Source organism: Furipterus horrens, unplaced genomic scaffold (genome assembly GCF_987537825.1).
Source record: "Furipterus horrens unplaced genomic scaffold, mFurHor1.1.pri manual_scaffold_12, whole genome shotgun sequence".
NCBI classification, from domain to species: domain Eukaryota; kingdom Metazoa; phylum Chordata; class Mammalia; order Chiroptera; family Furipteridae; genus Furipterus; species Furipterus horrens.
In genome coordinates, this window is record NW_028327182.1 from 21,959,301 (window position 1) to 22,031,389 (window position 72,089).

General features: G+C 38.5%; 1 pseudogene; it reads left to right on the forward strand.

The window, feature by feature from the left end:
* Positions 1 to 7,823: 7,823 nt before the first annotated feature.
* On the forward strand, positions 7,824 to 58,804 carry LOC149995941 (syndecan-2 pseudogene; annotated as a pseudogene).
* The last annotated feature ends 13,285 nt before the right edge of the window (positions 58,805 to 72,089 follow it).

Here is a 72,089-nt window from a genome sequence, read left to right on the forward strand (position 1 = left end):
TGGAAATAAGCCAGTCACAAAATGACCAACATGATTTGTATGATTCCCTTGTATAGGGTGCCTGGATTAGTCAAATTTATGAAGACAGAAAGTAGAGTGTGGTTTCCAAGAACTGGGAGGTGGGCAGAGTGGGGAGTTAACATTTAATGAGAACAGGTTTCAGTTTTGCAAGATGAACAGTTCTGGAGATCAATAGCGGTAAATGCACCAAAACTACTGTGTGGTACATATAAAAATGGTTTAGATGGTAAATTTTATGTGTATTTAATCACAATTTTTTTAAAAAAAACTAAGTGGAAAAAAAAAAAAAGAATAACCAAATAACATTCAATATTGATCAAATCAGAAAAAATATATATGGCAAATTTCTACTAAATATCAATAGCCAAGAGTGCCTCACATTTTGATTTAATGTTCAACATTAAATGCCATAAGAGTTGTAGGTGGACTTTGGGAATATTTTCAGTACCATGACTCCATTTTATAAGTAAGCAAGGTCAGTCAGAAAAGAAGTAGTTTAAGCTTATCTCTGAACCTGGGGCAATCCGTTTATCAAAAAGAAATGAAGAAGCAAGGTGGAAGGAGAACAGAACCAAGTATTCAGTCCTGATTGTGCCTCTGGCTGGCTCTTTGGCCTCATAAACCGCTTGCCCTCTCTGCGCCTTTGTCTTGTGTCAAATGGCAGGGCTGGAGCAGATGCACGCCAATGCTGTCTCCCAAACTAACCTTGATAAGTCGGTGTGATTGCCTCGTTCCTTAAAGAAGAGTTCAACAAAACAGCAAAATAGAAATGCAGCCAATTCTTATCTCTTCTAAGAGAGGGAAGTATTTCTGCAAATCATCCAAAAGCTATGTTTATCTTCCCTACAGTTTAATGAGGGTGTAATAAACTATAACCGGCAGATCCAACACAAAAAGATCTGAGAACCTGCTCGATCTTTCCATCACTTGAAACATTAAACTGAACTAAGCGCTGCCGTCTTGGTTTGCTTTATATAGCTCGTACCTAATCAGGAGGGAAGGTGAGTGTAGTCAAGTTACGGCAGAGACATAAGTGAATATTTTGCTTTAGAAATTCTTTCTGGTTGGCCAAATCGAGCCTCAAGAGCCTCAAGCCTCTTTCTTAATTTTCTGCTGGATTACAGATTGACCTAACAGATAATCAACCAATAAGTGGACAAGTACAGTGTTTACGGAGCATCTGCAAAGAGACCAGTGCTGAACTAAGCACCACAGGGAATTCCAGAGAATATTCCACAGGGTCCCCCAGCTTCAAGCAATTTCAAATCTATTTGCTGAGGGAAAACACTAATACACCTGAGATACACAGAGAAAAAAATGTTAACGAATGTGGCTCAATGCAAATATTTCTAATTAGAGAAAAGGAAATCTGTTCCATAAAAAGAATCAGCCCTTGCAATCTATGTAGTGAACTGAGTTAAAAATTGTGAATAAAACCTCCAACTTGGGCACACTGTCTGACCAGTTCTCACCTCTATGATTACACTGCATGCAAACTAGACCAAGCTACCCACCCTTTGCTAGGAGGACGGTATAATGATAGACAAGATTAAATTTCAGAAGCAGCTCAGAGAACATTTTAAAAACCTGACTTCCAAGTTCCTAAGGGGAGTCAACTTTTTAAGAAGAGTCCTTTAACATGTTTTTGAAATCTTTTGTAACCCCTAAAGAAATATTTTTAAATTGGACTGGACAAAGAACAGAGATTTTTAATGGCAGTTTTCATCGTGCCTGAAAATTAGTTAGGAAAGTGGACAAATCCTATGGGTTTTGTCTTCTTAGAGATTTTTTTTCATAAACAAAAGACAAGTTCCTTATAATGGAAAACTAGTTCCAAGATACACAATTTAAGAGAAATATGGGAAAGGAATTATTTTTCTCCAAAATACTTTCCTTTCTTCTCCTTGTTCTACATGGTTATTGAAGTGGCTTTTTTCCCCCTGATAGAACAATAGACTCTTATTTCCACAAAATAAATGGTGTAAGCAATCAAAAAAATACTTCCCTAATGGAAGACAGATAAAAGAGAGAGAGAGAGAGAAAACCCAATCCCTAACAAAAACAGACTATCCCCAGCCCTGTAGCTTGTATTCAAATGGAAAAAAAATAAAATGAGCTTTTAACATAATGATTTTACTGTTTAGAGAGTACCATCCCCGTTTTCACATTTCAAAACATGTGCCAAACAACTCAGAGGTATTACAGAATGTGTGAGGAAGATCAGAGAAGAAGGACTTCTTGGCAGACCAGCCTAACTCTGCCACAGGCACAGATGATTATGAAGTTAAAAAGCTGTTCCTCAAGTGGGAAGGTGTGTCTGTTTGTCCCTTAAATTCCAAAACTTCTATTTGAGTTTTGTTTTCAACTAGATGATTGGAACATCTAATTGCAGATCTAGCTATGGGTAAAATTGTGAAGTTATAGGTAATAGTCCTTTTAGTGAGTCCCTGCTGTGCACCAGGCACTTGACACAGTGTACAGTTCAGTCTCCACAGTAGTCCTCCAGGGGAAGATATTACTGATACAGCCTTACAGAGGCAGAAACTGAGGCCCAAATGCTGAAATAATTAACCCATGGTCACACAACTTGCTAATGGATCCAAGATTTTATTTCAGTTATGTTTTTAGCTCAAAAACCTTTATTTAACCTCCCTTTCCTCACTACTACCACCTCTCCAATGAAGGGGTTCAGAACAAGGAACCCCAAAATAATCTGCTTTGGCATCCCAATTATTCTAAGCTGAAGGTACTTGAGAAACAGTAGATGAAGAAGGTCTTTCTGGCCTCCCCCTTTCTACCTAAAAGTAGGTGATAAGCTTTTCCAAGAGAAAGGTGTACTTATTTTGCCAGGAAACAAAGAATGTTCTTATCACTGGAAGTAGAAGTCAAAATGGCCTTGTACAAACACACTTAATAAAATAAACTTGATCTTCCATTAATTTCCCCCATATGTTTCTTCATCACTGTCCCACAGTTTACTGCCTCCAGCCCAAACCCCTTTGTCTTGTCACATTCCTATAATTTATCATTCTTTGTTTAAAAAGTTACATAAGCTTTGGGGCTTCATGGCTTCTTTGGGTCTTCATTTTCCATTTCAAGACTCCCGTGTGCACATAAAACTATTATTTAAAATTTGTATGTTTCTCTCCTGTCAATTAGTCTTACATTAGTGTAATTCTCAGGCCCAGCCACAGAACTTCTAAGAGGGTAGAGAAAAGTTTTTCTTCCCCTTCCCCATCTACCCTGAGTTCTCATACTTCTCTAGGGTCTTCCTGTCATGGAGGAAATGAAAACAATTCCCATAACTTGTTAATGATTTAATGTGTTATCTGTCCAAGAATCATACTGGAGAGAATAATATTTAAACTCAGGTCTCCAGGGGCAACATTTCAAAGCATCTGGAAAGGAAGGATTCTTGAGGCTGAGGTGAAATTTGGTCACACCTTTCAAACCATCCCACATGGGGCCACTGTGTTGCACAACTCCGAGGTCAGGTACATGGGAATCTAAGAGAATGGTGGCCTGAGGAGTCACATAGGGCACTGCCAGGCCCCACATAATCATCAATTATTAGCAACTAAAGAGGCCTTACTGATCGTTTTAGTGCAATACCCACTTATTTTCAGAAGGGAAAATTGAACCCTAAGAGGTTAAGTAACTGCTGTATTCATATCAGAGCTAGAATTATAATTAGTCTCAGGTAGGGGAGAGGGCAGAATTCCAGGAGGAAGTGAGGGAACCAAGCGTAAGAGTCAAGTTTGCTAGACTCCCAGTTGGGTATTGCAGTTGATGTTGAAAAAAATTAACAGACCCACACCCTGCCCCAATTTGGCAACTAATTTGGTGACTCAAAATGTTAAGGATTGACCCCATAAATCAAATTAAGTTTATCTCAAAGACATGAAACAGACTCACAATCCAGGTACAAGTGTTCCTTCTTAGAAAAAGGTCATGAATATTTCAACTCCAAACTCGCCAGCTCTAAAATCAATCTTCCAAGAATCATGGGTCCAATTAGTCCTGTGGATTAGGCACTTTTTCTCATTTTTAGAAGCAAAGTGAACAGTTTCAGAAATTCTGCTCAGTCTCCTAACTGCAGTTTTAGCAAGCAAACTGTAACTGTGCTGTGTTGACTTTCAAATTCTAATAGCTTGGTTTCCAGGGAAGTGCCTCAAGACTTCTAGAAAACAGTTGATTTACTTATTACCAGATTACCTACCTCAAGACAAAGAGAAAACAGAAGGGGAGCTAACATGATTGAAAAGGAGTCGGGGGATGGTTTGCCTACCTGCTTATTGTCAACTTCTTGGACTCCTCCACCCAACACATGACCTGGCTTCAATGTTTTCCTTGAAAATAGGGGTCACTGTTTTCAAATCAAGTCCATTAAATGTCAAGGTCTGCAGAGAGTTCTGTAACTCCCCAAATCTACAGAAAGCTCTGACGGGAGTTTCAGCATTGGGAATATTCATCTTCTGCAGACTGTTCAGGATAGCAATCGCAGTCGTGATTGCTATGAATACCCAATCTAAAACTGCTGTGCAAAACATGGACAACTGAGGTGCAGACATTTCATCAAAACAATGTTATTTTGTTAAAAGAATGAGACAGATGCTGGTATGAGCACTACTGAGTGCAAAGCTTAAGAACTGAAGCTGAAAAAATGAGATTTATTAAGAATCTGGATTTTGCTTGAAAAACATTGTCATTTTCCAGGGAAGCCATTGGCTCAGACTCTTCTCTCTACAGAGCAGAGTGGTAGAAGGTGCTTGTTACTAATTGGAATCTAGAACCACTTCTAATTCTCTTTGCTATTCATCTTCTATGGGATCTCATCACCAACTTTCTTACCAAAAGAAACAAGGTGAGGATGAGTAAGATTTTAGAAAAATATAAAGATGTTTTATCTCTCAATCTTAAAAAGCGGCAGATAGAAGCCTGCATGTTCTGCTCACACATATTTCAATAATGGCTCACGATTCCCTTGGGCTCAGAGAAAGGTTTCACAAGTGTGTTCAAATTGAGGAAGTGTTTAGAAAGCTTCCATTTTTGTCCTGAGCACTGGCTCTCCCTGGAGTAACAGTAAGAAGAGTGGGCAGAAGGGGTACCAGAGAAAAGTGCGTGTGTGCCCAGCCAGGAGGGGAACTGCAAGATGAGAGAAATGTCCCACCTTTTCACTCAGCTCCATGGCCCACTGTCACAAGACTGTTGTGTTGAGAAAAGGTAGATGTTTGATTACCACCACAACCTGAGTTTAGCCTAGTCTTTTAAGTCTATGCTTATAGGGTGGAACTGGCAGAATCTATGAGGTCAGAAATGTTTGCCTGGACTGAAAAAGAATTGGAGGTAACCCTCATGAAGTCTTATTCAACACGCTTTTCCAGCACCAAACATAGCAGATGTATAGTTGTACCAATAGCCACTCCACCCTGGACACTCCCGCAAAATGGGACTCTACTGTAGAACATGGAGAGTACCAATATCATCTGTGACACTGCTCATCTCTAGAAAGAAGAAAATCTTGCAGGGCCTGTGCAGTTCGGTGCTGAGTTATTGGAAGAGTTCAGATTCTTCACACAAGGCACTCTGAGAATACCTGACGCCCAATTTGAGTTTTTGTTGTTGATATTGTTGTTATTTTTTAAATTGATTTTAGAGAGAGAGAAGGAGGGAGAGAAATGGAAATTTGTTGTTCCACTTACTTATGCATTCATGGGTTGATTCATGTATGTGCCCTGACCAGGAATCGAATTGCAACCCTGGCTCATAGGGACAATGCTCTAACCAACCGAGCTACCCAGCCAGGGCCTGGCGCCCAATTTGAATGCAATGCCCACCTATTAGATGATCCCTTCCTATAATTTTGAAATTGAACCTATCTACTTTCAATTTTTTTATAGGACAGATTTCTCTTGTTAATTTTTTCTTAATTTAACAGTCATTTATTGAGCCACGATTACATTTCAAGCCCATAGGGAGATATGGTCCTTGCTACTGAGAGAAATTAAACTTGTGAACAAAGACACTACAAAATATGTGAAAAGTACGGATTAAATACTAGAGGTGAGGTGGAGACATAACCGAGTAAAATTTTTAAATCAGTTTTCTAAGTAAAGTTTCTTTCCTAAAAGAATTGTTGTTTAGCTATTTGATACCAGTTTCTAATGGAATTTCTGACTACGATACTAATTTCCTGCAAATCTCCTCAGTTAATCTCCCATTTTGTAAATTAGTACATCATTCAGTCATTCAACAAATACTTGAGTGCCTACTATGTGTATCTTTTGACTTCTAGATCATGAATGTATGATTTAATGAACCTCAAGCTATTCAGAAAATTTCAGTCCTTGAGCAGAAGTATCTGGGTCTCTTGCTTGTTATTCTTTGCTCAGCTCTCAGGGAAGAATTTGATAAGAGTCTGGGTGAGACATCTAAAATAAAAATAAAAACCACCTTACCAATCCCGGGAAATTTTTACATCAGCATATCAAATTATATCCAAATAGCCAATATGAAATCGCTATCCAGATTTCATAGCATAATCAAACAATAACAGGAAAAAAGTTCTTTCAAAATATGATCTAGGTAAGATAACCAACAATGTTTATCTTCCCCTGAGCTATTGTGATGATTAATAAGATAATGTTCACAAAAGACTTTGAAGGAATAATGTAATGTACTTTGAAGCATTATTGTTTTTTTTACTAATGGGTTTTGATTCTGACAGCTGCCAATTGCACTGCAGCCACAGTAAACCCTTGGTCATCTCCACAAAGGAAGAGAAATGTGATACAAGAAAGTAGATAGTATATGGTGGCAGATAATACTTGCTCCAAGATAAAGCCCAATTTTGCTAGACACAGATGTTATAGGTAAAGCAACTAGAAAACAATTGAGAGGGACAGGTAGTGTTAGGATAGGACCAAAGCTGGTATAGAAAGAAACACACTTCAAATGCACTTAGAAGACACTTAAAGAGATAATCCAGAGTTGCCCACACCAACCCAAAGTTAATTGGATTGCATTCATTCATTCACCCATACTTTTATTTAAAATATTAAGCATCTCTGTGTGGTAGGCAAAGTGCTAAGTGCTGAGGATATAAAAAATAAAACAGCCTCTGTTTTTAAGGAGCTTACTCTTTAGTGGGGAGCAGAGAAGAAAAGCATATTTTAAAAAAGTACTTGAGCCTAACTGGTTGGCTCAGTTGGTTGGGTGTAGTCTCGCAAACAAAAGATCACCAATTCAATTCCTGGTCAGGCCGCATTCCTGGATTGCTGGTTGGAGCACATACAAGAGGCACATCAATGTTTCTCTCTTACAGATGTTTCTCTTCCTCCCTTTCTCCCTCCCTTACCCCTCTCTCTAAAAATTAATAAATAAACTATTTTTAAAAAATACTTGATATTGAAGAATTGCAGAGTACGTATATGAAAGAAATGGATACGGGATACAGAGGGGACAAGAGAAGAAGGGCTCTGTTTTCAGAGAAGGAGTACTTCGAGGAACTCAAAAAAGATGATGTCTTGGTCTCTTCCAGCTTAGAGGGAAGTCTAACAGAGGCCAAAATTTATGTCTGATAAAGACCTAGCCCTGGCCCCTGGTGGCTCAACTGGTTGGAACATCATCCCGTACACCAAAAGGTAGCAGGTTTGATTCCTAGTCAGGGCACATACTTGGGCTGCAGGTCCAATCCCCATCAGGGTGCATGTGGAGGCAACTGATCAATGTTTCTCACTCTCTTCCTCTCTCTCCTTCTCTAAAAAATCAGTGTGAGGATTAAAAAAAAAAAAAAAAAAAAGATGTACCTTGGCAACAGCTCCATTGAAGATACTTCAGGGGCACTTCTATTGATGGCGATGACTATGCTTCTGCATCAGGCTTGGGAGATTATGAGGACATGCAGAGTCCAGAGCTGACAACATCTCAACCACTTCCAATGATACTGTTCACTAGTGACACTCAAAAAGTGGAAGCCACAATGCTGAGGATGCTGAACAAAATAACTGCTCAGACGAAGTCACCTGAAGAAATTGATGAAAGAGAAAATTTACCTCTCTGACTCAGGAAGAAAAATGGACCTAACCTTGGCCAAGTTGTTCAGTTGATTGGAACATTGTCCCATACACCAAAAGATTGCAAGTTTGTTCCCCACTCAGGGCACATACCTAAGTAGTGGGTTCGATCCCTGGTGAGGGAGCATAAGGGAGGAAACCAATCAATGTTGCTCTCTCACATCGATGTTTTTCTCTCTCTCCCTTTCTCTCTCTCTAAAAAAATCAATAAAACACATCCTCAGGTGAAGATTTTTTAAAAAGAGAGAAAGAAAAATGGACCCAGCTGAAGAGGATACACATGTGTATACTGAGAAGCACCCAGATGATCTGTTTAAAAGAACAGAAGTCCTGGCAGCAGTCATTGCTGGTGAAGTGATCTTTGTGATTTTCCTTATCCTCTGGGTGGTGTATCGCATGAGAAAGAAGAATGAAGGAAGTTATGACCTTGGAGAATGCAAACCATCCAGTGCTGCTTATCAGAAGGCACCTACTAAGAAGTTTTATGTGAGAAACTCCCACTTAGTGTGTCTATTTAAGAGCTCACTAAATTTGTAAAAATAAAGCTTTTGCATAAGAGAAGAAAAAAAAAGAAAGATGGTTCCATAAAAGAAATATAGGGCAGGAAAAAAGCATTTCAGGGAGAGGGAACATTGGTCACAGAGACTTCTTGTGAAGGGCACCACGAGCATTTTACCAGCAGCCACCCCAGACACAATGACCCTGGCTATGAGTGAAGGTTTAAGAAGCCCAGAGTGAAAGGTACAGTTTGGTAAGAAGATAAGGACCAGCTCTAGAAATTAAGAATCATCCTAAAGGCATTGAGAAGTCTCCAAAGTTTTTAATCAGGTAATATGATCATATTTGTGGTTCAGGGAGATTTCTCTAATATCAGCATCACATTTAGATTGGAAATAAGGCTAGGCCTATTGGAATTGTCCTTGTGAACAATTTCAAAGGATCAAAAGGAAGGACTGAATTACTGTGTGAAGGAGGTAACATCAGACTTGGATATTAATAAGAGTACAGTCATGCTGCAATTAACAACAGGGATACATTCTGAGAAATGCGTTGCTGGGCAGCTTTGTTGTGCGAACATCATGAAGTGCATCTCACAAACCTGGATGATAGAGCCTACGACACACCTAGGGTATATGGTGCAGCATGCTCCCAGGCTACAAACCTATACCTCATGTTACTATACAAAACAGCACAAGATTAAATTCAGCACAAGAGAAAAATGATGCAATCAAGAGATACAGTAAACACTAGATGTGTGAGCTGCTGCTGGTGTCACACAGCACACTGTTACCCAGCAAACTTTCTTTTTAATAATTAGAAAGAGTACACTTGAAAATAGCGATAGACTCGTCGGCGGCGGCAGCCGTCCGTCTCGAGAGACGATGGTGTAGCTTCTTAAGAGTCTATCTGCACCGCCGAGAATGGCTGTGCAGTCCGACTCGGGAGTGACACGGTATCTGTCTCCTCCCGTGTTGAATCGACATCTTGTGATGACGCTGGAGTGTCCTCTCCAGTGAAGCTGAAGCTACAGAGCCTGGGCAGGGTGATATGGAGGGTCTGCTGTTGCCCATGCAGCAGACCCCCCCTCTCTTCGCAGCTGAAGGGTCCAAGGGAAAGACGGAGTCAATACAGCTTGGCTTCAGGTGTGCCGCAGGAGTTGCCGGTGTTGACTGCAACGTCAAACCGCTTTAGGGACTCCGGCTCCGGATTTTCTGTCGGGGTTTACTCCCTTAGCCTTTCCCCTGAAGAGGTATGCCGCAAGGCAGCGGAGGTTTTTTGGAGTCAGAGTTTTCCTTCTCTGATGTGCCCTGACTGGAAGATCGAACCAGCGACACTTAGCTCGCAGGCCGACGCTCAATCCACTGAGCCAAACCAGCCAGGGCTGAAGCGATAGACTATATAGCACAGTAAATACATAAACTAGTAACATCAACGTATATTATCATTATCAAATATTATGTACTGTACATAATTATATGTGCTATATATATTTGTTTTTACTAAAATTCAGTATTTTATTTTATCCTACATACATTTTGGTGTAAGGAGAACTATGACCTTTCAAATAAAACTCAATTTTTTTTTCTCTCTATGATTTCACTCTTCAGAAGTTCACTATAACGTACTTTTCACACAAAAGGGCATGCGCTGTACTTTTATAGGACTGACAGTGCAGTAGGTTTGTTTACACCAGCATCCCCACAAACACGTGCACAATGTGTTGCACTACAATGTTATGGTGGCTACACATCACTAGGCATAGACATTTTTCAGCTCCATTGTAATCTATGGGACCACCTTCATATATGTGGTCTTTCATTGACTGAATCATCACTATGCTGTGTGTGGCTGTATCATGAAAGTCATTCCCATGTTCATGACTTGGGTGGCAGAGTCAGGAACCAAGAGAGCAAAAAGAGAGAAGGGAAAAGCCAGGGAGTTCGAATTTCCATTTTCCTTCTGTAATTCTTATCTTGGTGACTGGTCTCCCTACTCATCTTGTTGCCAAGGTACCTGTGCACTTCAAATTACCCTTCTGTAGGAAGAGAAGAAACACCAGACAGAACACGGTACTCTAGAAATAATTCCCTCCCCTAATTCTCTCTTGGGTTTACTGCTCTCTAATGCTGCCTTCAAATATTCATTCAAAAAATTAAAGTTATTTTAGGGGCAAACGTCAAATGATGCGTCTGTCACTCTCAGACTCCTTAATGGTCCCTAAATACAAAGAAAGGTTCAAATTAAGTTCAGAAAACTTTAAAGCACTTTTGAATGGTGAAACTTTAGCATTAAGTGTTTCTTTATTTCTTATTTTGTTTTATGTGTTAAATATTAACTTGAATTTTATAAGAATTAGGAGATTTAACAAGTAGTATTTATACTTGCCAATTAAAAACATGTTTACAGTAAAAAATATCTCAAACATGCTCAAATGACAAATATATATTCCACTGTACAAACCTTAGAAAATGAAGTAATATCCTAATATAATGAGTGTGTCATAATTATATGGGTATTGTCCTTTTAAAGAAATCAAACATCAAACATTTTTTTAATCTTAAACCAAATTTTTGGTTTAAGATTATATAAGAATCCATCTTTTCGTTTAAAAAATCAGCATTTATTGGAAAACTCAAAATATGATTTGGTAAAATTTCATTTAGTATTCTCTAAAGTAAAAATGATATGAGGAAATCATAGTAAACTTAATACTGCCAACTTCTATTGTGTTAAAATCATTTTAAATGTTTAGAAAAAAAATTAAAGTTATATAAGAAGCAGAAAGCAAGTTGCAAAACGCTTAAAGAGCTTAGCCAAGAAACTTCAAATAAAATAGCACAGATACTCTGTGAATACCCTGAATCCTCTATAAATATTAGGTACTCACCTACATCTCCCTACTCATCCAACTATGCAAATACATATATTACTAGTTAGGTGAGATAAGAGAATGACTAAAATCCAAGTCTTGTTGCCATGGCAGCCAAGAGTCAGAATAAGACCACCATGGACAGATAGAAAGACTAGAGCTTCTCCTTGATTTTTCCTCATGTACAGTTCTGCAATAAAAGGACATAGAGTTTCAAGCCTGTGGAAATAAATTTGTCCTCCTTGCAAAAAGAAATATAGAAGAAAAAGAAAGAAAGCAATACAGAGGAGACAGAGCTATATCTTCTCTTAGATAATATTAAGAGAGATTAGCACTTAATAACTTATCTCTGATAAGTTCTGTGCACCTAATAAAAAATGCTTAACAACCAAAGCAAAAACACTATGCATTCTCTATGCAAGAAGAGCCTGACATGTTTCTGCTTTAGGGAAAAAAATCAAGGCACTTAAAGAATGTTTTCTATTTAGCTCAGGGAAGGAAGATGACATTAAGTTGTCACTGAAGATAGTATAGTGAGGAAGGTATCAGTCCATATCGAAGATGGTATTATTAGATCCTGGTTGAATGGACAGTCTCACAACATTAGAGGTATACATAGAAAACAATTTTTCTTCTGTCCTAGGGCTACTATCACAAAGTACCACAAAGTTGGGGACTTAAAACAAAAGAAACTTGTTCTCTCACAGTTCTAAAGGCTAGAAATATGAAATCAAGGTGTCAGCTGGGCTATGGTCCCTCTGGAGAGAAACCCGTCTTGCCTTTTACTGGCTTGTGAAGGTAGTTGTCAATCCTTGGTTCCCCTTCATTTCCAGTTGAATCATTCCAATCCCTTGCTGCTGTCCTCACGAGGCATTCTCTCTCTGTTTAATATCTCTGCATCCAGGGTTCCTTTTTCTTATAAGGATCCCAGTCATGTTGGACTGGAGCCACCTTAATTCAATGTGACTATTTTTACATGATTACATCTGCAAAGACCCTATTTCCAGATAAGGTCATGTTCACAGGTACGGGGTTTAAGCCTTCAACATATCTTTTGGGGGAGACACAATTCAACCTATAACTGCTTCTGTTGCTGTGATTTCTCAAATCCTCCTCTTTTGCTGAGTAGCAGCTCCCTTACAATACCTCAGTCTGATTCCATAGTTTTTCAAGCATTCACATTATTCAGTACAGTTTCATCTAGGTTTGTAAGATTCAGTCCACTTCATGCAACACATGTAATCCAGAGCTTACTTCCCCCACCCAGTTGGAGTCTATTCTCTTTCTTCCATAACCTAAACGTGAAGAGTATACTCAGCTTTCTCTCACTCACACCCTCTCTTTTCCCCAGAGCTTGCCTCTGATGTTGGGTTAAAATGCAGGGAAAGGAAAATGTCCATTTCCCACTCGTATGACTACATGTGATGAGACAAGATGGCCTTGAATAGTCAAGCTTATGAGTGGGCTTTTTCACAGAGCCCCTCATAGGCTCAAGGTGGACATGAGGTGGCCATTCCCCTAGGCAGTGATGGTCTACTTTGAGATTCAGTTACCTGGATAACCCTTGGCTGCCAGGAAAGCTCACATTCCCCTACTGACCTATCCCCTTGCTCAGTGCTGTCACATCCTCAGCAAATCTGGAGTCCCATCCTCATCGATCTTCTACAACACTGACCTCTGGGGCAGCAAGCAAAGGAAGGATGTATTATACATACATGTTGCAAATAAGAAACACGAAGTGGATAACTTTTGTCCTTGTGGCAAATAAAGTGAGCTGTCTACATGCATGATGACTGTTTCCCATATCTGCTATGAACAGAATTTTGATTTCATGTGACATAGCACTATGGTCAGCCACAAAGCTTTCTGCTCAGTCTCTCTGGCAGGTTGGGTGGCTCCTTGACTCATTTTTGGCCAGTGAGAAACAAGCAGGCATGGGGGTTTGGAGATAGCTTTTGATTTCCTGATAAAAGGAAGCACTTTTGGCTGGTGTGCCCTTTCCCATTTTCCTGCCTAAGAAGCAGTCATGGTGTCTGCAGAGCAGCAGCTGCCTTGTGACCATAATGCGCAGCCATGAAGGGCCCTGGCCAGGTGGCTCAGTGTCTTGAATCATTCTCCCATACACCAAAAAGTTGAGGGTTCGATCCCCGGTCAGGGTACATACCTGGGTCAGGCATGTGCAGACGGCAGCCCCTCGATGTTTCTCTCTCTTTCCCTCTCCCTCTCTCTCTCTTAAAAAAAAAAAAAAAATATGCAGGCATGAAGGATCACAAAATGCCAGCCCTAATATCATCCATCCATTGAATGGAAGCTAGTAGCAGCCTTCAGAACCTATCATGTGAGAAAACTAAAGACCTATTTTGTTTAACCTGCTTATAATTGGGTTCTCTGAAGTTAAAGCACTCCCAGTTCAATTTTACCAAGGCTGGTTTTGCAAATAGATGCTCTTTCCCCCACTGGGGAACTCTGCCAGATCAGGAAGAGCTGTGGCTGGGAATACACCCAACAAGAACACATATTATCCCTCTCCCTTCCTGCAAGTTAGAAACTTGTCACGTATGGCAAATCAAGAACCCTCCTGGTCCCTGAATTTAATTGTTATATCCATATCCCTTCTCAGTTCTGCTCTCCAAATCTACCTTCAATAACCTGTTACCATATTTTCCTGAGGAATTTTATGACTGTTTTGGTTGGTTGTCACTGTTTCATGATAATAATAATCCAGGTCCCCTTACATCTTTATTATAGTGCAAGGCCCTGAAGAGTGCTTCTTTGGCCTGTCTGAACAGGAAATGAAATGATACAGACATTATGCTCACATCCATATAAAAGCTCAAATTAAATAAGCGAACAAACAAAAAAACATGGAAATCTACCAGACAATAAAAGTTCTCTTTGAGCAGTGAATATTGTTCTTTTTAATTTTTCTTGAGATGTTTATTTTATTCATGTTTTCTTTTTATGATAGAAAAAAATTTTAATCTTTTTAAGCTAAGAAAAGAATAATAACAAAGAATAATTAAAATAGGAGTTTTCCTCATATCTCAATTACAAAAGTATGCAGAATTTGTACGTTGGTGCTATCAGTCTGGGAGAGACTATGAACCACATGGTAAGAATTTACTGCCTAACGAAATGGCACTCCAAGTGATTTTGTAGAAGCAGGTCCCAAAAACTCCTACAAAATTTCCTCCTCTACCCAACAAAGCCAAGTCTTTGGCAACTGCTCTAGTGACATTTCACCCACCTAAATCTCAGCCATCTTTTGTTCTTCTGGAGCTAAATTTTTTTACCTTCATCTTCCTTGATAATATCTTCTCTGAAGAAGTCTTTGAAAGTTCATTTCAAAACTTTCTAATTTGAAAATCCAAGAACCTGGAGTCTTCTGATTTTCCATAATTGAATAAGCTGGAAGTTATATTGCCATCCTCTGAATGTTCACCACTGTCTTCTGTTTAAGAGGGGATTCTTTGAAAAGCTATTTTCTAAGTTAATTTTATAAAAACATTGTAGTGCTCCCATAAATATTTTATTTCAATTTATATTTTGAAATATGCATTTATGATTATGAAGAAAACACATGAAATAATGCAAGAAAAATTTGAAGGGTCAGTCTGTCTCCCACCTTAAATCCTAAACCCACCCCCCTGAAGTAAACTGTATCAATAGTTTGTTGTGAAATTTTTCTTACAAATAGATGTGTGCAGATATATATCTTTCTCGTTTCTCACCCTGAAAAAGAGAAATACACAAATGTTCTCTACCTTGCTCTATTTACTAAATGGAGTATGTACCTTGGAAACCTTTTCTTCCAATCAATTAATGCACATACATTCATTCTTTTAATCAGCTACGTATTAATCTAAAGCAATTCACACTGTGATATATTTAAATAATCCCATGGCTTTGGAAATTTAGAGAGTTCATAATTTTTGGGAGTACATATAGTGCTATAATTAAAACCATTTTACACATACATGTATATATTTGGGGAAAGTCCCAAAACATGAGCTATCAAAAGATATATGCATGTTTTATTAAAACTGCCAATTTTCTCTCCTAAACTTCTACAAGGAGATGTTCTCATAAACAATGCATGTCAGTACTCATCTCCCATATCCTTGCCAATCTGAGAGGAACTGAGATTTCATTCTTTAAATTATTTTCTTTATATATTTTTAAACTATTATCAAAATCAATACACAGTACACAATGCTAAGTGCCAAATTTCAACACATTAGATACCTCCAATGCATTAATTTATCCTGCAGAAACTCACAAATGAAGCTTTCCTTGACATTTTTGTGCATGTATTGATATTTGACTTGTACACATATTACTAATTTTACTGTTCGTGTTCATAATTCACACTTTCAGGGGCTCACTTATGTATAAACATGGCTCCACAGCTTCTGGATCAACCATGCTGGACAGATGGGTATCACCCATCAGCCCCGGTGCTCATTTCAGCATCATACTTACTGCTGCATCATGCCGTCTAAACATCTCAATATAGGAAGTTGTAGCTCTCGTGGTAAGTTTGAATGGTTTTAATTTATCTGCCTTGGATTTATGATAGGCTTACATATTTCTTCTATTACCTCCTTTAGGAATTGGAGTTGCACATGGGCCTTCATTTTATCGCCTCAAACTCTAAGAATGCAAATTCTTAGAGTTTGAGGCGATAAAAATATGAAAACCACCATATATATCCATACAGAACTGATTATTTAGGATTTTATTTATTTATTTTTAGAAATGAGGGAAGGGAGGGAGAAAGAGAGGGAGAGAAACAGCAACGTGTGGTTGCCTCTCAGGCGCCCCCAACCAGAAACCTGACCCACAACCCAAGTATGTGCCCTGACTGGGAGTCGAATCAGTCACACTTTGGTTCGTAGGCTGGTGCTCAATCCACTGAGCTAAACCAGCCAGGGCATCCACACAGAACTAATTAAATTAACTTGATTTACTGAGTAAATCTATTATTATGTAACATTAAAAATGAGATCCATATACTCAGTGGATTGAGCATCGGCTTGTGAACCAAGTGTCACTGGTTCAATCCCCAGTCAGGGCACATGACTCGGTTGCACTTCAGGTCCCCAGTTGGGGCGTGAGTGAGAAGCAACCACACAGTGATGGTTCTCTCCCTCTCTTTCTCCTTTCCCCTCTCTCCAAAAATAAACAAGTAAATAAATTATTTAAAAAATGAGATACATAAAAATATGAGATAATAAATACATCGTTAACATCTGTTATTTAGTGAAAGAAGAAAAACACAGAACAATTTTATTGCATTTTCCCACTGTGTGTATTCTCTTTTAAAGTTATATGTCTCTGGAAACTTCTACAAGATTGTCAGGACAATTGTTTGCTCTGATGAAGAAGATGGGGGTTGGGGAATAGAAATGGAAGAGAGACTTCTCGCTATCTACACTTTTGTGTAATTATTTTTCCTATTTACCTGTAATTTTAAATATACATATATATTTATGAAGAACAAGTAAGGAAATAGGTTTTAGAGAAGAAGCTGTACACAAAGCCCATATATTTATAAGAGAGATAGGGTCATATTCAGGTGTTCACCCGAAACATTATTTATTACTTAAGACAGGATTAGAAACTAGATAACATCCAGAGGAAGAACTGAGAGTATAATAAAAAACAGAAATTATTTAAATTTACTTAAATTTAAAAGCTACAAGAACTATAAAAGTATAGCAGTTACACCATACACCAGAATAAAATCAAAATGGATCAAAGACTTAAATGTAAGCCGTGACACCATAAAAGTCCTAGAGGAAAAAATAGGCAGGAAAATTTCAGATATCCCACATAGCAACATTTTCACTGATATATCTCCTAAGGCAAGGGAAATAAAGGAAAGAATAAACAAATGGGACTACATCAAACTAAAAAGTTTCTGCTCAGCTAAAGAAAACATCAGCAAGATGAAAAGGAAACCAACCATATGAGAAAATATATTTGCCAATGATACCTCAGACAAGTGATTGATTTCCAAAATATATAAAGAACTCATACGACTCAACACCAAGAAGACAGACAACCCAATTAAAAAACGGGCAAAGGACCTGAACAAACACTTCTACAAAGAGGACATACAGAGGGTCCATAGACATATGAAAGGATGCTCAACATCACTAGCCATCAGAGAGATGCAAATAAAAACCACAATGAGATAACACCTCACACCAGTCAGAATGGCCATCATCAACAAATCAACAAACAACTTGTGCTGGCGAGGATGCAGAGAAATGGGAACCCTGGTGCATTGCTGGTGGGAATGCAGACTGGTGCAGCCACTATGGAAAAGAGTTTGGAATTTCCTCAAAAAACTAAAAATATAACTGCCTTTTGAACCAGCAATTCCATTGCTAGGATTATATCCGAAAAATCCTGAAACACCAATTCAAAAGAACCTATGCACCCCTATGTTCATAGCAGCACTATTTACAATAGCCAAGTACTGAAAACAACCTAAGTGCCCATCTGTAGATGAGTGGATCAAAAAACTGTGGTACATTTACACAATGGAATACTATGCGGCAGAAAGAAAGAAGGAACTTCTACCATTTGCAACAACATGGATGGAACTAGAGAGAATTATGCTTAGTGAAATAAGCCAGGCAACGAAAGAAAAATATCTTATGCTGTCACCTATTACAGGAAACTAATGAACAACACAAACAAATGAGCAAAATTGAACCAGAGGCATGTAAACAAGGAGCAGACTAACAGTAACAAGGGGGGAGGGGGGAGGGAGAGAAGGGGGTAAGAAGGGGAAGGGTCTAGTCAAAGAACATGTACAAATGACCCACGGACATAGACAACTGGGTGGGGACTGAATGTGGGAGAAGGGGGGCAGGGTGCAGGGAAGCAAAAGGGGGGAAAATGTGGGACAACTGTAATGAAAAAACAAACAAAAAAAAATTTTAGTGGGGGAAAAATAAAAATATGAAGAATGGAAATGCCAGTTCAGTGAATATTAGAAGGACAAGGATTTTCCTTCACACTGTATATTTTTTTCCCTATCTGATCCCTCCAGAGTTTGGCATTCTAAAGAAGTAAGTAATGACATAAGTTTCTTTGCATAAAACTTATAATACCAGTTGTTAATAGAGGTTTTCTTGACCAAGATGTTGACTGGAATGTCATGCCTAAAGGAGACATGCTTGGGCTCTGGTTGTTACCAAAAAGCCCTAAGGAACTGGGGATGATTTTCAAAGGTAATAAAAGCCCCCCACACACACACACACAAAAATATATATATATAGCAGTTAAATTTTCTATTGTTCTATAAAAAGCACATAACAAATTTTCTTAACAATTTTAAGTGTACAATACACACTTGTTCCCTATATGCACGTGGTGGTACAACAGAGCTCTAGAACGCTGTCATCTCATGTGACTGAAATGCTATACCCACGGAACAGCTCTCCATTTCTCTTTTCCCCCAGCCCCTGACTACTACTGCTTCATTTCTGTAAGTTTTGCTAATTTAAGTACTGTATTTTTCACACTATAAGATGCACCTGACCATAAGACGCACCTAGGTTTAGAGGAGGAAAACAAGAAAAAAAATTCTGAACCAACTGGTGTACTAAAATGTTTAATAAAATATAACACAATAATATTTCAACCATGTAAAGTGAACAGCAGGCAATAGCGGTATTAAGAACCATCATCACTGTCATTAACAAATGAGGAGAGACTTTAAGGTTCAAGTACTCCTCTAGTTTTCTGGGAACCCCAAGAACTCACCATCTCTACTGTCAGAACTTATGGGGGCCTTTAATAACAAGCATTGAGGGAGTTAAGAGGTATCACTAGTTGTAACAGTCACTGAGAGTATCACTATCCTAGTTACAGGTTCTAGTGGACTACCCCCAGCGCCTGTTATGGCTAGTGATACCCCTTAATCCCCTCAGTGCCTGTGTTACTACTAGAATAGTGACCCCACCATAACTCCCTTTATATACTACAAACTTCAGCCTTTATGGCTGCTCACCCAGTTACTGCTGGCCTCCTCACACAGAAATCTGGTGTGCACTGGAAACAGTATGGAGGTAGACGAGACAGCTGTAGCATCTAACAGAGCCAGTAGCCAGCCAAGAGCATGTTACTTCAGCTCCACCCATCTGCCTCTCGTGATTGGCACAGCTTAAGACACAGTGATTGGTGATTTGAGGCAGTTCTACTGACACAGGCCCCACCCAGTGTCAAAGACAATTGGCAATTGGCACCGTGCCTCATACCCGTTATTAGCCTCAGCTGATTTGACAGGTCAATGGTTGTAGCTGGGAGTGTCAGGTGACTCTCTGCACTCTCCCAGGTCCTGGGTGATGGGCAGAGGCAGACGGCAACTGACCAGATGCCCTGAGATTCAACAGTGAAGTGGGGCATTTAAGTGTCTCCAGGGGTTTCGCATGGACCTATTGCTTTCTCTTCTAACAGCTGCCACCACCACTGACAGGTCAGGTAATACACATCACGGTCTGTGATGCAATATTCGCTCCATAAGACACACAGACATTTCCCCCCACTTTTGGGGGCGGAGGGGAGTACATCTTATGTAGCAAAAAATACAGTAATTTATGTAGGTGAAATCATGCAGTATTGATCTTTTTATGATAGTTAATTTTACTTAAAATGTCCTCAAGAGCTCATATGACTCAATACCAGGAAGACAAACAATCCAATTAAAAAATGGGCAAAGGACCTGAACAGACTCTTCTCCAAGGAGGACACATAGAGCGCCCATAGACATATGAAAGGATGCTCAACATCACTAGCCATCAGAGAGATGCAAATTAAAATCACAATGAGATAACACCTCACACTGGTCAGAATGGCCATCATCAACAAATCAACAAACAACAAGTGCTGGTGAGGATGTGGAGAAATGGGAACCCTGTTGCACTGTAGGTGGGAATGCAGACCGGTGCAGCCACTGTGGAAAACGGTTTGGAATTTCCTCAAAAAAACTAAAAATGGAATTGCCTTTTGATCAAGCAATTCCACTGCTAGGATTATACCCGAAGAATACTGAAACACCAATTCAAAAGAACCTACGCACTTCTATGTTCATAGCAGCACTTTACAATAGCCAAGTGCTGGAAACAGCCTCAGTGCCCATCAGTAAATTAGTGGATCAAAAAACTGTGGTACCTTTGCTCAATGCAATACTACACAACAGAAAGAAAGAAGGAATTACTACCCTTCAAGACAACATGGAACTGGAGAGTATTATGCTAAGTGAAATAAGCCAGGTGGTGAAAGACAAATACCGTATGATCTCTCCTATAAGTGAAACCTAATGAACAAAACAAACAAATGAGCAAAATAGAACTAGTGACGTGGAAACAAGGAACAGACTGACAACGACAAGAGAAGATGGGAGAAGAGATAATGAGGAAAAGACGGGGAAGGGTCTAATCAAGGAAGAAGTATAAAGGACCGGTGGACATAAACAACAGGGTGGGGATTGACTGTGGGAGTTGGGGAGCGGGGCTGGGGCAGGGGAGAGCAATGAGGAAAAACCTGGAACAACTGTAATTGAACAACAATAAAATAAAATAAATGAGGAAAAAAAGTGATCCACGATGTCGAAAATGCCAGGATTTCCTTCTTTTAAGGCTGAATAATATTTCATTTTATGTACATATCACATTGTCTTTATCCATTTACCCTTGATGGACATTTAAGTTGCTTCCACATCTTAGCTATTGTGACTTACACTACAATGATAAGAGTGTGTAAATATCTCTTCAAGATCCTGTTTTCAATTCTTTTAGATATATACCCATGGTGGGAAAGCAAGATAATATGATAAATCTATTTTTAATTTTTTTAAGTAGCCTCCATAACTACCATTTTACAATTCCACCTACAGTGTATGAAGGTTCCAATTTCTCCATATTCTTGTCAACACTACTGTTTTCTGCGGATTTTGTTTTGTTTTGTTTTTTCGACAGTGGCCATCCTAACCTGTGTGAGGTGATATCTCATTGTGGTTCTGACTTGGATTTCCCTGATGATTAGTGATGCTTTTCATTTGCTCTGATCACTTGTATATCTTCTTTGAAGAAATATCTATTCAGGTTCTTGACCCATTTTTAAATTGGGTTATTTGTTTTTATTATTGAGTTATAGTACTTCTTTATATAACTTGTATTCTGGATATTAATCTCTTATCTATGATATGCAAATATTTTATAGATGCCTCTTCATTTAATTGATCACTTCCTTTGCTAAGCAGTTTTTAAGTCTGATGCCATCCCATTTGTTAGTTTTGTTTTTCTGCTTCTGCATTTTGTGTCATATTCAAAAAATCATTGCCCATTCCAATGTCATGAAGCTTTTCCCCTACGTTTTCTTCCAAGAGTTTTATAGTTATGTTTTAGGTCTTTAATTCATTTGAGTTACTTTTTGTATATGGTGTAAGGGTCTATCTTTATTTTTTTGCATGTAGATATCTAGTTTTTCCAATACTATCTATTGATAAGACAGACTATCATTTCACCATTATGTAGTCTTGGTGCACTTATGGAAGATCATCTGACCATCCACACTAGGTCTTATTTCTGGGTACTCTATTCTGTCCATTGGTCTATATGTCTATCTTTATGCAAGAACCATACTGTTTTGCTTACTATAGCTTTGTAATATATCTTAAAATTGGGAGACATGTAACCTCCAGCTTTTTCTTTTCTCTCTCATGATTATTTTGACTACTCCTAGTCCTTTGTGATTTCAAATTTTAGATTTTCTTTTAATTTCTGCAAAAAAATACCATTGGAATTTTGATAGGGATTGCATTTACTCTGTAGATTACTTTTAGTAATATGGACATATTAAAATTATTAATTTTTTCAATCCACAAACACAGGAGGTTTTATTTTTTTTATTTTTGTATCTTCTTTAAATTCTTTAGGCAATGTTTCCTAACTTTCAGTCTACAAGTCTTTGCCTCCTTGGTTTAGTTTAGTCCTAAATATTCTATTATTTTTGAAGCTATCACAAATGAGTTTGTTTTCTTAATTTCCTTTTTGAATTGTTTATTGTGCAAAAAAAGAAAAAACACAACTGATTTTTTAATGTTACCTTTAGATCCTGCAATTTTGCTGAACTCATTCATTAGTTCTAACAGTTTTGTTGTGGAATATTTTCAATTTTCTACATATAATACAATGTCATTTGTGAACAGAGATAATTTTACTTCTTTCTTTCCAATTTGGATGCCTTTTATTGCTTTTTCTTGACTAACTGATCTGGTTAGTACAGTCAGTACTATGTTGAATAGAAGTGGCAAGAGTAGATATCCTTTATTCCTGGTCTTAGAGAAAACTCTTTCCTTTTTTCACCATGTTAGCATCATGGGTGGCCTTGATTATGTTGAGGTACTTTTCTTCTGAACCTTGAAAAAAAATAACCATTATTAGAAACAATAATGCATTTTCTTGCCTTCTTAAAGAGGCCATTGAACATAATTTATTCATTTTTTGATAATGCAGGGTCATCATTATAAAGTTTATTTACTACTGTTATATAATAACATGATACTATCATGGGCTGAAGTACATTTTTCCTTAAAAATCATTTGACTGCTCTAGACAGAAAAGAAACTAGAGACCAATAATGATACAAAAGTAATATTTGTCAGAGATCTGGAAAAGTGTTTTAATGTTAAATTAATAAGATATAACCATAGTAGTTTTTCCCTGCAACACAGCTCTCCTAGAAACCAACGAGAACCTTGGAAACCAAGTTTATAGTGTGTGGTTTTAAGCCTAATTCATGTAAGATTAAGAGTGCTGCAGACCATAACACATCATCTTTCATTTTAAAAACACTCACAGCTCCCAATACAGTGTGGAGCAGCGGCAAAGCTGTCCAGGAAAATCTACCTGTGTTGATCCCTGTGTCCCTTTGGCGTTGAGAGTGATTTTGTGCACTTGTTTAGAAAGCATTAAAGAGAAATTACCCATTAGTACTTCCGTCTAAAATGGCAAAATCAATTTTGGTATACAAAGAAAAGGAAACTTTTTTGGCTTCTGTAATGAATTCTTTTTCCCCCTCTCTTCATTTAATATTTGTTTTGCTAATTCTTCTATGTCTCTGTTGATGGTATTTACTGTTCAGTTGCTAATGTAGTGTTGGGTCTTGAAAGCTTTTAACCTTTCATCTTTGGTAATTCAAGTGGGTTTTAGAAATTTCTTTCACTTTCCCCTTGTCCAAAAATTCATCTTCAATCAAATTTGCTTTCAAACGGCCCAAACACTTTCTTACCTGTGTTGTGCTCAGAATCAGAGGCCTTTCTGAACTGTCTGATTAGTGACCTTTTCATTAGCACTGGTTAGTGTTATTTTTTCTTTCTTCTTCTTCTGGTTAGTGTTGTCGGTTTTCTTTCCTTCCTTCTACTTTGCCTTCCTTCCTTCCTTTCTTCCTTCCTTCCTTCTTTTTCTCCATCTTTTGGAGGAACTATTAGGGGTAAGAGGGACAGGGGCTATTGGACTTGGATACTGAATCTGTTGCAGTCATAGGAAAAAGGCATATTTCAGGAAGTCATATTCTTTGTTTTTGTCTTTGGTTGGTTAATTGTTTTTAAATAACTCAATTGTTCACATCCACTTTTGAAAACTTGAGGTGTCTGGGTTTTCCAAATGGTTATCCACATTTCTGAATCACCAAAGTGACTATTGCTACAAATTGTGGTAGAAATTTTAACTGTGAGATTATTTCCTGTCATGGCAAACAGCTTAACTGAGAGGCTCATTTATCCCCTCGGCCTTCAAAAAATCCCAGTGTTCCAAGATTTAATCCAATTTAAATTCCTCTGTATGATAAATTCTTCAGTGATGTAATATCATCCTATTTCCAATAACATAGAAGATGTGGAAACACATTTTTACCATGTCTTTCCTTAAAAAAAAAAAAAAAAAAATCCTCTTTCCAAAATTTTGCAGCACATTTGCTCAAATATAACATCTTTAGGTGTTTTCATTTTTTGTTGCTGTTGTTGTTTTAATTATATCAATCTTTTTATAAAAGGATTTTGAGGTAGAGCCTAGCACATTCCATTCACACGCTGCAGTGATTAATTCCTATTGCTGCTCAGTCACTTGTTACTTTATTTTTAGGGGCAAATTTATAGCAAGTCTTGGATCACATGTACAATGGTATTTGAACTATCTGCAGCTGCTTGCATAGCAGAAGTTCCAAACTACATTCCTGTTGTGAATCATAGGTTTGTGAGGGTGGTACCACAAAAGCAAGAAAGAGAATTGTCCTTATGGAAACGTGCATGCACTCACACATGTATACAAATCTCCAAAGGATTCCTAGTATGCAAAGTTGAGAACATCATTTAAGTGTTTTATCAGGAAAAGAGGAAGAGGTCACTTTCCAAGAATGTTATTTACATCTAATGAAGTTATTCTGCAATCAAAAATCTTTGATACTCCTGAATATATACATGGATGTCTGTCTGTATGTTAAATAGAAATACATGAATCTAGGTCTATATGAAACATAGGAATACCTGTATATCCTATGGATAACCAAATCAATTCCTGACAATTTTGAAATTCTGTGTGTGTTATTCTCTATCTTAGTTCATCATAGAACTTCCATTGGATAATTCGTATTAAAGACATTCCAGTGCTGTCTGTCATATGGTAATAGGGAAGTTGTCAAGGCTTTTCTAGTCCAATCACCATAACCTGCTTTGTATCCATATGGACCTAAGTCACACAGAAATCATTACAAATCACAGTGTTTATAATGAAAGTGAAGCATTCAGACCCTGGAGTGAGATTGCCTGGATCTCTATTTCCTAACTGTGGAGTCTTGGGCAAATGTCTTCATTTCTCTAAACCTCAGTCTTATCTATTGCCAACCCCACAGGGCTTCTGTATTGATGAAATTAGATTAATGCACATAAAAATGTTTAAGATGGTTTGAGCTCTTGATAAGCCCTGAGTACATACAAGCTATTTTTGCTACTCTGAAGAAGCAAAAAAGAAGGCTAGTGCTTAGGTAGTGTTCTTGACTGAGATGAGTGGGGAGGAAAGCCACCATAGGAACAGGTGCATTGTGGAAATGAACATGTGTCTCTTCAAGTAGTATCCAGCAGAACACTTAAAATTCTTTAGTGATGGTATGATCTTTGAGGATGAAGGCCTCTTGAGCAAAGATGGTCTCCATCTCAAGGACAAAAGGAAAATAGTCTCACATGAAGGCTGGTTAAACTAAGGGAAGATAGTATTTATCTAGACTTACTTGGGACTGATTCAATCGCTCCTGAATTCACAAGCTATATAAGCTGGTATATAAAATGCCCTACTACTTTTAATCCTAAGAAATAGTTTGCATTGCCAACAGATCCCAAGAAGTTTGGCGGCTTTATGCTTCCCTGTTTGGCCAAGAAGGTTATGTCAATTTCTGGGCCATGGCAGTGTTTTCTCCAGTGGGTTGATCCATAAGAGATTAGGTTGTATATATGATCCATTCAACAAACTAATATATTTGCATGAGAATTTGTCTCTTTCAAAGCAAGAATCGCCCAGTTCTGGACCATAGCACTAACTACAAACATTCACCATTGTCATTGTTTTGACGCTTTTTCTTCCCCAGAGGCATACTTAAGCTTCACTTTTTTTTTTTTAATTGATTTGAGAGAGAGAGAGAGAGAGAGAGACTTCAACTTGTTGTTCTCCTTATCCATGCCATCATTGGCTGATTCTTGTATGTGCCCTGACCAAGAATCAAACTCACAACCTTGGCATATTGGGATGACGCTCTAACCAACTGAGCTATCTGGCCAGGGCCCTTACCCTTCACTTTCTAGAAAAATATTTTATTTATTTTATTTTATTTATTTTAAGCAGAGGGGAAAGAAGGGAGAAAGAGAGGGAAAGAAACATTGATCAGTTGCCTCTTCTACATGTACTGACCAGAGACTGAACCCACAACCCAGGCATGTTCCCTGACTGGGAATCAAACCTGCGACCTTCTGTTTTGCAGGACAATATTCAGCCAACTGAGGCACACCAGTCAGGGCAGCCCTTCATTTTTTATAGGTCTCTCCCAATACCCTGGAGAGTACCCAGCAATGTGTTTACATGTTTTTGCGAAATCTGCAAGTAAAAATATTTTAACTGCAATCGGAAAAGACTATTGTCACATTCCCACTGCAAATTCTGCTTTGATACAGTCCTCTCTTGTTAAATAGTGTTAGAATGGTCATAGAGATTTGGGGGGATCTGTCCAAGCCAGTGGTTCTCAATGACAGGCTGGTGGGAGTGATTTTGCTCTCTAGGGGGCATTTGGAAATGTGTGGAGACCTTTTAGGTTGTGAATCTGGGCGCATATTTTTGGCATCTAGGGATATAAAGACAGGCATGTTGCTAAACATCCTTCAATGCACAGGACAGGCTCCCACCTCAAAAAATTACCTGGTCCAAAATGTCAGTAGTGACATGGTTGAGAAACTCTGCACTAAGGGGAGATTGAATAGAGAATTTGATGCATATATTTATTTGGTTTGTCATCACTTCTCTCCTTGTGGAAAAATAATACTCCTAAAATCCACTGCACTTAATCAGTTTGTGTTGGGACAGAAAGGGGCAAAACAATGAAGAAGTTTGTTTGCTCTACAGGAGTGGGAATGTGCCTGAAGAAGTTCTGAGTTTGTGGGTAGTGAAGAAGGAGCCAGGTTCAGAGAAGCCAAAGCTAGTCTTTGAAATTCCTCTAGTCACCAGACATCTAAAGTTGTAAATAGAGAATTTTGATTATTTTCCACACTGAGTCCAAAAATGACATCTCTTGCCAGAATATACTCAGAAAATGAGCAAGTACGATTATGCATTTGCCATACATGTTTTCCTTTTTTTTTTTTTAACGGGAACTGAACAAAAAACTTAGAATTCCTATGTTTGTAAGGGTATATCTCTGTAGCAGTAAAATTACAGGTCTTATGAATCCCATCAATAAAAACGACAAAAAACACATTTGATCAATCATGCTAGAGTAAAGGTTGATTTATCTTTCCAGCCTCTTAGAGAAAATAATATTACAAAAGTAGTTATATGTAGAGGTGATCAAATATATGAAGAAAAAAATATAGGAAAAAAAACATTACAGAAGTGAGTCAGACAGTTAATAAAGACAGTGTCATATTTCTAAATTTTGTGATGTTTGTGATACTTGTCAAACTATATTTTCAATTTTCCTTTTCTTGATAAAGAATCCAAAGTTGCTCTGGGCTCTATCGTTCATATTTCAAAAAACTCATGTTTGTGAGAACGTCGTGTGTGTGTGTGTGTAAAATATATGTATCTAACCTTTACTTTTCCACCAAGCTCACCAAGACCAAGTCCTGATCGACTCTCCGACTCTTACATGTAAGTTCTGCTTGCCTTCCTGTACCCAGACTCCACTCCCTCACATCTAGTCCATCCTGCAATCCCAGTCCACAGACCTTTTGGAAAGTGCTCCCTGGACACACCACATACCTGTGAACAAAGAGAAAGAGGTCAACACTAGGAGACGAGGATGCTTCCTTGGCAGCCTGTACAGCCCTCTACTTTGGCCTCACCTCAGGGTCTTGCAATTAATTGTCCTCCCTTCTAGTCTGTGAGTCCTGGAATGACAGAAGTTCGATTTGTGTCTTAAGTACCTAATACGGTGCCTGTCCCAGAGCTCTGGCAACAGTCTGGTGGATCTACTTCACACATTCTGCAGACAGGGAATATCCTAAGTGCATATATTTTTTTTAAACAATCAAACCTGGCTCTCCACAGCATCCTGCAACTTCATGGCTACTCTTTGAAGACTTGGCTGCATTTTGCAATTTAGCCTTTCACAGGTACAGCTCAAGGTTGGTACCTGGTCAAAGAGAAAGGAAACACAGGGCCTCCTGCTGGTTGCTTGGCAGGGGCAGTTGTTTCTCTGTCACCAACAGGGCATCCCTAAAGCAGGTCTGCTAGTAATGACCCCAACACTGCTCACTGAGCAAACAGCTGTCTGGCCCTTGGCTGTGACCCAGACTCAGCCTTTGTTGGGATGTGCAAAGACATGCTGGGAGGAGACCAGCTCCCATGTGGGCAGACATGCCATGTGGGGAAATGTCTGAGTGTTCAAGATCCACTCAGAGAGAAGAGGAGGGAGGAAATGACTAAGAAGGAATAAGGAAAACGGCTTTCCAAATAATGGTAGGAAAGGGACTGTGTCTATGCAAATATTACAGGTAAAATAAAACTGGTAACACATCATTCTTTTTCAAAACTACTTAAAAGGCTGAATTCCCCATAGAGGTAATAACCACACCTGCGCATATGCACGGGGGCATGCCACACACAGTTTCTTTTGCTAGGAAAAAGAAACTTTGCTGGGGACCAAACTTGGGCTAACAACTGTAACACAAAGAAGCAATTAGTATATTCATGAGTTCTTGTATTTACCTTTTAATTCCAAAGACTTCTTATTTGTTTTACTAATAGATTCAGGCCCTGATTACAGGTTATTGATGGGCATTAATAGATATCTAGATTTTACAAGTACGTTTAAATTTCACAAGACTTGAGTGTTAGTTGAGGAAATTCAGGCAGTCAATGCTTTGAAATATAACGCTTTCAATAAAGACCCAAGGCTTTACCAACAATTAACAATTATACTCAAGGGTAATCAGGAAGTAAGTTCATTAATTTGTTAATTGTGGTCCTCAACTATCCACAGTAGCTTTTCAAACATACTTTTAACAGATACAGTATTTTAAATGTTTGGAAATCATCAAATAGAGATCTGTGAGAAAACACAACCCCAGCATTCCACACACTCCCCGCCCTCAGGAAAAGCCAGCTCCCTACCTTGCTGGCAAAATCCTCTTTTTAGTGATACATTTATTCCTAAAACGGATTCTCTTAAAATCTTCTTGAGTTTCTGAAACTTACAGCAATGTGTATTTATTATCCCAAATCAATGAGACCCATAAAAAATTGCAATAACTGGAGAGAATATAGTCTACTCTCTTTGAACTTTATGGCTGCTTGGCTTGACCCTCTTTCAATTTGACATTTTAACAACTTGGAGAACTATAGATTATGGAAGTTTGGCCGAAACAGCAAATGTTTTCTCAGCTAATCCCCTGAGAATTAAGCCATTTAATTTTAGTGTACAGAAAAAGTGATAAATTACCTGGGATTATACCTCAAAAGAGCAAACCCTATGTGCAAAATGATTGTGAGAGAATAAATACGAACTGCAAATATGAAAGACTATTTGGACATTGACCTTCCCTACAGGTTAGGGAAGCTATGTGTGCCTAAATACCCATTTCAAACATTTAGTTGGGGGTCATGAGTCCGTTCACACCACAGCAGGATGAAATCTGATTTTAAAAATCAAATTATTCCAGTGACTTGGTCAAAGGTTATTAGTTAGATACGTTGAATAGCTATGTTAAATATTATTCATCTCATGATAGGAAACAACTTTAATCTCTGTTTATTATGTATGAACTATTGTAGCCAAGGACCAAAGGTATAAAAACCTCAAGGCCAAAAGCCCCTCTAGTGAACAGGCATGGTAAGCTATTTCTTTAATCAACTTGGTAGCCAAATACAATAAAACTTGAATATCCATTTGTATTCACCTTACTCCATGCAGCTCTCTGGACCAGCAGCAGAATTCTAGGGATAGAACAAAAGTCCAGTGTTCTGTAATCCCTGACAAAAGGTACACCATGCACTATTGCCTTTAGTAAACCCACTCCAAGGCCCAAATTTATATCATATTATTATTGCAGTAAATAGTCTGTTTGTTTTTAAAAGAAACCCATCTAATTTTAGCTGTGCTCATGGCTGAATTTGAAGACAGGCTTCAAGATTCCACTCCTGTGGAGAGAGTCACCTCTCAAATGCAGAAGTTCCTCCATGTCCATGTTCTTTCAGCTCTGCCACCTCCAGTGCCAAGCCAGCCCATCCATACATTTGCTGTTTCTTTAGACGATTGTTCTTACAGAATGTAGTGTCATTCACTTTAAGTTAATTATCTGCATAACCAAAGTCATTTTGTAATTCTAAGAACCTTCTCTCCTGTTTTAAAAATGCTGAGAAGTCTGATTGTAAGTTTCACATTCACAGAATGTGACATTAAGTTATGGACCTTACTTTTTATCTCTTTCATAACATGGAGTCTGATCAATTTTTGAATTTGTTAAGTCACTCCATTTCTTTCATTTTCCCACAATTAAGTTGTAAAATAATTTCTGTGATCATTAAGCATCCATATAATACTGTATACTTCCGAAGTGTTTCACAATTATTTATTTTACAAAGTACCTTGTTCTGTAAGTCAAGCTTTATCATGTCCTATGTTAGTCTAGGACCCATGTTCAACATGACCAGATTAACAGGTGGTTTATCAATTGTAGAGGCAAAGGTTGCTCTTTATTCAGTATGTGTACTCGTTATTTACTTGTGTCTTTTTGACCTTTGTGCAGCCTACACATGTCTTTACTTTGTCAGGAGCCAGAGAATCTTAGAGTAGACCAGAGAAGTGTCGTGGGTGTCATGGAGACAGCTTGTGAAGCACCCTGAACAGGGGCTGAGAGCATTGCCATTCAGGGCACTCAGCTTGCAGTATCAGCCACGCTATTTCCCTCTGTTAGAAACTGGCCAATAATTATACGATTATGAAAGACAACCAAGCTACTGTAGATGCGCTCTGTGCTGAACAAGTATCTACAGGGTAGACACGGACATCCAGGTGACACATATTTATACATGTAAATGTCAGAACCTCTCCTTTTTTGGTCCAAAGGCATGTCTCACTAATCCTTTCAGCAGAAAAGGGGGGGAATCAATGAATGCATTCTTATGATCTCTCATACTCACGGAGCCTTCTTAGCCATTACTGCCACATGGATCTCTAAACTCTCTTCCTCTTAGGGCTGACATCCATTCTCCATCACACTCCTCAACTGAATGAAGGCAGATGTGACCCTTCCTTTTTCCAGACCCTGCCTTGCCAGGTAAGAATGTAGTTATTTCAGGGCAGGTCCATCTTGACATCGTAGTATGGAGAACAAAGCAAGAATGCTGTCTAATGTCATTGATCCCTCCCACCACAATAGAAAGCCCTGATTGACTTAGGTGTTTGCAACAACAGTGTCCCCTGAAAATGCTCTCTTCTTCCTTGATGGTCTCTTAAGTCATCCCCCCCCCCCGACTTAATTGTGACTTCTTCCTTTAATGTATCAGTTCTGTTCCCCACCCCAGTCCCTCCCTTAAGAAATGCAACACTCCCTTTCTCCAATAAGAAAAGGAGTTTTCACTCCTAAGTCCTTCCTGCATCCAGCCAAGTTAAGCAGCACCTCCAGCCCTGGCTAAAACACCAGGCAGGTCTTGTGTAGATGAGGGGCTGGGGGTTGGAAATGAACCCTCCTATCATGAGCAAGTGTGAACATGGAGGCTCTAAGTCCAGTTTAGTCTTGCCACCAGAAAGAGCGACAACTAAGAAAAGGGAAGCACACCTCGCCACGGAGAGCAATAATATTTTTCTTGGAAAAAACACAGTCTGATGTCACATTAAGGTAAAAATATCTCTCCTTTTAACCTGGCTTTAGTCTTGCCCCTTTCAGTAAAGTGAGCCTGCATTATTAAGTAAAGAAATATAAAGTACTTTACTATCTCCATCATCCCCCAAATAGTTTGTTATGCCAAATAAATAAGTAGGTTGGTAAGTAGGAGGACCAGAGTACATACACAGACATATCCTTTCTTCTGCCTCCATGTCTGTGGGGTAACATTCTTTCCCTATTCTCAATACAGGGTTTTGTTGGGTACAAAATTTTCCTGGCCTTCATGTATGATTACTGACATGTGGGGCTACATCCAAGGACAATCAGAGAAATCTTAGATGCCTTAAGAAAATCTTCATGCCAAGGTTAGAGGCCCCATTTGGAAGATTTCCAGAAAACTGAGGTCATCATTAACGGCCTCAACTTTTTCCAGGCCAGATGAGGGGCAGCCCCCCCATCTGATTTCCTCCTAAGTGCGCAGTTGTCAGGGCCTCAGATAAGGCCTGAACCTTGTTCGGGTGAATAATCCCAAGTCCAGATATCTCTTTTAGGTAAGAGGAGGCTTTCATGAAAGGGCCAGATGCACAAATCCTGTCATTAAGTTATCGCTCTCAGGTGGAGTTAAACATGGTTAACCAAGAGGTGGGAGAAGAGAGAGAATGAAAGAGTGAGAAGTTGAAGTTGGTGTTTCCCATCATGGAACCAGAGCTCTGAGCTCTGGAAAAAATCCGGAGGGCTCAGCTGCTCTCTCCCTCTGACCACATGCAATAGCATATTTAAATCATTTCAAATCGATGAGAATATGTTATTTTTTTGTAACGACCTCTAGAGGAGATATTCCCTCAGTAAATTATTCCCTGGTTCAGCAACCCTCAAGAAAAATTTCCTTAACTTGATGGGATTTAAATCCCCACCACTGCTATCGACGGCCTCCTTATGCCTTTAACACACAGACACTGCGTTCCTATTAAAGTGCAAGGCCCACGTGAAGGGGACCTGAAGAAGGAGGCAGGCTCTGGGCTCCACACACTAGCCGTTCAGTGAGGGAGATAAGCTTCGTACATAAATAATCACAATCCAAGGTAGAAAGTGCTAAGTACAATAAGATAATGTGCTGAGACTGATCAGAGGACAGTACTCTTTGTCTCCGGAAAGAATGGAGAACAGCTGGTCTCCATTCTTCTTGTTTGTCCCGGGTAATCTCTCTTCCTCACTTTTTATTTGCTCTTTTACATCACCTCTCGGGGCTGGAAGTGTTTTGAAACATATGGAAGACACTGTACAAGTTGGGAACATATCCTATCTGATTGTAGGACATTCTCTTTGGGGATGAGTGTGGCCAGCTACCCATACGGTCACTCCACCTGTCCCAGAAGTTTCCTTTCTCCCTCCAATTTTGTGACCCACCTGCCATATTCAAACAGAGATCAGAGATCACAAGTGCTAAAGAGTATATTTTTGAGCTAACTTGATTTTAAACAATACCTCTCTCCTTTCCCACTACCTTGTGTCTCTCTCTGATCTCCCAGGAGCACCAAGGAGGCTTATTTGTCACACAGGACAGTGATTCTCATACTACCTTGTGGGCTTGTCTTGCCTCCCTGATGGGTTATAGCCCATGAAAACAGAGATACTTCATTTTTTTCCCTATCTTTTCAGTTTTTCTTGCTGCCAAAGCAGGTGGCTCTTAATGATCCAATTTGTTTTTGTCAGGAGAAATCAGAAATATGGCTCTGAGAATTTAAGGGACTTATTCCAGTTTACACAGCTACTAGTGATGAAATGGGGATTTGAACTCAGTTTTCCCATAGCTCTTCTTTCCACCATATAATGTTCCCTATGCACTCATCAGATATCCCCAGCCACACTGTGCACTCCTGCAGGACAGAGACCATGACTGGTTTAGCACAGGAGATGAGAAATGTAATACTTGTTCAGTGGTTGTTTTGACTGCCCTGATATAGATTTGTGAAGACTAGTTTTTATATCATTTTTCTTACTCCACCATGTCCCTTCCCCTTCGGTTGAGTGTGAGAGTGTGTGTGCACACGAACATGTATGTGCACCTATGTGTGTGCTTTAACCTACTTGAACAACAAAATCAAGCAGATGTGGGAGGTGGTGAAGAGAAAAACAGAAAGCTGAGTACCAATGCCTGTTTAAGATACAAACCCAGAACTGCTAGATATCCTAAACACATGAATGTTATTTTCAGCTTCTCCTGAAATAATACTATAGAACTAGAGTTTCATCAAAAAAACAGCACACCAAACAGGCAGCTAAGAAGCCCACCAGGTCTGCAATCCACCCAGACCCTGAACTAGAGCCTCCAGATCAGAACAGGCTGCGCACAAAGACAGGTCGCAGAAATGAATGGGACAAATTCAGTACCTGACCCAGGACCAATGTTCATGAGGAGTACAGGAGATTGAGTGTCGTTTATGGTTTTTAATTTTCGAGGGCGGGACTGAAGTGCATTAGGTGCCCAAGGCTGACATAAAATGCAGGGTTTCTTCTTTCTTAAATAAAGAATTCAAGAAAAGGAAAAGCTATCCCATGAAAGAAAGAGAAGCGAACAATAGAATTGGTAAAATTTACAGCTGCTAAACAATAGCTGTTAATGAAAAGGTGAAACTTGACTCCTTTGTTTGAAAAGATGAGGAGAGCTCTTGAAATTGAAAGTGCGTAATATAAAATGATAATGATCTGAAACTAAAACTTCAGCTTATTTCAACAATTTCTGGGTATTGGAAAGGTGTGTTAAATTTCTCATTTAGCCCAAAGAGAACCCATACTTCTTTGTTCTTTTTTTTAAAGTATATTTTATTGATTATATTGTCACAATAGTTCCAGCCTTCTCTTCTTCACTCTCCTTTGCTCAGTACCCCCCCTCCCCCAGCAATCCCACCCCCAGTCCATGCCCATGGGTCATGCATACAAGTTCTCTGGCTTCTCCCTTTCCTACATTATTATTATTTTTTAAAATAAGTAATTAATTAACTTTTTATAACCATAAAAAATAACAATCCCCCCCTCTCAGACTTAATACCCTTTATAATCTTATAGAGGACAATGGGCAATGGTCTTGTGCTCCTCTAGCTGCTTCAAGCTGGGCATGGTCATCGTCCTACCTACCCTTGGGTCCAGAAATCCCCAATAAGAGTGGGGGTGTGGAGGGGAGGGTGGCCTTCCCACATGGGGAAGGATCATGCGGACTCCAGGTCAGTTGGCTGTCCCTGGACAACGGCATTCTTGGCTTAACAGGCTGGCATCCTTGTTGTATCCTGGGGGCAACAGATTTGGCAACAGGGTTAAAAGACATCATTCAATCCATAACCACCAATGACAAAAGGCAGGTATTAATTTTTCAATGTCCCACATTAGGGAAAAAAAGGGCTTCTTTGGAGGAAGTTTTGCCAGGTACGTCTCACCTGTCCAAAACCCTTTTGCCCACTATACTTAGTTTGGGCTGAGGGAAATATTTTAGGTTTCCCCCCTCTCAGACCTCTGGGCCCTTTCTGTTCATCTTTATTATTGATATTGATAGAGAAATATATATATAAAGTTGATCTTAACCATAAAAAATTAGAAATGGAATGTATAAATTTGAATCACTATGGGGGGAGGAAACAAAGTTTAATAAAACAATGGGATAAAATTTTTTTAAATAATGCATGTTAAACAATTTTTGTAAAAGCTGATTTGGTATCTTCACCTTCATTTGTATTCACTTGCATTAAGTTTGTCACTATATATAGCTTTCATAATTTTAGGGGATTCTTTTTAATGTAAGAAAAAGTATGATACTTAAAATATTTTTAATAAAATAAGACAAGACATTTAAAATAAGAATACTGAAAACTTTATTCCAAAGAGGGTATGGCTTCTTCTGGTTTAAGTTTATCTATTTGAAAGGAAGGATGTGGATGTGCTGCCATGGAGACTGACAACAGGTGCCAGATTTCTTCACAGGAAAAAAATAATAGGCCTTAGTTGGGAATATGCCTAGATGACAAGTTAGGTGTAAATTGAGATTCTGAAGAGATGCCCTGATGTTTAACATAATAGTTAAATTTTCAGTTTAAGAAATAACAAGACCTGGAGAGATAGAGTTGAGACCAGAGGGGAGATGGAGAAGAAAGAGGAAGATTATTATAGAACAGGCAGTCTGCTGAAGAAAGTAGAGTATGACATTCCCAAGAACCAGAGATATTTGAGAACTGCAATAATACATGCTTAACTTTTATGATGCTATAATTCAAACTTCTTTTAATTAAACAGCTCTGTTGCACTAAACTTCAGTGCACATCTGCTATACACACAGCCTTGCAGTGTGGAGAAAAAGGACCAGAGCAGCATCCTGTACAGGCACAGCATGTGCAGAAGGGATGGCACACAGTGGTGAGGAAGCCATCAACTGAGCTAATCAGCAGAAGCAGGTACCCAGGCCAGAAGAGGCCAGGAGAAATGAAGATGCCCTGTCCCCTTGGTTCCCTAAGACATTCAGAAAGACTGCCGTTCATTGAACATGGAACAAAAGGTTTGAGCTAAATCTCAAAGGACAGTTTAACCTGGAGTGACAATTTAAATATAGAATATATATTCTGTCACCAGGAAAACTGAAGGTCAAAATTTGAACATTAGATATTTTCTACAACAATATTAAAATTATAATGTTACCAAATAAAATATAATGCTCCAAAAGACTTTTTAACTAAAAAAAGAAATTATAAGAAGTGTTTATATAAGTTTAGGTAACAAAATAAGTCTATAAAGAAAGGCAAAAAATTATAGATTTCTAGATAACTATAAAGTACTGAGTCCTCATCAAGAAAAGTAGAAGAAAAATAATGCTTAAAAGGTTTCAGTTACAATATGAAATAAAAGGTCTTAATAATTAACAGATAAAATGTCACCTTGTATTGGAAATAGATTCAAAACAAGCATTGTTAATCTAAACATAGTTGATAGCAACTTAAAGATCGGATGAAAAGGAATCAGAAAATCATGTAAAGATTAGACCTGATAATGTAGTGGTTAATTTTGATATTTCCTGGTAAAGGAAGTGAATGAGTCAAAAGAATAGGAATTTCCGGTTGGTGAGAGAGCAAGGCTGAATGTGATCCAACCAGTCAAAACAGAAAACATTGAGAAAGCTCTTGTACAATAGATTCTGAAATCAGAGCAGGTCTTCTAGACGGCCTCTAGCCACAATATGATAAAGAGAAACCAGAAAAAGAAGAAAAAGAGAACAATAAGAAGAGTCCTTCCTAAAATTGGAACTATTGTTACAATATAAACAATAAAATATACTTAAAAAAAAAAAGAAGAAGAAGAGTCCTTCCTGATCATTCCAGTAACGCTTAGCAAACACCTCAAGATTCCAAATCCTTCCAAGCAACAGGCTGCTCAGAATGGCTGAAGGGAGGAAATTCTTTCCCTTCCACCAACCCAAAATCCAAAAGCTCTCCCTTTGCATCAGTGTGTGACAAGTCAAACTTTCATCGTGGAGAAAGGCTTGACGCGATTGCTGTATGAGTTCCATCTAACCTGTTAGACCTAGAAAGTTGGAGGGGAAAGCGCCTTTCTGCCTCTGAATGGTGAACTAACACCTTCACCACCCGTCATCTGTGTCCTTGCTTGGCCTCTCCTGCCATTGAACACCTGTTTCAAATGCACCAGACTCAGCTGTGTTCAAGCCATGTTCTTCTCTTCCCCGCTGCATCCGGTTCAGTATGGAACACACCCTACATATTCAGTCAATACTAACAGACAGCTTTTTAAATGTTCTGAATGTTCTAAATAATCATTTCCTCCCACTTAAGATCAGATAATCAATCAAAGACATGTATCTGCCAATTACATCTCAATTATAAAGGTACTGAAAACAAAACAAAAAATTCTCCCCTCATTTTCCCAGTGAGGGGAGGCCAGCAATAAAATAGTGAGCATAAGTGAGGGGGGATAAAGGACATCTGTTTGCTCTGGGTCAGGCTTAGAGATTTCCACTCATCCCTTCACCTTTGTGGGCCTTGATTCCTTATCGTCCTTACCGTCCTTATCTATATAATAAGGATGTTTGACCTGTGACTCCTAACATTGCTTTTCACCTCCAGCATTCTGGAACTGCCTGGTTTTAAGCACGTAAGACATTTGCCTGAAGACACATTTCTCCAGCTCCCTATTTCCAAACAAAATCAAGAGAGGAGGAGTGAGGTCTGGATCCGCAGCACACAGAGGAAACTGAATATTGAAGAATGAGCATCAAGCCTAGCTCTGAATCTTTGCTTCCCTGTTTCTTCCCTTTTGCGTTGCTGTTCTCTCTGAATTGGCATTCCTCACTTCCAATTCTCTCCCAGGCCTGCTCCTTCCTATCCATTGATTCATAGGTCTAATAGAGGCCTGGAACAGGCCAAAACAAGTTTTATCAAAAGAGAAAAGGATTCCCTTAGATGCACAATAAAGAATGGCTGTCTTCTGGGCATTCCAGGCCTAGCAAATGATCCACCTGGAAAAGAAACACCTCCACACTTGCCCAGACCCCCTTACAAAGTGCCTACAGAGGCGGTCCTACCAGCTCACTATTTAGCTGTCCTTGCCCATGAGCATTTCCAAAGTTCTGTCCTTAAAGGCACTGGGAACTTCTCAAAAACGTTTCCCCTCACCCCTACTGTGAGCAAATAGCCTGAGTCACTTGCTGTGAACAGGGAAAAAGGAAAATGGATCAAAACACAAGCCAGCCTACTCTTATTATTTCTAGCGACAGTCTGTGGTTTACACTCTGGTTAGACGAAAGGTGAAGGTTCCCTTAAATGAAATGCTTGTTATTTGTGGAACCCAGTTGTCATGTTTACACCTATCTTCCATCGTCAAAACATCTATTAAAGGCCCATTAACCAAGAGTTAAACACTAAGGATTAACTAGAAATATTTCAGATTAACTTTGTGACTCACACATTCACAAGATCTAGGGCTTGAAAACGACAGGACTGTAGGCAACGCCTAGAAGTGATACTGTTTTTAAAATCATCAAGTCAATGTTGAACAATACTATAATGCCACCCTATTGAGTTGCAATGAAATCATTCCCAGAAGCCATAATTCATCCCAATGGATACCTGTTAGCCTTATAAAATAGGCTGTACTGAAATGAAGATAAGAACATTGCTAATTACATAACTATTCTATGGGAAGGGGAGTCTTTGGAATTTGACCTCCTAATTCAGATTCCTTTTCTGCCATCTCTACCAAAAATATGTAAGAAGTTCACCTCTTATTATACATTATAAATTGGCTGGAGGTTCATCCTTGGGAACATTTTTTCATTTATCTCAAGCATTGATACACATTTGGAGTTCTGCTTTGTGAACATTCAATAAAATAATATCTAAAGACACAGGAATGTCAGCACAATAGATAAGTTTGTTTCTAAGCTACATCAGATGTTCTATAATCATGATCATTTTCCTTCAAAATGGAATGCAATAATTGCCTTTAAAGAATGCTGAAGCCAGATGTCATTTTTAACTGTCAATCTGCTGTGCAATCTCTCTCCATCTAGTAAAACTTTATCTCCAATAGGAGAGAATCTTAAGGTTTGCTATGACAGCAAAACAAAGATCCAAATCTACTCTGAGAACTCCAAAGAGCCTTCTTCACACAACTAATCAAACCATATTGTATGCTTAATTCTTTATATTGTACCTTGAGACTAAAGAACTATAAGAGGGTTTGGTTTGGTTTTTGCCAATTTGTATTAGGCTTTTGATGTATGGTCTTCTGTTTCTTTTAATAAAATCATGCTACCCCATTTAAGAAATATTTGCAATGAAATAAGTGTTTCATCATGCTTTTGTTTTTTAAAATCTTAAAGGTCTACTCCATGACTCCCATTATTCATACCCTTGGAATAAATTACTACAATCAGACCACATAGGGAGAAAAGTTAACTCCTGATTACAAAAGGAATCCTTCCAAGAGGTCAAGTATTAATCAATGTTACTTAACAATCCCACTTTCCTTGTTAGAATGCATATTCCCATCAGGCAGTGTTAAAACAACATTTTCATCAGTCACTCCTTTACTATTTGGCTTCTGCTGAAAACTTGGGTCCCCTATTGTTAATCTCCTTGATAGCTTTATCTAGCTATTATAATTTGTCATTGTAAAGTTATTAGGCCCTCTGCTTTGGTCTTATTTTTCCTGTGCAGGTGTCAAAAATGCAAAACCACAATTTACAAAACACAAAATGACAGGATCCCATTTGCCCTGGTTTTGAAATGCCAGAAAGAAACTTTATTTACAATATCACAACCTTCTCTCCAAACTAGTTTGCATAAGTTCCAGGGTGGTCTGAAAAGTTGATTCAAAAAATAAATGCCACCACAGCAACTTACATTTCCTAAAGCCAAACATCCAGATGTGTCAATAATCTGTGTAAATTAGAAACAGATGTAAGCTCTTGTTGAAAAATAAATATAATAGAATGATTTCCTTTTGCCTCCTCATGCTTTCACACACTTGAATTTATTTCTTCCACCTTTTTTTTTTAGTTGGTTCAGTTGGTTCATATTTAAAAACAAAATCATTTCTATTTTCCACATGGGGAGTGCAGCTATGTACAAAGTTCTCTAGAAAAAAAATCAATTTCGTGCCTTGTTTCATGACCGGTGGAGGGAATCCAAGCAAAGAGGCCTTCTGGAGTCAGTTGGCGATCCCGCCGAATCTTCTGGGATACATTCTAGATTTCTATCGCCATGTAAAGTATTTGCCATCATGAAACCTGCTCTTTGTCCCCGTGAGGTTAATCCAGTTAGAAAACATTATCAACATTTCAAATATGGTAGAACTACATTATCGACAACTTTTCTACTTAACCTTCATTTGATGTAATTACACTAGTTTGTTAAAATTAAGAGAAGTTTTTTTGTTGTTTTAAGGTTTTCTTTAAGAGTGAACTTGCTACTTAGATTCCGTGACTGTATGTTGAGTGGGGGTGAAGGAGGAGGAGTCCTGGGATAGTTACAGGTGCACAGAGGGTTGTCATGTAGTTATCAGAAGTTTGCATTCCTTTAGTGTAAATACCACCACCAACTGCACAAAGGTTTTTATTACACCATTGACATCAATTAGAAAAGTTCCAATGATCACAGAGTTCTATTCTGAAACCCCTGTGTTAATTTTGTCTCTATCATATGACATCCAGGGAGGCTGAATCAGCTACTTAGGAGCTCTTTAAAAATTAAATTTCAACAAAATGAGCCACATCCACATTCACCTCCTCAGTCTCAGACACCATTCAGATTAATAACTGTTATAATAATAATAATAATAATAATAATAATAACCTTCTTGAAGGAAGAATAGTCCTATAGAATTATGTGGTAAGTCAATATCAATATCCAATTCTTCAGTGATCTCCGAATTTTCTGTAGTTGTTTGCCCCAGGTACTCAGTCACACCTGGACACAGTGACATGTTATAGTACTGATTATGTCATGTCCAGGCTAAACTGTGTTAAACAAAAATGCAACATTTCTGTTCTGAAAAACTTGACGCTAGTTAAAACAATAAAATCTGTAAGGTTTGCCTTCAATGCAGTTAATCTACTCCTTCCCCTAGGCCTCCACTATGTCAATGACAATGAGACCCTACCCAAAGACCACTCTCCTGTATTTCCTTATTAGCAGAAATAGTATGGACGGTAAGTGCCCAGTTCAGAAAACTTCCTTTCTTAGGCCCTTTGCTGATAGGCTTATTATTAAGTAGAGCTTCCGGGAAACCTCTTTAAATGAAACTATCTGAACTAGCAGATCCCCTTTGCTCAATCTCTTTCTCTTCCTTTTTTTCTACCAGAGTCATGGATGTGACTACTGGAGCTACAACTATTTTGTAAGCTCGAGGGTGAGTAGCTAGCTTGGTCCCAGATCACGTCAGGGAGCTGCCATATACCAGACCAGCTTGCCTACCTCTAGATTTGTGATTACAGGAAACAAGGTAAATGTCCTCATCTCATGGAGGACATCATTTCACAGTCCTTGCTAGCAGCTGCAGAATGTAATATTTTACATATTCTATGAGAAGTTTCCACCCTAACTCGTGCCAAGGTTCCAGGCAGTCACCAAGAGTCTATCACCCACTTCTACCTTTCAGAAAATTCTATTTTTCCTCCATGTCTCAGGAGTTGTCTCTGTCAAACTCTTCTCTAGTGAAAAAAAAGACCAGAAAGGAATTGTTCTTATCCTCCCAAAGACGACTTTGGTGCTTGCACTATTTTGTATTTATCTTGGAATGTACTTATAAGCCACCTCCTTTTCAAAAGATTTACATAAGGCAGTTTATCACCTAGCTAATCCAATTACTTAATGTGCATTGTTGGGCTGACAGAAGAGTTCACACTAGAAAATAAATAAAAAGTAAAAATATAGAGACAGCTCTTTTATGCCAATGATAGCTGAAGAGATATAAATAGAATATGTCCTATCCAAGTACTTTTATAAAAGCAAATAAATGATATTTTAGATTTAAAAAAAACCCATTTGATGAGGATGACTTAATTAGAGTGAGATTAAATAAGCACAGTAAATGAAAGAAAGTGGTGATTTCTTCAGGGGCCAACATGCAGCAAATTAAAAGTTTAGAATCATTCTTCAAAACACGGCTTTCTTCTTTAGAAAACTCATTCCCTGCTGAAGTGGTTTCTCCGTTTGCTCTGTTTATTGTCATTGCACTATCAACAAGTTAGATGAAAGGCACTTACAAACATGTGCAGTTGTGTGGGCTAAGCCACAGCTGCTTTTAAGCTGCCCATCCTGACCCCATCTGGAAGGCTGGCTACCTAAGCAGCCCTCTTTCCCGAACTATTGTTCTACTGCCTTCTTTTCAGAGACAGTTGATGCCTATCTTCTGCACACCTCCTCCTGCCGAGAAGGACACAGAAACGCTGGTTTTATACAACCTCCTTCTCAGAGCTGTCCTCCACTTACCCCCTTGGCCTGATTAAAGCTTAAACCAAAGTGAGGACTGGCCTCCAAATGTTTCTCTGGATTTCCCTTGCAACTCTGTAACTGGGTTTCCGTCTTTAACAACCTATACATTCACCCTCCTGCTTCCGGCATTGCGATGACAATCCAGGGAGGCAATGGAGGAAAGAAGGAGAGTTGGAGAAAGGAAGGAAAATTACCGTGCCTAAAAAACACATTGGGTACTGTTGCGTTAAAAGAATTGCATTCAAAAAGGTGTGACTCACTGTGCCAACTGGCATTGCCCTCTTACTAATAAATAAAGGCAATTGGCCAAGTACATACCTGCCCACTGGTAAGGAATTTAATTTTTCCCAGGACTACAGATACCATGAACGTAACATGCAAATCTCCAGGCTTGAATCTGATTTTGCATGCTTGCATGACAATGTTCTCAAGGCAATTTCTTTTCCGCCCTGCTCCACCTCTCGGCTGTCATTTTACAAGACGTATGAGGAAATGATAATATGCTCAGGGAAGTCTGGGCATTTCTGATCTACCACTCCATTGACATGGTATCTTTAGTTTCTCACAGAACATTTGCCTAAAATAGGTGTACTCTGATGTGTCAAGGCATGATGATGTATCAAAAGAACCATTAGTGGTAATCATCTATGTTCTCTCCATTTAATTCAAATGACTTTATCACCAATTTTTGAGTCATGTACCATACACAACATCTCCACCTTTGCCATATAAGAGAATCTTTTATTGATGATTCTCAGGTTTCGATCTCCCTCCAGGTCACACTCTCTTGAGATCCATATGTACCATGAAGTGACGTAGCACAACGATTAAGTGAACAATTGCTGGAGCCAGACTGCTTAGAGTTGAATCCTAGCTCCTGTATGAACTAACAACCTGACTTTCCATAAATTAGTTGATCTCTCTGCCTCAGCTTCTTCATCTGCAAAATGGGAATAATAACTTATTTTATAAATTCTAGGAAGGACAATTCTAACATCTTTGATACCAGGATGTGTCTTATAATTGATGGCACCTAAATTTGATGAAAATCACTAGCAATAGCTATTACAGTGGTTGTGAGGATTAAATCAGACACAACATACAATTTACAACAATATTTCACACATACTGTGCTTTCAATAAATGCCAATCAATGGATTAATGAATACATCCTTTCCAATTTTTAGGCATCTCAAACACATGTTCCCCTCAGATGTATTTCTTCCCTTATATTCCAGTAACACAAGCCAGAAATATGGAAATCATCACTGATTTATTCTCCTTAGCTCTCTGCATCCAATCACTTCAATTCTCTTAATTTCACAGTGTAAATGTCCCTTACCTTCCCCCTTCTTGTCATGCCCTTGCTAGTCCACTCATCTCTTGGGCCTGGAAGAAGAAAGCCTCCAATCAAAATTCTGCTTTGCCTTTAGAGTCATCTTTCTAACATGGAAATCAGATCATGGCCCTCCCTGTTTTCAGTTTTTCAGTGGCTCCCACCACCTACAGGATGGAGTCCAAACTCTTCAATATGGCACTGAAGTCCTCAGTTAGGAAGCAGGCTTCCAGATTTTGATCGGCCTCACCTACTGCCACAATCTCTCCCTCTCCTGAAGCTCCATCTTCACACAGCCCTTACCACTCCCTGAATCCTTCCACTGATTAATGTTTCTGGGCTATTCCCACTGCCTGCAACTGCCTTCCCCCTTCTGTTTACTTATCCTTATCTTTCAAGACTCAGAAAGTTGTGATGATCTTTCTCTTGTCTCCCCTCGCTCCTAGATATTTACATACATCCTTCTCTGTGGTCCCATAACACCTTGTTTCTTTTCTCTAATTCTTTATCTATTTATTTCCGCCAGTTGACAGTAAATGATTTAAGATTGTATGTCTTTATCCCTGATACTTAGCCTTTTCCTGTCCCATAGCAGATAATCAATACCTGATTGTTAAATGAATGAAGGAATAGATGTAACAACATGTATGGCATTGTATGTAACAATATATTGGGGAGAAAAAACAAGAGAGAGAATACTCTTATAAGAAAAAATGTAATTAAATCTTTCTCACTAATTGCAAAAATCAGCTCCTTTTCCCACAATATGTCTTCTTCTCATTTCCTTTTCCTAGAAAGAGCCATCTCTGGTAAACATGTACTAATGCCTTCAGGCCAGGGTACTGATCCTCCTTTTTCAAATATTGACACCAATACTCTGTATGGCCATCTGGTAAGTGGTTATTGTTCTTATTTCTATTGCAAGACAGCCTCTGTTTTTATGAAAAAGGCAACAAGCTATCAAAGTGCTATTAGGAATCAAAATTGCATGTGGTAGTAATAACACATTTAGAAATGTGGACAAGCACCAAAATCAAGTGCATTCCCTGATCTAGATTGCTTCTCAAATGCCTGGCCCTGGTTCTGAAAGGCACATGGCATAAACACTTGCACCGACTCACATGTGCTGGTCCTACCTGGCCCCCCATGTGTGCTCACCAGTAATATCCTGAGCTAACAACAAAACAGTGTACCAGGAACATTCATTTGTTAGTTACACTTAGGAATTATTTTGTGTTGTGGAGGAAACACAAAGTGCAGTAAATGTTTGACACCTCTTTACCTGGATTTTGTCACGATTCATTTCAATGAAAATGTCAGTGCAAGAATGTACCATCAACATATAGGACCAGAAGCTCCTCATCAAAGGCTTGCTTAGCCCTTATTGGCCAAAGGCCATTAATGAAAGTGCCAAAAGTTTCAAATTACTGGCACTTTCCTTGCATAGTCCAAGAACCCTTATGCAGCAATAGAAAAATCATGACAGGACATCATATCCAGCCTTTAAAAAGTGATAAATGCATAGTATTCCTGGTTGGTTTAGGAGGAGAAGAAAAGATTACAACTAACACATCTTGCCAATTGGGTCTTATCAGACCTCCACTATGTGTATATACAGGGTGGGGCAAAAGTAAGTTCACAGTTGTTCATATATAGTATAATAATAATACAAAAATAAACTCCTTCCCATACTCACAACTGTAAACTTCCTTTTGCCCTACCCTGTATTCTTTTCATAGAGAGCAGAGCAATGACTGGTAGAGAATGGAAATAATGGCACATTGGTTTTTAGGAAAAGAAAAGTGGATATTTAAATCCATATAGTAACCAGCTGTTGACAATGATTGCTTTTCAAACTGTGTCTCATCTCAGGTTCCCACGCTAGGGAGAGGTATTAAATGAGAGCCTCACTGTGGTATCATCGTTTTCTAGGTCCATGACTCAAAACTGCCCTCTCGGCAAAGCAATGCTCTAACCAAGAATCTCTGGTAGCTTCAATACTAAGTATTCCTGCTTCTTGTAAAGAATCCAAGACATAGTCACCTTCTACCAAATCCATTCTGCAGTAAATTGTACCATATTTTATTGTTCTTTAAGTTGTACAGATTACATTAGAGAAGCAATATTTCATTTATACTCAATGCAATGTTCATCAAATGGAGAAAAAACGATATCCCCTTAAAAAAGATGTTGAACCAGATTCCTCCAACCTCTATGTTACTTCCTGGAACATTACTAAAGCTCGCCAGTGTTTCCCATTCTCTTCCCATACCTAGACATATAGAAGAAAGAGTCCTAGTGAAATCGAACATGACCGTTTGAATTATTTGGGTCAATGAAGTGTAAAATGAAAGTGACATGCATCCTTCTGAAGAGAAGGATCAACTTCCCAGCCACACTGGTCACATGCAGGGGCCCAACATCGAAGGGCCTTGGAGACTGGACCATGGCAAGTCACCTGAACCTGAAGAGAACACACAGTATGAGAATAAAATTTTGTACTGTTTGTCACCATAGCATAATCTAACCTATGTGGATAATACAACTTTGGATCTTGGAAAGAATTTTTTTCTGTGGTCTTTCTGTTGATCAATAAAATGCTAAAGCTTTCAAGATTATCCAACTCCCAGAGAGAAGCTTATATCTGTTTCATCTAATAAAAATCAGACTCTAGTGTTGCCATTAAAATTGGGTTGCCAGAACATATCAAAATCCCTTGCCATAGATCAAAATTTTCACTCTAATTAAAGTTTTATATGTTGTGATGAGAAAATTGAGTCGCTGCCTAGTGTGATTGCAATTATGAAGCAAGTTTAAGGTAATAATTACTTTAAATCATAGTATTTCTACAACATTATCAATTTGGCTCCTGAGTCATAAAAACCAGTACTATAAGCATTTATGCAAAAAATGCATGGGGCTAATTACTTAACAAATTTTTTAATATCCATCATAATATTCCATGAACATGAAGAAAATATTTTGGATCTATAAACATGAAAAATGGGTTATCTTAATATTCTGTGTGCTTCTCTGGCCCTAAGCAAAATCAAAGCATCTGAAAAGTTGTAATAGATAAATAATTTTTAGGCTTCTGGGTAATTTCTTTTTTCAGAAAATTTCTCTTTATCTTTGACAATTCTGAAAATAAGCAGATGGTGAAGTAATCCATCTTCAGTGTAAGCCAAAGACTACACAAACAGGACTTTATGGTGATTCACACACATAGAATTTATTGAGCATTTTCTATGTGTTCGATTGGGTTTGCTCTGGAGATACAGTGATGAAAAAGAGAGATAGGTCCCTGCCCTCCTTAAACTTGTAACCTAGCAACCTCTGCTTCTGAGTGTGTATACTGTTATTTTCTCTCCATGTATCAAGTTATGAAAATAACATTGCCACATTTTACTAGTAATATATTAAATAGTAGAATTCAATGTATCTGAAAAAGTTTAATTACCTAGGACAGAGCTGCAAATCAGGAAGGCACTAATAGGAGTCTTTGAGAATTCAAACTTATTTCCTCCCCACCCACACACACACATAAAATAGCTAAAAGTTACAGAGTACTTATTTTCTACTATTCATTTTGCTAAGTGCATTATATCTAATACTTCATCATAAAACACCATGATAGGATATTAGTATTGTCCCCATTTTATAGATGAGGAAATTGAAACTCAAAGATATTCAAGAACCTGCCTAGGGTACAACAGCTGATAGAACCAGGATTTGAATTCAAGGCTGTTCAACTCCAGAGCTCAGTATCTTAACCACTACCCCATACAATGTTTTTGCAGACTGGGCACTAAAGCTCTTGGTCTTCAGTTACAGAAGACTCCTTAGGGCTTTGTTACAGTTACCATTGCTGCATAACAAACAACTCCAGAATCTGTGCTTCTCAGATTTGGAAAGGACACAGCAAGAACTGTTTGTCTCTGTTCTTTTCATAATATCTGAGCCCTCAGCTGGGAGGATTCAATGACTAGGGGTAGGAATTCAGGGGAAGAATTAAGCAGATGAAGGCTGGAGTCATCTAGAGGTGTTTTTTGTTTGTTTTTTTAGAGAGAGGAAGGGAGGGAGAATGAGGGAGAGAAACATCAACGTGTGGTTGCGTCTCACACGTCCCCCAGCTGGGGACCTGGCCCACAACCCAGGCATGTGCCCTGACTGGGAATAGAACCAGCGACCCTTTGGTTCTTGGGCCAGTGCTCAATTCTCTGAGCCACACCAGCCAAGCTAGAGGTGTCTTTACTCACGTGCTTGGGGTTGATGCTTGTCAACTAGGACCTCAGCCGGAGCTGGTGGCTATACCCTCTTCATGTGGCCTCACTATATGCCTTGGGCTTTCTCAAAACATGGAACCTAGATCTCTTACATGATGGCTCGGTGCTCTTTGGAAACACAATACATGAGCTTCATTGCTTTGTCTGATTTAGGTTTAGAAGATACATAGTGTCACTTCTGCCAACTCATCATACACCTGCCCAGATGTAGACCCCCATCTCTCAAAGGGGGTCAAGGTCACAGTGTAGAAGGGGATGTGGTATGAAAGACTGTTGGCAGCCATCTTTGGGGAATGCAATCTGTCACAAGCCCTTACCTGAAGTTTAATTGTTCCTGTGTCCTATCCAATCCACCTTGGGAAAATCCAAACATATCCCAAGCAGAGAGAATTGAATAAACATTGTGTAAACATTGCCCAGCTTCAGTAATGACCAACAATTTGTCAATTCAAACAATAAATGTCAAGAATAGCTAATAGGAATGTCAGTTTTATGATAAGATAGAAACAGAACAAGTATGAACAGCAAATAAGAAAAACTCAATAACTACAGCTTTCAGGGCATTTAATTCAGGGTCTATATCTCCATAAAACTCAATAACCCCATGCGCATCTTGTATTTCTACACTGAAAAAACAAGCAAAGAGAATTTTCTAATAATGACTCTGCTCATCTAGATGAGGTTAAACTCTATGTAGTATATTCTACAGAGGAAGGCTGAAAAAAGTATAATAGATTTTATAAAGATTTGTATTTGAAAGAGTTACTTTAGGGTGGTAATCACAATGATCTCACGTGAAACAACTCATTTCTCAGTGCCCAGTCCCAGATTATTACTGCTCCCATGGAAAACATACAATCCTGGATGCTTTTTTTTTTTTTTAATGAAGAAAAATAAAACCCACCACAGGTTGCTTTCTCAAGCTAATGTCCAAATTCCACCCACAACTGCCAAGCTGGCACATACTGCACATTCAAGTAGCTATGTGCCAATGCGTGCACACATTTGCAGACAAGCACCTGTTCTGAATATTTAGTTTTGATCCTTATCTGCTAAAACTATTTTTTTTAAGTTCTATGACCTTGAGTCCCAAAACCGGCAAAAATCAATGGAATAATTGGAAACAGTTCCAAGATTCAGATACTAGTCACCATCAGGAAGCCCAGTAGTCGTCCCTATTGGATTTTTCCCCCAGAAAATTTGCCTGCCTTAAAATCATCTGCTTAGATGCATACAAAATGTCAGTTTCCATTTCTTGAGCACACACCAGCTGACAGCTGAAAAGAGCCAACCGCAGGTAAAAAGTCCGGACAAATCATGTGAAGCATTGGCACTTAAGCTTACCAAGAAAGGGCACATCCTATCATATGATCATTAATTTTCAAAGAGACACTTGGTCGCATTTTTAAGCTTGGTGCTGATCTTTCTTAACCCATGAATGCTGTAAAGAATATCTAAAAAGTAGTCACTTTTCCCATGGTTCCTGTCCATCCACAACTTTAATTTTTAATTCTCTCAGTGACATTTAGAAAATCTTTTTCATTGAGCAATGGAAAATTTGAGCTATTTTAAAACAACGTCACTGAATGGAATAAGTTCTTGAATACGCTGCAACATAGAACTCTTCAGACCAGGGATAATTGATTAGATGTGGAAAAACCTGGAATGGAGCCCAGGGATATGTGGCAAAACAAACTGAACAGGAGTGATATTTGTCTTTCTGAGTGTATAAGAAAAGTTCCATGAACTTAAAAAAATTTGTTTCTCTCCCCCTCCACCTCCATCTAAGTCTCTAAGCTTTATTGTTCGTTTGCTTGTTTATTATACATCTCTAATGTAAAAGAGTAATTGTTTCTATGTGTTAGTTGCTAGAGCATGCAGGTGTGAGTGGCTGTGGCCTACTGTGTTACTGCCTGTGAAAGAATGATTAATGGTTAAATAAGAGACTAGAGGGGAGGCAACAGGCTTTGTGCAAAAGACCCAGGATCTGTAGAAACCAGGCATCCAGAAAAAAAATGTGGATATGGTGGAAAAGGTAAAATAGGAAAAGAAAGAAAGAGAGAGAAGTCATTATTAAATCAATTTGTGAGAAAATGTTGTAGTGTTTTCATGATTTAACAAGCGTAACTCCAGACAAAAACTTCTGCTTTATGCAAAAGTTCAGATTTTATTTCAACCATCAGACAGTTATTGCCAGCAAATGACTGACATATTTTGTTAGTGTTGGGAATCAGAAACCTAGTTTCTATTTATGTTTTTGATTGCTAAATCCATAGCCATGCTTTGGCTTCATGAACAGAGTGGCATATTACATCTTATTAAAATTAAAGCTCTTCTTGGAAAAAGAAAAATTTCAAATGTTTTCACTAAAAAGTAGAAAGTAAGTATGAAAAACAATACAAATTGTAAGTTAAAGTAAAATGATAAAAACAAGTCAAAATGTAGCCAAAATCACAATAAATATAAACAAATTGAACTATCCAGTTGAAAGATAATCTGATTGCTTGTTTCTTTTAAAGATATACTTTACAAGAGACATTCTATAAAATATACACATATGAAAAGGTCAAAGGTAAAAGAAAGTAGACAAATACTAACCAAAATAACAACTAAGGCCATAAAATTAATGTAATGCAAAATAGACTTTAAATCAGAAAGCATTATTAAAGATAAACTAGGTCTCTATTGCATAATAAAATTTTCAAACCATAAATTAGCCAGTATGATATAACAATCCTTATTTGTATGCAACTACTAAAATAACTTGAAAATTTATAAAACAAAAATTAATAAAATGAAAAAATTAACATAGTCACCCTACCTGTCTCATTTATTGACAAATCAAGCAGATGAAAATTTTAAGACAGATATATTTCAACAACAAAATCAATGTGCTTGAGCAAATAGACAGATCTAGAACTCTGGACCAACAATTAGAGAACAAATATTTTTCTGAAACACACATGAGAAATTTGTAAACATTGACCAAAAATTATGTTATAAAATCAATTTCAACATGTTTCAAAGAATCAGTATAGAGAAGCCATTTTCTCAGATCATGCTATAATCAAGTTAGACATTACATACAAAAATAAATGTTAAAAATCCATGCAATTGGAACATCAGAAACACACCTCCAAATAATTGAAGGGATGCAAAAGAAATTATATTAAATTTTTTAAAATACTTTTCAATGAAGCAGTATTTGTCCATGCTCTAGCCTGCCTTCACCTGATAACAGATTTCCAGTAAGAGCTCCATTATCCATGGAGTCTGGGAAATAGCAATTAATGACATAGTGTATCAGATAACACTGAAACACAACGTGGACCTGAAGTCATACTTCAAAGTTTTCTAGGCTTGCACTTACTTTAGGAAAGAAGGAAAAAGGGAAAACTAAGAAAGATTTGGAAAAAAGAAAAAGAAAGAAAGAAAGAAAGAAAGAAAGAAAGAAAGAATGTGAATGGGTAGAGAACAGGAAAAATTATTTTTCTTTGATCTTTAACTGAACTACCATCAATCTCTACCCCGGTCAACCACGCATAACCACCCAGTTTATAATTTTGGAGCTAGTAAAAATGTAAATGAATTATATGTCACATCAACCATGACTAAACTCTTAACATGCTTCTATTACCTCATCAATTTAAAGTCTGCAAGTACTAAGTGATGTGTCTTTGGAAAAAAATGATTTAAATTATCCCATTTTCCTTATTTAATTTCCTCAAAATTAAAATTACAATGCATTTCTCACATGTCTCCTGGTGAGGATGAAATGATTAAAATAATATAGCACAGGGTCTTGTGACTACTGCTGGTAGTAATTACTTCACTGTTAACGTCTCACACAAGTGTCTTGTAAAGGAAATATCCTGGAAACAAGTGACATCAATCTGGATTGAAGGTTTCAGGGTATCAAAAGGGCATGTAGGGCGAAATATTGATCAGTCTTGAAGTCAGAGGGGAAAAATGAGTCATTAAGGCACACATCAACAGTGCTCCTAAGAGCACTGCCCAGGATTTCTCTTGTCTAATAGTAATAGCTACATAACTCTACCCTGGACCGGATAAATCACGCTGCAAACCCCAGGCCTCCTCATTTGGGTGAAGTTTCTGGTAGAGAATTAAGAGGCTCTACCCTCCTCTCAACATTTGCCACAGTGTGGGAAAATCTAACATAGCGAAAGGAAGGCTTTGCACTCAGGCACTGTATCCAAGACCCTGCTAGGGTATAAATGTTACCTGTGGATATATGTTAAATAGTTGTGTTGCTGCTAATCTGAGAGACTGGGAAATATCACATTTAAGTTTTCTATTTCTAACTCTGGTTGCGTGACCTTGGGCAAATTATTTGCTCCTTGAGGTTGTTCCATCATATATAAAACAAGGATAACAAATATCTACCTCACAAGGTGAGGTAAAGTGGAATGAGTGTTTGCACGGTGTGGAACACGCTAAGCATTAGATGAGTGATAGTGATTATACCTGAAAGGAAAGAGTGAGCCTGGAGCCTCAGCCTGACTGAGGAAGATAGACCGGAACAGGAAGCCATTGAAAGAGAGGTGGTGTCCACTTAAAACATCGTAAGTGTTTGAGGTACTTACTAAAAAACAGTGAGAAAGTGGGGATTACTAAGAAAGAAGAGGGATGCGGGGATAACCCCTCCTCCTTCCTGGTGGAGTTTCACACCAGGAGAGAGAGAATGTTCTCAATTCAGAGAGAAGGTAGTTCAGACATGGGAAGACCTAGCCAGGCAGGGCTGCTGGTTAAGCCCCTGGTCAAAGAGCCCTGGCCTGTCTTGAGTCTTGGCCGCCAGTGAAAAGCAAATTGTTTCCCACTATATACCTCATATTTCCCATGCAGGACCTACCTACTGAACATGGCACATAAATTCCAGATGAAAGCAGGGCATCTGTTTCCCAGTAATGTAACTTTCCCAAACACTGCACACACAGATTTATAGTAACGTTGGGCAGTCATGCAAAAGGTTGCATTGTGTTCAGTAGTATTGCTTCTAATTTCAGGGGGATTTCGGTTGAGGACCTTTGAAGTGGGAGCTTGAATCATGCATCTGTAAATTCCTCATTTTCCACAGTTATTAAAACACCCGTCAGTGCCAGGGTACCCCATTGTTCATTCACTCCTTTGGCACGCCAGCGTGGGGTGGATGCCAACCACACAACAGCCACAGAGTCACAGACAAATAGTAGGTGAGGCAGCAGGCGTCGTGGAGACGAGAGACTGCATGCCAAAGGGACACAAGTTTGGGACCAGCCACCCTGTCATCACTCAATCACTCAGAAGTCTTTTAACTCCTATGTGTGTTGAAAATCCTTCTGAGCTATGTGAGAAAACATGGAAATGAGCTGACTTTATCAAGGGATCACTGTCAACATTCAGCAAGGTTTCAATTTTAAATAATAAGAAAAGTGCTCAGGTATACCAAGACTGGCAAACATTTTTTATTGTCCCTCATCCCCTATTTTTGGCCTGGCTATATACTTCATGTGTCTGTGGGAGGAGGGGCAGAGTACCCAGTAGGGTCTTCCAAGGTCATAGTCAGAAGGCATCTTTATAGTTTAGGGGTTCAACCCTGGTCACAGAAATATGAGTTAGAACCAGAAAAACATGTTTACCTTAATTAGTTCTTTTCTTTGGAGTATAACACACTGTCTATAAAACATTTTGTTCCTCCAACCCTGAGATTACCACTACTAATTATCATTATAATGACTTAATAGTAATTTTCCCACTCAAAGAGTTCAAAACTCTTTACATACATTATCTCCTTTTTACTCAAAATTTCCTTATAAAATGGCTGGGGGAAAGCTATTATTATCTCACTATAACATGCAAATAAACGGAGGCAAAAAGCTAGATATTTAAACAGGACCTAGCCAGAAACTAATAAAACTAATTTTTAGGTGTAGCTTGTGGAATCGGTTTTATTGCGCCTGTAGTGCTGCCTGCCTGCTAACTCGCCTCCCTATCATTTGTTTTTAGTAATGTAACCAGGGCTAATCAGCCTGGCCTGAGCTTCAAAGGTGACTGTATGGAGGCAGCATTCATTCTAGGAAGGGTCAGCAGACATGTTACCTGCCACCAAAGTGTACCTATTATCAAGTAGATGGAGAAACCTTTAAAAATCAAAACACACCTGAATTGTCTAATACAGGCTTATTCAACATAAGCTCCATTGTCATTGTGGATAATCCTTTGGTGTGGAGGGGGCTGTCCAGGGCCTTTTACAATGTTTAGAAGAATCCCCTGGCTTCTACCCACTAGAAGCCAGTAGCACCTTTCCCAGTTGGGACAACCAAAAATGTCTCCAAACATTGTCAAATGTTCTCAGGGGTGGGAGGAGGAGGTGGACAAAACCATCTGCCATTGAGAACTGCTGGCCTACCCACTCAAAAGCAAGTAGCAATTGAACAGTGCTCTGAGCCTGGCACTGCCATAGCTTGATGCTAAGGCTCATAAATAATGTCATTCTTGCCTTCATGAGATGGGAGATAAATATGGCATTTTTCAGTCACAGAAAAATCACTGGAGGTTGGGAATTAAGAGTTAAACTGTGCAAAGGAAACTTTGAAATTGGAGAATCACAATGAATCAGAGCAGAGCAGACTCCGTGTAGGGAGTGGGCTTCGAATTAGACTTTGAAAAATATGTAGACCTCCAAACATTAAGGGGTGAAAATTTTTAGGGCACTGCTAAAGGGAAAACATAAACAAGGATCTGAATACCTAAAGGAGCACAAGAAGAATAGGTTGCCCAACTGGCAGGTGCTGAGGAGTGGTCTGCTTGTGATGGATCAATGTCGACCAGAAGGGGAGTGCCAATAACTGGTCAAACTTCTGCTCTGTTTACTAGTTACTCTTGCTTAAAAGATATAGAGGGAAGGTTTCTAAATTAGCTGGTGAAATGAAGCTAGAAGTAATCGTGAGTACAGTGGTTGGCAAGATCTATCTTCAAAAAGATCTTAAGCAGCTGGAGCAATGGATTAAATTTAATAAAGTGTTATTTAACTGCAACAAATATAAAGATCTGTGTTTGCACGTGTGCACACACACACACACACAAAACAACTACAGAAACAGAGTATGGAGGTAACAGCAAAAGCAAATGCAAAAAGAATATTTATGGATTTTCTTAGTAGTACATTTAAGAGAAATCAACTATAAAATACTGTTGCCCCTTCCCTGACACTCTGAAAAATGTAATGAAATTCTACATTTCATTAATAGAAGTATAATATCTAGAATATGAAAAATGGAAGTTTATTTTTGAACATGCATTTAGAAACTCACAGGTGGATTACTGTGTTCAGCTCTTTAAAGTTTATAGACCAACTGAAATATATTCAAAGAATAACAAGTCCAATGAGGAAGAAGTTTGAAATCAGACCACATGAGGAATTTGAAATGTTAATCAGGAGACAAGAAACAAATATGCAAACATGAAAACTATTTTTGCACATTTTAAACCCTTTAGTGGCAGGGATAGAATTAGGACCAGTAAGAAGACATTGCAAGGACTTAACTTTTAGATCAAACATACAACAACAACAAAACATTTTCCTGTAATCGAGTTACCCAAATATGTTCTTCTCAATAGAAAGTTGGTGAACATCTGAGAATGTTCTCCAATGTAAGCAAGATGGCCACTGAACAAGAAACTTGATACCTCTATAAACCTCCACTTCTTCTATATGTAATTAGAGGTAAGAACAATGAGGTTTATGAGGTAGCGTATGACAAGAAGTTGGCATCTATAAAGTACAATAAGTGGCATACATTTTTTTTCTTTGTTTTCTATAACCAACTCCCCACCCCTCTACCACAGAGCTGCAGGTAGACCAACTAATGCATGACATTTCCAATATCTCTATCTTCCAATATCTTCACTATCTTTAATTATTGGAAGGAGAATCAGAATCTAAATGTGGTTATAGAAATAATAGGCCTAGAACTTCAATTCCTTAATTACAGAAGTTATTAAAGAGTTAACATGGCATTTACTGCTTTCATTATATTTTAACCAAGCAGTATAACCAACTTGCCTTTCCAAACTCACTTTTTTTTAAATTAGTCTTTTGTGAGGATTTCGAGCCAAGATGGAGGCATAGGTAGACATGCTTTACCTCCTTCCACAACCATAAGAAGGGTTACACCTACCTCAAAACAAAAAACAACCAGAACTACCAGAAAATCAAACTGCATGTAAGTCCAACAAACAAAGATATAAAGAAGCAATACTCATCCAGATGGGTAGGAGGGGAAGAGAGAGGGAGCTGGGGTGGTGAAATTGGTCGCCCAATACTGACGAATACCTAAGGCTCTGCCCCTTACAACATAATAGGTGCGACAGCTCTACCTAATACACAGAGGAAAACAAAAGAGCCTGTCAAATTGAGGAGACAGAGAAGTAAAAGAAGCAGATTAAGTTTCCACAAGGAGAATTAAGCAACAAGAAGATAGCCAACCTAACAGATGCAGAATTCAAACCACTGGCGATAACAGTGCTCACAGACTTGATAGACATGATTAAGTATGGCAAACACATAAGGGAAAAAGTGAAGGCTATACTAAGTGAAATGAAGAAAAATCCACATGAAACCAATGGTGAAGGGAAGGAATCCAGGGTTCATATCAATGATTTGGAACATAAGGAAGAAATAAACAGTCAACAGGACAGAATGAAGAAACAAAAATTAGAAAAAACAAGGTGAGGCCTAGGAACCTCTGGGGCAACTTTAAATGTACAAACATCTGAATCATAGAGGTTCCAGAAGAAGAAGGGGAAGAATAAGAAATTGAAAACTTATGTAAAAAAGTAATGAAAAAAAACTTTCTTAATTTGGTAAAGGAAATAGACATACAAATCCAGGAAGCACAGAGAGTCCCAAACAAGCTAGACCCAAAGAGGACCACACCAAGACACATCATAATTAAAATGCCAAAGGTTAAAGATAAAGAGAGATCTTAAAAGCAGTAAGAGAAAAGAGAAGAGTTATCTACAAAGGAGTTTCCATAAGACCATCAGCAGATTTCTCAAAAGAAACTTTGCAGGCAAGAAGGGACTGGCAAGAAGTATTCAAAGTGATGAAAAGCAAGGACCTACAAGCAAGATTACTCTAATCATCAAAGCTATCATTTAGAATGGAAGGGCAGATGAAGTGCTTCCCAGACAAGGTAAAGCTAAAGGAGTTTATCATCACCAAGCCCTTATCATATGAAATGTTAAAGGGACACATTTAAGAAAAAGAAGAAGATCAAAACTATGAACAATAAAATGACAATAAACTCACAAGCATCAACAAATGACACTAAAAAAAAAAAATCAGACTAAGCAAACAACTAAAACAGAAACAGAACCATAGATATAGAGATCAAATGCAGGGTGTCAATGGGGAGGGGGAAGAAGGAGAATGGGGAAAAAGGTGCAGGGATTAAGTAGCATAACTGATAGGTACAAAATAGACAGGGGGATGTTAAGAATAGTAGAGTAAATGGAGAAGCCAAAGAACTTATATGCACGACCCATGAACATGAACTAAGGGGGGGATTGCTGGTGGGAAGGGAGGTACTGGCCAGAGGAGGTAAAAGGAGAAAACAGTTGGGACAACTGTAATAGCATAATCAATAAAATATACTTAAAAAGCAAAAAATAAATTTAAAAGGTTTTGTAACCCCTTGTCTTCATATCCAATGCATGTGATCCGGACTACCTCAGACTAATAACGGACACTGCCCCGGCACCCTCTCTCCAGTGTTACATGGGGAAAACATGAAGCCCTCACTCCCGCCATGTGAGCATGCACACTGCAAGCCCACACAAAGGGAATGCTGCACACACCCATCCTAGTTTTGTGTGGCTTTACAGCAGGTGTCAGCTATATTAATATCATAGCAAATGTCCTGAATGTTTTTTCATGTCAGGATCTGAGGTGACCAAAATACCACTCAGGAGCTCATAGTATCCGTGGCAAGATGAATGTATTTTGTCTTTGGTGTAGGGGCCACAAGAAATTACTTTACTAGTTAATGGCAAAATTCTTCTTGTCCTTGAAGGACCGTCAGACCGTCATGTGGAAGGAGCCTATCATGCTCGACTTGCTTCTTGACATGTGTGGGAGCAGCCTTCTGGTTCTTTACTTGAAATTTGTAAGGGCCAACTTTCTACTCTTACCCCTATCATTCTCCTCAATAAATCTCTTGTTTACATCTAGGGCTGTGACTAGGGTTAGGCAAAGGAGGCAACTAGGGCCAGAATTTCTGCCCTCATCTCTCAGACTCTCCAGCTTGAATGTCTTACTTCTCTCCTACTCAAAGGATGAACTGAAGTGCTACCTTCTTGGGACATATAACTCTCTTTACCTTTTTTTATTTATTTTTAAAATTATATTGCATGGATTATGCTATTACAGTTGTCCTGATTTTTCCCCCTTTGCCCCCCTCCACCCACCACCCCCACTCCCTCAGGCAATCCCCCCACCATTGTTCATGTCCATGGGTCATGCACATAAGTACTTTGGCTACTCCATTTCCTATGCTGTGCTTTACATCCCCATGGCTATTCTGTAACTACGTATTTGTACTTCTTAATCCCCTCACCTCTTCACCCATTCTCCCCCACTCCTCTCCCATCTGGCAACCATCAAAATATTCTCTGTATCCATGACTCTGTCTCTGTTCTTCTTGTTTGATTAGTTTGTTTTGTAGATTCAACTGCTGATAGAGATGTATTTTTTGCCATTTTATTGTTCATAATTTTGATCTTCTTTTTCTTACCTTTCCTTATCTTATGATTACTTACAGATTTATCTGTGACAGAGACTGTTAATTTTCTACCTCAATATCTACCTTCTTCTGTGCCTTAGTAACAGAACCTTGATAAACAACTGGATATATCTACCCAGGTAAAAAATATTATTATTTCCTGGTCTCTCTTGAGGCTAGGTGATTAAACCCTGACCTTTCAGATATAATGTACTATAGAATGGCCAGAAAAATCTCAATGGTAGAGGAAGGGTTTACTCTTCTTCTGTCCCTTCCTATATCTTTGTTTGTAGAAAAAGGATGTGATGACTGGAATTCCAGCAGCCATTCTGAAGCACAAGGTCAATGCTCTCACTCTAGACAGGGGGAGAGGAAAGCTGGAAGATCATGAACACAAATGACATTGCAGAGCCTTTATACCGGCTCTATACAGCCTCCTTCAAAACCATTTTACAAGGGAGAGAAACAAATTTACATATCATTAAGCCGCTGACATGTGCATCTAAACTTAATTCTAATAATATAGGTTTTGATACCAAAAGAGAGCTACTGCATTAGCTACAATGTAAGATTAGTTTAAAGGAGATGGTTCGGTGGCATTAGCAAGTACAAAACTATTGCAGACTGGTGAATTGGCAATCCTGGTAAAACAGTGGCTAATGGAACCTTGGAAGGTACAAATGGCTGTGGTGCTAATAAAAATGGTAGGAAATTTTTAGAATGTTTGTTTGTGTTGGCTGATTTTTCACACCATCAACAACGTACTACACAAAGGAGATAGACCTAGGCTAGAGCAGCCAGCCCAGTCGGAGAGAATACAGCTCTGCTGCTAAGAGCCTATAAGCCAAAAACTAAGTTAACAGAGAGTCTAATTTGGAGCTTTTTCAGGCCAAAAAAAGTTGAGTTCTTTCCCACTTCAAAGTGAAGCCACGGCCAGAAGCAGGAGCAGGAGCAGCTTTCATAGGAGGTAAAACCAATGGCCCCATGCCTTTATCAAGTGCTTCCTTTCAAAGTTTTCTGTCAAACTGTGGAAGCGCTTTATTAGCAAAGATCACCATGGCTATTGTTTCAAATAGTCTCATGTTAATTGTGGGGAGAGGGAGCTGGCAAAGCACAGAGGTCTGTATGTAATAAACCATAGTCTTTAGGCTTCAAAACTGTATCAAGACAAGATCTCTGATTGGTTACTCACATATGGAACAGAAGAGCAGGAAGTTGATTGGAAGCCTCTTAGGTTTTTAGGGAATTGTACTGCTAGTGAAACTCCAAGCCTAGCCAGCAGCATCATGACAGTCCAATCCCTAAAACAATCCCCAAGTCTTCAAATGCATCCCTTGAAAAGAGGTGGGGTGTGAATGTAGCCCCTGGGAAGAGTCTACTCTCTAATGCCCACTTGGGAAGGACCATAGAGGAGAGGGGACCAGGGAAAGTGTCCCAGAGAGGAAAGCAACAAGACCTTGAGGACAATAACCATGGAAATCACGCTAGCGTCAGGGCTGTAGTATTCACTATTCTTCACTATTGACTTTTGGCTAGACCATGATGATCTGCGCATAGGCAGAGATCTTTAACCTTGAGCTGGAGGCTATAATTGCGTTGCACTGTGGGGTGTCTCCACCAGAGAAGGATCTTATGTATGAAAGGAAAGTTGTGCATGCATATTTGTGGAGTCAGTGAAGCAGACTAGCAGAGACTGAGAGTTTCTTTTTATTACTTACCCCTTTCTTTTTGTAACAGAACCCAGAATTTTATTTAGCTGGGCATGTTGCCTTTCAAACAGGTGGTAGGAAAACACTTCATGTTTTTGATTAGAATTATGCTTCAGGAAGATTATTCTAAAACAGTAGATAGTATTGATTAAAGGAGGGAGAGACCGAAAGAAAGGATTCTGGATTGAAGTCTACTGCGATGTGCAAAGGAGAATTAATGAGACCTAAGTAAAACTTAATGCAAGGGAAACGAAAGAGGAGATGGGAACCTTGAAACACACAGGTAGATGCTGTTCAGTTTGATTATGAGGAATGGGGAGCAAGGGAAAGAAAAATGTCACATATGCTCCATCGTCCCATTTAAATGTATAGTGAGTAGTCATGCCAGAAACAGAAACAGGGAAAGCAGGAGGAAGAGCAGGACTGTAACAACCTACATAAGCTCTGGTCTGAATATATAAGTGTGCATTGCTGGCAAGACATCCAAGTTAGTATCTGACACAAACTTGAAGTCATACAGGAAAGAGGAAGATAAACTGCGGCCTGGAAAATCATCTGCCAAGGGAAATAAAACAGAGAAGTAGAAAAGATCATCAAGGGAAGGCTGGAAGAAAGAAAGAAAGCCGAGGATTATCTAACACAATTGGGAAAGGTCTTCTCAGAAGTAATTTCCCTATCTCCCAACTCAAGTACAGACAGGGATTCTCAAAGTGTGGTCCCTGGGCCTACAACCTTAGCATCCTGCAGTATTATGGGCTGAATTGTGTCGCCCTGAAGTGCATATGTTGAAGCTCTACTTCCTAGCATCTCAGAGTGTGACAATATGTGGAGATAAGAGCTTTAAAGATACTTAAATTAAAATGAGGCTATTAGGATAGGTCCTAGTCCAATCTGCCTGGTGTCCTGTAAAGAACAGGACATTTGAATACACAAAAAGTCACCAGGACTGTGCACACCCAGAGGAACACCATGTGCAGCCATCTACAAGCCAAGGAGAGAAGCCTCAAAGAAAGCAACTCTGTCAGCAACTTGATCTTGGACTTCCATCCTCCCGAACTGTGAAAAAAATAAAGTGCTGTTGTTTGCAACAGCAGCCCTCATGGATGAATACATGTGGGAGCTTATAACGAATGTAAACTTTCAAGGCCCATCCTAGACCTATGGAACCAGATACTCTGGAGATAGGGCCCTACAATCTGCATTTTAATGGAACCTCCTGGTGATTCTGATGCACTGCTGGGTTTTAGAATATTCTAACTTAAAAATAGAGACTAAAATAAATTATATTTCTCTTATACCCTGAGTTGTCATATTCTTTGTAAAGAATTATTTAAGCAGAAATAAGCAATAGCAGTGTCTTAAGTAATCAGCTTTAGCGGTCATTAAAAGAAATTCAGGTAATAGTATCAATATCAACTAAACCATTCGTTGGTTCCTATTCCAGAAACCTATGATTCCCAACTTTTAGGATGTCAAAGAATCACTAGGGAGCTTGTTAAATATGCAATTCCAAAACTTGGATTATATTGGTCAGTGTGGACTTATATCTTCAACAAACATCAAATAATTTTTTAGATTTTATCTTTCAATTACAGTTTACATTTAGTATTTTTATATGTTAATTTTAGGCTGGGATTAGAAAATCGCAAGGGTTAGAAAGCCATGTGCTTTACAAAGGGTTCCCCTCTATGTTTCCAACATCAGATAATCTTGATGCAAGCATCAATACAACACAAATTATTTGTTCTCTTATTCAGTCCATGAATAGAAAGACAAAAACTGCTATCTATATGAGCTGAGGTGACCACAGAGATTAAGCACTGAAATTTGAATGACTTAGAAAGAATCCTAAAAACATTTCAATTATCTTGGTCTTCTCAAACAACTGCTTTCTTGAGGAAATAATAACTGCAGAAATTCCGTAAGACCATGCACTCACCCTGGGAATCGTAACTTCAGAGGCTGAAATTTCAGGTAAAAGGTTCTGACTAATGTTTTTCAAACTCACCCACCATTTTTGGATGTCACAATATTTAGTTCTAGTTGCATCTAAAGAAGCCACATCAAGGCAGGTCACTACTAATAACACGAAACAAATTTGATTTTTTTGGATCTTAATCCTAGACCACTTCCTGTTCTCCACATAAGAAGAGTTAGTCATCTTTCTTAGACCTTTGTTATAACAAAATAAAAAATTTCATTGTTTTGTCCAACTTCACCATGTGAAATAACATGAGAGAAAAATACACCATTTTACCAAAAACCAAGTTTTAAACATGTGCTCAAATATAGAAATAAAGTATATAATATTTGAGGTTAAATAAAAGTCACTTATATTAAAGATATTTTAAAATAATCATCCACTCTCCACATGGCTATGAGTAAGTAAATAAGTAAAAAACATTTTAAATAATTGGATTAGAACCTTTTACTAGTAACAGTTTTATGCTCTTTTTTCTCCTAAACATTGAACTTGTTAGCTGTCCTTTCTTTAATTCTCAGATTCAGTTGAAACATTCAATCAACTTAAGGCAGCGATTTTCAACTGATGTGCTGCAAGAATTTTGAAAACATGCAATGCCTGACCTCTTTCCTTAGATTGTCAAATTTAAAAAATGTCAACAGCCAACACAATAGCAGTCTGGTGTAAATGAATCAAAATCACACCTTTTTTTTTTTTTTTTTGTCAGATCTTCAAAAAATCTAATGTGTTTTTTGGTGTGCCACAGAATTTTAGTACTTAGTTTACATGTGCCATAAGATGAAAGAAGTTGAAAACCACTGTTTTAAGGGTTTGTTTCTAGAACAACCTTCTCACAGACAAAGTTTCTGTTCAAAACCTCAAGTGTTACAGTGGAGAAGCCCCTAAGACATGAGAGTGACCCACTGATCTCCAGGGACGTCCACCCCAGTGCCTTTCTTCCTGAGAAGAAGAGACTTTTAAGGGACTCACACTGCCATATCTCTCATTGCCCTTGTTTGTGGTGCACCTGTGTCCAATGGGAAAACCTGACATGCAATATTAAACATTAACAGAAACTAACTTGAAATTCTAAAGTGTTTGGGTTAATTTAGACAAATAGCTAAAATGATGAGATTAGCTCAGAAACAAACAAAAGGATTAAAATTAAACAGGAGAAGAGAATAGCTGAGGAGAATCATGATTCATCTCGTTTATAGCTTTGTTGGAAAGCTCTTCACTGAAAACCACAGCCAGCTCTTTTTTTGCCACACAGATTTCATGCTTAACTGTGCTCTGTGGATAAAGGCAGAATTACTTGAAATCGTATTACGAGCTCCATCCTGGGCTGGCGTGGGGGGAAGGCGGGGATTCGTGAAGCCAAGTCTCTCAGCTGATGGCTGAGCCTCGTGTAACTAACTGGACTAAGCCACACGAGGCAAGCTCCTCTTCCAACCTGCCGGTGTCCCCCTACAGTCCTCTCTATCGGCCCTCCCAGCCCCTGCTGAAGGACATGTCACTTCTCTCCATGGTCCTAAAATGGTTTTGTTTAGCCACTTCTTTCACTGCAGTTGGGTGCCATTGACTTCCAAGGGAGTCTTTATGAAGACAACTTAAAGGCCCCTACAGGGAAAAGAAGTTGGTGGGTGTTTCAACACCTGTTTACCTGGGCTGCTAAAGTAAAGCCACTTCCAAGTTACTTTCCTTAAGAATTCTCGTTCCTCCTGCTAAAATGACTTTGACTTTTCTCCTTGAAAAATAGTAACACTGACCTTAATCATGCTACACTGCACTCACCTTTCTTTGGGCCTGGTTTTTCCATTGAAGAGGGTGTCTCACACCCTTTCCCACACATCTTTGGCCTGAGCCATCCCAGTGAGTGGCATTATGGTCACACAGTGTCTTCCCATTGTCAAGTTTTCCTCTTGATTGCAGGGGTGGAGAGTTATTTATTTAAAACCCAGACTACCAGAACAAGTCACTTTCCTGGCTATTGTAAAGCTATCAGTTATTTCTGGAAAGGGAGCCAAGCTGTCATGTGTAGGTGAAGGACCCTGCTCCCAAGGCAGGGAGGAAGCAGAGACAATCACACTGTTCCTTCTTGTGGACAGAGGTGGCCTGAGAACTCCTAACATAGGACACACTGTTGTTAAAGAAAATGGGTGACGAGAGGCTGCTAGACTAGGCTGAAGAACAAAAATACAATCGACCCTTGAATAACCTGGGTTTGAACTTTGTGGGTCCACTTATACAAGGATTTCTTTTCAATAAATACAATCATCACTTCCTTTGGGGTTTCTGCATCCTGCATTCGAGGATTCAGCCAACCACGAATAGAAAATAGAATTTTTGCTTTTTCAACCACAGATTCCCAACAGGGGATTCCCAACCACCAATGCAAATACTGTCTGCAATCTGCGGTAGGTTGAATCTGCAGATAGGAAGGGCTGACTGTGGAGTCAAAGGTTCTAAATGAATTTTTAACTGCACCAGGTTGTCACACCCCCTGTTCAAGGGTCAACTGTACATTAAAACTGAAAAAAAGGATGCTTTTTAATTATATTTTATAGCTTATGCTATTATTATTGTCCTGATTTTTCCCCCTTTGCCACTCAGCACCTCCTACCCCTTCAGGCAGTCCTCCCACCACTGTTTATGTCCATGGATCATGCTTATAAGCTTTTTGGCTGCTCCATCTCCTATACTCTACTTCATATCCCCATGGCTATTGTATAACTACCTATTTGTACTTCTTAATCCCCTCACCTCTTCACCCATTCCCCCACAACCTTCTCGCATCTGGCAACCATTAAAATGCTCTCTGTAGCTATGATTCTGTCTCTGTTCTTGTTTGCTTAGTTTGTTTTTTAGATTCAGTTGTTGATAGATATGTATTTTTTGCCATTTAATTGTTCATAGTTTTGATCTTCTTCTTTTTCTTAAATAAATCCCTTTAACATTTCTTATAATAATGGTTTGGTGATGATGAACTCCTTTAGTTTTTTCTTGTCTGGGAAGCTCCCTATCTGCTCTTCAATTCTAAATGATAACATTGCTGGGTAGATCCATCTTGGCTGTAGATAAAAGTAAAGACATTAAAGGAAAAGGGCAGAAAGAATGAAATCAAATGGGTGTGATCACAAAAGGCCTATAAATAAATAATGAATTAACTAAAAGGCAAGAATAAGTATGTTTTCCTTAGGCTATTCTATTTAATTCATTGATCAGTAAATATATATTTTAAGTATATTTTATTGATTATGTTGTTACAGTTATCCAAAATTATCCCCCTTTGCCCTCCTCAACCCAGTAATCCCCTTCTTCCCAGCAATCCCTCCACTTAGTTTATGTCCATGGGTCATGCATGTAAGTTCTTTGGCTTCTCCCTTTCCTATACTGTTCTTAACATCCTGTCTATTTTTTTTCTACCTATTATGCTTCTTAATCCCTGCAATATTTCCCCTATTCTCTCCCTTTGCCCTCCCAGTTGATAACCCTCCAAATGATCTCCATGTCTATGATTCTGTTTCTGTTCTTGTTGTTTGCTTAGTTTGTTTTTGTTGTTTTCATTTTTTAGATTCAGTTATTTATAGTTGTTTATTTGTTGTCATTTTACTCTTCATGGTTTTGATCTTCTTCTTTTTCTTAAATAAGCCCATTTAACAGTTCATCTAATAATAGCTTGGTCATCATGAACTCATTTAGCTTTCCCTTATTTGGGAAGCACTTTATCTGCTCTTCCATTCTAAATGATAGCTTTGCTGGATAGAGTAATCTTGGTTGTAGGCCCTTGCTTCTGCTCACTTTGAATACTTCTTGCCTGTCTCTTTTTGCCTGCAAAGTTCCTTTTGAGAAATCAGACAGTCTTATGGGAACTCCTTTGTAGGTAACTCTTTTCTTTTCTCTTACTGCTTTTAAGATCTCTCTTTATCTTTAACCTTTGGCATTATAATTATGATGTGTCTTGGTGTGGTCCTCTTTGGGTCTAGCTTGTTTGGGGCTCTCTGTGCTTCCTGGACTTGTATGTTTATTTCCTTTGCCAAATCAGGGAAGTTTTCTTTCATTATTTTTCCACATAAGTTTTCAATTTCTTGCTCTTCCTCTTCTTCTTCTGGTACCCCTATGATGTGGATGTTGGTATGTTTAAAGTTGCACCAGAGGGTCCTAATCCTCTTTGTTTTTTTTTCAATTCTTATGTCATCTTTCTCTTCTGGGTGAATATTTATTTCTTCCTTTTGTTCTAACTCATTGATTTGAATTCTGACATGCTTCCCTTCACTATTGATTCCCTGTTTATTTTCCTGTATTTTGCTTTGTGTAATCTTCATATATTCCTTTTTTTTTTTTTTTTTTTTTTTTTGCTCTACTCTTTGAATTCTCTCTGGGCATTCTTATCACCAGTGCTTTGAACTCTGCATTTGATAGGTTGGCTATCTCCATTTTGTTTTGTTCTTTTTCTGGGGTTTTGATCTGTTCTTTAATTTGGGCCATATTTCTTTGCCTCTTCAATTTGTCAGATTCCCTGTGTTTGTTCCTGTGTGTTAGGTAGAGCCTCTTAGTAGTATGGCTTATGTAGAAAAGACACCTGTAAATTTTGTGGGGTGGAGCCTTAGGTAATTGCTTGGGCAAGGCCACCCACTTTACTGCTTTATGGCTATCTTTGTGGTGGGGGTTCAGAGAGGTGACAATGCCACTGTCTGGTTTCTGGCAATTTGCCCTACACTTGCCCCATTTCCAGTCACTTCACTCACTTTCCATATGTGATTGGCACCCTTCCAGGTGCTGCCCTGGGGTTTTCATATGTTCTAAGACCATGCATGCCCGTTAAGTGGCAAAAATCTGGCAGTTTATTCTACTGTCCCAACCCCCACTGTTTTTTACAGCCAGAGGTAATGGGGGCTTATCTCCCTGGTGCTGGAACCCTGGGCTGTGAAATCTGGCCTGGGGCTGGGATTGCTCATTCCCAGGGTATCCCTCCTGATTTTTATCCACCACATGTGAATGTGGGACCATCCATTCCAGCACTGCCACCACTACTGCCACTGCTTCTTGGTGCCATATCACCTCTTTACTTCATCTCCATGACTTCGCCCTTCCTACCCATCTGGATGAATGTGGTCTCCTTAAATCCTTGGTTGTCAGACTTCCATACAGCTCAGTTTTCTGATAGTTCTGGTTGTTATTTGTTTTTGAGATCTGGTTGCAATTCTTTCTACAGTTGCCTAAGGAGGCGAAACATGTCTTTCTATGCCTCCATCTTTACTGGAACTAATTATATAGTAAACTCCAAAAATCAGGTTCCATGCCAGCCAGCAAATAAGATAAATATAGTCCCGGCCCACATCGGGGTTATAGTCATGAGAGAAAGAGATACTTAAATTTTTTAATGAAGAAAAGTACAAGATGCAATGAGAGAATGTAACCAGAGCAATGGTTTGGGGAATGAGCAAGATATGTCTCCCCAAGGAAGTGACACTTAGGCAAATGTCTAAAAAGGGTGAAGAAGCAATAATCAGGTGTAGAAGGGGAAGGAAAGGAGTCTGTGGGGAGGTTCTAAGAAGGAAGCAACTTGGTGTGTTCTAGAAATTATACCAAGGCCAATACAGTTGTGGAAGAATGAACAAGAGAAAGGGAGTTGGGCAATAAGAACATGAAAGGCAGGTAATCAGGGACTTTATAACTCAAGAAGATGTGGGTCTTTTTCTTAGAGATAAGGGGAAGCCATCCAGGTTTCAGCAGAAGAATAATTTCAGATTTGACAATTAGTGCTGTTGTGTAGGGAAAGACTGGGAGGGACATGTGTGGATGAGGGAAAATAAACCACTAAATGTAATTCAGGTAAGAGGTGAAGATGGCCTACATAAGCAAAGTAACTCTGGAAAGATTCAAAAAATACTAGATAAAAAGTAATTCAAGTCATCTGCCCCCTTGCTTTAGAACCATTCAATAACTTTACATCACACTAGAATAAAAACTCAAACTCCTTACCATGGGCTACAAGACCTCAGACAATTTGACCCCTATGCGACTCTTTAAATTCATCAATGCCACTGTGCCTGGGCTCACTACCCTGTGGCTCACTGGTCTGTATTTATTTTCTTAGAACTCTTTAAGTCCTTTCCTTTTTATCTGCTGCTTTTCTTTTTTGTTTGTTTTGTTTTGTTTTGTTTTGTTTTGACTGAAGCATTTATTCCCCCATATCTTCCCAAGGTTTTATTTCTCACTATTCACATCTTAACCAAAGCCATATCCTCAATGCCATCGCTCTCCCTTACCTAAAGTACATCTTTATCAGCTCTATTATTCTTTGTCTCAGGCATCTATTATGTATGAAGAATTGGAAGACACATTTGTGAACAAAACAGGAAAAAAAAAACCTGCCTGTAGGGGGGATTCTAGTGGACATGGATGACTAATGGTAACAAAATATGAAAACTTAATTTGTAAATCATAAGTGAATATAGAGTAAGTTAGAAAGTCAGAAGATTATTTTAGAATGTCAGAGGGGCTATGAAAAAAAGAAGAAAAATAGGAAGTGAGCAGGAAAGAATGGAAGGAGTGTAATTTTATTTTATTCTTTTTCAACTACAGTTTATATTCAGTATTATTTTGTATTGGTTTCAGGTGTACAGTATAGTGGTTAGACGATCATATACTTTACAAATGTTTTCCCTGATACTTTCAGTACCCACCTGGCACCATACATAATTATTACAATACTATATTTTGACTATTCTCCATGCTGGTGACTATTCTCTGTGCTGGTGATTATTTTGTAACTACTGATTGTGAATTCTTAATCCTTTCACTTGTTTCACCCAGTTCCCCAACCCTTCTCTCCTCTGACAACCATCAGTCTGTTCTCTGTATTGTATCTATGAGTTTGTTTCAATTTTGATTGTTCATTATTTTTGTTCTTTAGATTCCACATGTAAGTGAAATTATATGGTACTTGTCTTTCTCTGACTGACTTATTTCACTTAGCATAATACCTTCTAGGTCCATCCATGCTGTCACAGCAAATGGTAAGATTTCATTCTTTACTATAGTCAAGAAATATTCCATTGTATCCACAAGGTAGGGTAAAAGTAGGTTTATAGTTGTGAGTATGAGAAACATAAAGTTTATTCTTGTATTGTTATTTATTAATTATTGTATTATTTTCCATATGAACAACTGTAAACCCATTTCTGACCCATCTGTATGTACCACAAATTTTTTATTTACTTGTTTATTGATGAGCACTTGGGTTGCTTCTATATCTTATCTTATAAGTAATGCTGCAATGAACATACAATCCAACACCAAAAATACAAACAATCCAATTAAGAAGTGGGCAGAGGACCCAAATAGACACTTCACCAAAGAGGGCATACAAATGGCCCATAGACATATGAAAAGATGCTCGACATCACTAGATATCAGAGAAATGCAAATTAAAACCAATGAAATATTACCTCACACCTGTCAGAATGGCTGTCATCAATAAATCAACAAACAAGTGATGATGAGGATGCAGAGGAAAGGGAACCCTCATGCATTGTTAGTAGGAATGCAGATTATTGCAGCCACTGTGGAAAACAGTATGGAGGTTCCTCAAAAAAATTAAAATGAAACTGACCCAGCAATTCCACTTCTGGATGTATAGCCAAAGAAACCCAAAACACTAATTCATAGGGAGTATAATTTTAAATAAAAAGATCAGGGTAGGCCTCATTAAATTAGAAGACACTAAGTAAAGACAAAGAAAGTGAGTCACCCCAAAGATACTTCTAGTATTTTTTTCCCTTATAGCCTTTATTATAATTTTTAATGGCCATATTTGTCTCTTTGCTTTGAATGTAAGTTCCATCAGGGAGAGGACTGATTTTTGTCCTCTTCTTTCTTGTATCCCTAGACTTTGGTGCAAATATTTTGTGTATTGAGTCGATACATGAAAGGAAGCAAGTGTTCAAAGTGCTCTCTCAAAATAAAAGAAAGATGTTTGATTCTAGTCAATGTTAATGATTTTCCAGAATTTTCAGTATTCATTTGCCAGAAAGCCATGGCAACTAAGGTGTTTGTCTGCTTGCAACACACTCTTTCTCCATTTTTATGGTAGCAAACTCTTCCTTATTGTGTGAATCTTCCCCCTACACACACTGAATGAGCACCTCCTCAGGAGGCCGAACTTCCAACTACTGTGGTTTCACAATGGACCCTGGGACAGATGTGTGACCCAAATGGCTCCAGTCGGGGCCTTTAATGGTTGTTGATGTTGTTGCTTTGTACAAACTATGTAAGCTGCTTGTGGCCTACTTTGGCTCGGGTATGAAGATCCTGCCTGAGAATACAATTAACTCAGAAAAATCAATGATAAAAAGGAAGAAAGAGACATGGTTTTGTAATTGTATAACAACACCTAGAACCACTCATTCCCAAAGTCAAGTTTACTCTTTGAACTTCCCAATCAGTAGAGGAGAAAAAAAGCTTAATTTTAAGATTTTTCTGTTATTGCTTTCAGTTTACTTAGAGCCTTTACTAAATATATCTGTCAAACAAAATGTAAGGAAATATAATCAGGAAACTGAGAAGGGCATTTTTTTTCTTCTTTAAACTATTCATTTTTTAACTGAACAAGTAAGTGTTAATAACAAATGGCCTATTGACAGTGGGGCCATTATTAATCCTATACAAAATGAAGATCTATTCATTCAATTCATGAAATATATAGTGAGCATTAATATATTCCAAGTTCTGTGCTAGGAGCTGGGTATATAGAATGTTGTCTTGACAGTCAAATCCTTGTTCCTATTTGGAGAATATAAGCAGCAATAAATTTCATGTGAGCAAAAGGAGAAGCTTAGGGTGTAATGAAAATTCAAAGTGGGGAGACCACCCTAAGTCACCAGAAGTCAGAGTGATGGAGTACTCGGGGCAGCCCTCAGAGGATGAGATGCCTAAGGTGAGACCCGCACAATT